The following is a 72,089-nucleotide window of genomic DNA, read 5'->3' as shown; positions in this document are numbered from 1 at the left end:
AGTATTGTGTTTGTTAGTTCAGAGACTGGTACTAAAATTTCTGTCTCTGTCTCTAAAATTTCAGTATTTCAGTACCTCCAAAAAGTAGGGACACAGGGGACTGAAATTTTTAGAGATGGAGACTGAAACTTTAATAACATTTTATACCTAAAATACGTTCATTTCAATTAATTAATTCCAATTTTACCCTTTGTACAAATTAAATTAGAATTTCATTCTTGTTTTAATTCCTGTCTCCCATTTTGCACCAAACAGAATACTGAGATTTATTTCAATCCTTGTCTCTTAGTCTCTGTCTCTCAGTCTCAGTCTTTCCGTCTCTGTCTCTCCACCAAACGCTACCTTAGTGAATATGAAGAGATTATGTCATTTGATGTATAATTCATTGGCTTGTCACAAGCTACTATGTATATTTATAAATAAAAAGTTATATAGATAGTGTTTATTAATACATTAATAACAATAAAAATATTTTATATAAAAATAATAAATAAAAATGATTAAATAATAATAATAAAAGAAAGAATCCCAATGGATAGGGGGCAAGTGGCTTGGTTGTGTTGTATATTAATAGATGATGAAAGTTGGGAGTTGAACCATCACTATACAACTAAGTGTAGAACAAAAGCACTACTAACTAACTATCTATCTATCTATCGTACATAACATCCAATTCCAATGCCGACAGACAGCCACTCGCCGGCGCGGCCAACCATCACCCTGCCGCCGCGTCCCAGCCTGGAGTCCTTCCTGTCGTCGGTAGGAATAAGCCCCGGTCCCATGACTCTGGTGTCGTCGTTCTTTGCGGACGACTACTCCCCTTCACCTTCTTCCTTCTCTCAGCTCCTGTCGGTTACGCCGTCTCCTCTCTTCACCGTGCCACCTGGCTTCAGCCCTTCCGCCTTCCTCTTCTCCCCTACTCACCCTCAGGTACTTACATACTCTCTAATCTTTTATTAATTATCTCTTCATTTCTGTCACTTCTATTTCACCCTTTTTCTTAATAATATTTATTTCAATTATTTCTTAGTTAAGTTATTATCGACAGATTTGGTAATCGGAATCGGAAATGACTTGTGCTTCGTCGGATTAACAACTTATTATTATTGTTGAAGAATTTAATTTTTCATGCACCGTCTAGCTGTCCGTACAATCAATCGCATTAGCAAAATTTACTAATTTTTAAATTTATTAATTAAAATTTTATTTAAATATATAAATCTGATGGAATAATCCTCAAAAAATCTTTATACTGTTAGGATAAATCAAAATTAAACTCTGCTGCGAAATTATTATAATTTATCATTTTTTTACTGTGCTGGCGGCGTTTTGACTTTTGACTTTATCTTTGGCTTGGGTCAATTGCTGTTGCGGCCTTGCGGGCTAAAAGCTGAAAATTGTCACCAACTCGTTTTCATCTTTTTGTGTACAGTGCTTTAGCCGAACAAAAGTAAACAATAGAAAGTTGCGGATAAGACATTTGTGGTGGAAATTTCTGAATTCTAAGTTAAGAAATAATTTCTTGGAAGTAAGTCAACAAGGAGAAAGAAAGTGCTTTTTGGTTTCTTTGTTTGTTCCAAATTTTTGTTGACTATGGAAGACAAATGACAGCATATTAGTATGGAATTTCAATGCTCTGTCTTTACTCTTTACACTGCAATTTTTGTAGTATGTGCTAGAAAAAACAAAAACAAAAAATTGTGTTGCAAATGCTTTGCATTTGAAGTATTTATAATCTAAGAAAATAATGACTGGGTTTTTATTATACAATTGTAAGTGGATGCAGGATAATGCATAATATTGCAGCAATGCTGGTCATTCTGCTGGGAAAATTTCTCATTGTTATGTATCAATGTGATCTATTTTCCATGAGGGACAGTGGATATAACAACCGTGACATTCTTATTATATCTTCATTTCAATATATACATATACAGAGCCCCTTTGGGATGTCACATCAGCAGGCTTTAGCACAGGTTACCACTGAAGCTGTGATAGCACAATCACAAGGGCAAATGCAGATTGATGAAGATGATGCTTCAGAGAAGAATGTAGAAGTATCTATGTTTGAAACTTCTCATATGTCCAATAATGCTGACAAGAAGTATCAGCAGCCTTCGTCCGTGGTGGCCGACAAGCCTGCGGACGATGGCTATAACTGGCGAAAATATGGACAGAAACAGGTTAAGGGGAGTGAGTTTCCACGGAGCTACTACAAGTGTACACATCTGAGTTGCAATGTGAAGAAAAAGGTTGAGCGTGCCATTGATGGTCACATAACAGAAATCATCTATAAAGGGCAGCATAACCATGAAAAGCCTCATTCTAATAAGCGTAATAAAGATAACAATGATTCAAATGAAAGTGTAAGCATTCAGCCTAAGTCTGAGTTGAGTTCACAAGGTTGTTGGGTTGGAAATTCAGATAGTTTTGGCAAAGGCTTTTCTGATTGTTCGATCAGCGAAGACTTGGGTGGTGTAGATATGAGGGAAGAAGAAGGAGATGATGTTGAACCAAACCCCAAGAGAAGGCAAGTTTCAGTTTCACCATTTTTATCATCATTTAAAATGCAGGTTTCTAGTTATATGTTTCTTCATGTCTTAGGCTAGTTTTGTGTGTTGCAGGAACATTGATGTTGGGGTTTATGAAGCACATCAAACGACTGTGACAGAACCCAAAATCATTGTCCAAACAAAAAGCGAAGTTGATCTTTTGGATGATGGCTACAAGTGGCGCAAGTATGGGCAGAAAGTGGTGAAGGGTAATCCTCATCCAAGGTAATAATCACTGTGTGTCCTTATAAAGATTTTCATATTTGAAATCAAATCAATAAAGTACATAGTTTGATTGTAGTAATAGTGATGAAGTCAAGGTTTTCTTACTTACAAGAATGGTTCATTGTATTTTCTGCATTTTATAGTCATGAGTCAAATTTTGTTCTCCAAGAAACAATGGTTAATCCCTTCAATTCCTTCCTATCTTTCATATGTAACCGAATAGAAGACAGAACTTGTAATGCAGAATAAAAAATGGAATCCCTGAATTTCTTGAACTTGTTTAGAACTATCATAACAGTCTAGCATACTATATTTGACATTCTAAACTTTTATGCTGTTTTTGATCTCACGAATAAGCTTTTCGAACTACTTAGTTAGATGAAAAATGACAGTGACACTTCTTTTTTTGATAATGCTACTCCACCCATCATTTTTTTGCATTGTGTGTTTGTATAAAGTTGTAGAAGAAAGAAATGACATTATCAAAATAAGAGCGACAATATCTATTTCCTAGTTAGATTATTCATATAATCTTGTATGTAATGTGCCTATTTAATTTCATTATAAGAAACTGATCGATCTTTTTCAGATCTTGCGTTAACACGAGATGTCTGTGCACTAAACTGATTTTACTTTTTTTTCCCTTATAAGAAACTTCTAATATAGGGATTCAAGTTGTGTTTAATTTTGCTAATGCTGAATTTCCATGAACAGGAGCTATTACAAATGCACAAGTGCAGGGTGCAACGTGCGAAAGCACATCGAGAGAGCTTCAATGGATCCTAAAGCAGTGATAACAACTTATGAGGGAAAACATAATCATGATGTGCCTGCTTCCAGAAAGAGCAGCCATAACAGTTCAAAGCCGCATAAAGCGGTACCTGAGAAGCAATCGGATATGGATTTCGAAAACAGCAACCAAAGACCGATACATTTAAGCTTGAAAGAAGAGCAAATCATAGTATGAATGAAACTATGAAGTTAGTTATAGAACTCACCTGGTAGAGAAGGACATTGTGTAGAGGGTGATCGAGAAGGCAATATGTAAATTATTAATTTCTGTTTGTTGATACTAGTTGTTCTTAAGTATGATTCTAAAACTAAATCTAATCCAATTTTTCTCCATTACTCCGAAACCACTTAACAAAAGAAACTAGTGGAGCATGTGCATACAGAATTCAGCAAATCAAGCAAAAGACCAATATTATAAGTAAAATAAACATCCACTTTTCAAATGAACGAACCATCCGCAGACATAGTAAAATGAACATCCGCTTTAGTTGATAATAAACATCTAACAAATTAAGAACCTTTATTTAATTATTACATTCTTAGTTAATTAAGCCAAATGTAATTAGCTTGATTCAAGCACAACCAAAATTAGTTTCAACCAATTATTTAATTAACTCACAAACCACGTACCAAATCAAGCAAAAGACCAATTATGTAATCAAAACAAACATCCGTACACAGGCACATGTTTTTTTTTTTCCAAGTTGAGTCCAATTATTCAAAAATAAAAAATAGTCTATAGGAGGAAAAAATTCCAATAATTCAACTAAATCACAGAACATCTATTCCGAACCACTGTATCTATTTCTTTGAGCCTAATCCATTGCATAAACATCCATTTAAATATAAAACCATAACTATCACTAACCTCTTGTAGTAAAAAATGATGTTGCTGAAGTTGGCGTTGAACTGCGGCTTGCTTGGTGCTGCTGCTGTTGTTCGGTCTGCTGCACCCGTGGAAGGCGGCGGCGCAACCTGGACAAGAGTGCGGCAGCGTAGGCGGGAGAAGGGAGATGAGGAAGAAGAAGCTCCTCGGAGATGACTGTTGCTGGTGAGGGAGTGGGGGGACGGCAATGATGGGGCTGCTGAGAGGAGAAGCGACAACGCTGAGGCTGGCTGATGAGGGTCGGAGTAATGTCGGTGGATGTGGCAGGTGATGGAGGGAGTGGCGCCGATGAGAGGGTTTGGGAGAGTGTGGTTGCGGCTGTCAATAGGGTGAAAAGGGCTGGTTAAAATGTGAAATGTGAGAATAGGGTTTTGGTAGGTAACTGGGGAGTGGTTTTTTTTTTTTTTTTTTTACTCTGTGGCTGGGATTATAGTTCATTTTTCACCATCTATCTATCTATCTACTTATCTACCTATTTACTTAATATATTAAAATTGAATTTTTTTTTTAACTAATAAAGATGAGTAATAAAGATGAGGTGTTATCTTTTTATGAGGTTTTTCCCTCCAAAATAAATGTACTATTTTCTCTTTTACTCTCGGTCACTATCTTCTCACCGTGCAAGAAAATGAAATCCAAATAAACTAAATGATGATGATTAATGTGATAAGAAAGGATTAGGTGTCATGGTTATTGAATGGAAATGAATTCAATATAAAACTCAAATACAATATCTATCCCTCTGGATAAAATAAAAACCCTGAAGCAACAAGGGCGAGGAAACTCTATAAAAACAACAGGAATCACAAGTAAATCTACTAGTCGTCTGCATTTTCTAACTGAATCTTCGAACCTATGTCATTGAAAGGGTGGAAGATTTTGGGGTGAGAACAAACCACACGTTCTCAGTAGAGAATGGAAATGCCATAAAAGTAATGAATTTAATGCAAATAATTAACTTACTTAGTAAAACTATTTTGTTAAACCTTTGGAAATACTTTTATTTCTACTTTAGATAAATAATTACTTTTCTTTAAATTTCTAAACTCAAAACAAATTTTAATCACAAAATTAGTCATACTAACCATCTCTCAGCCACATAATCATATTTCAACCACAACATCTCACCTCAATGCATCCGTGAACTAACAGTACAAGTAAGGGATTCAAACCAACATACAAACAAGTCAAACAGCACAATCACAGAGAAGTAATACAAGCAAACACAACCAAATACAAATATGCAAACAACATGATGCATATCTATTCCTAATGCAGGCCATGAGCTCATGTGTCGGTTGCCTACCCGCTCCCGACATTACCCGGGCACAAGTCCCAGATATGGCTTTCTCGTTCTCTTTGGCCCTAGAGGCAATTCAACGGATTATCTGTCTCCGGTCGGGCTTCTATCAACAAAAGAGAAACAGATGGGAAATGAGCATATCACGATCATTCCTCTATTCCCTCTGGTCCACCCGATATCCATTCCTTATATCTCGGCTGGCCTATACCCATATTTGCCTTATTTCCCATGCATCCCTCCTTCCTCGGATCCACCCCTCCACGTTGCATTCCTTGCCCCGCCGATGAATTACCTCTAGTGGACAGATGGCATTACCAAGAACCGGAGATGGGACAACTTCTGCATTTTTGTTTAGGGCTTAACCACACTAAGATTTTTTCAGTCTAATAGCTGTAATGTAATAGCCTACTGCATTTACTCTCTAACGCGCCTGGGAATAGATTCCACGGTAAATTGCAATAGTCAATAAGATCTGAGGCTGTCAAAGCTCAATTGCTAGATTTCGTTCTTGTGCTTATAGGCTATTCAACGGCTGAGACTTCGTCCCTAACATCCTTCTCTAAAGGGTAAGAGGCTACCTACCTACTAATATTTCACTCTGTAGGGCTTGGTAACAAATCATATAAAGACAGATTTCCGAAAGGAATCATAATCTCATCCCTTGTTGATCAATCACAGGATGGGATTTAACAAAGGCCAGGAAGTCAGAATTGATCTTTCCATTTAATCTATTTCAACACTCTGATTACTTTTGAATCTTATCCGTTAGAAGCTATAGGCTAAGCTATTGAATAGGATTCCGTCCCTCATTCCTATGCTCTAGTAGGCCGGGAAATGCTACCAGAGATTAAGATGGAGGACTAGCCCGCCGTTTTTCCTCGATATCTTGAGTTAGGAAAATCGGATATAGAGAAGGCTACGGAGAAGCAACTATTTAGATTGTTTCTGATATTCCTCTTGGCGCACATTCCCGTTCTTTGTAAGATCTTGTGGTCAAGGGGCTAATTGACTCGCATGCTTACCGCGGAGCGGAAGTTAGTACTTAAGCGGACTTAGCCGCTGATTGAACTGATCTCGAAGCGAACCGGGTTGCTAGTACGGCGGGAAGGGTAGGATTTGAGGGGGCAAGGAGTCGTTTCTTTTCCGCCAGAATAGCAATGCCAATACCTTACCTCCTTTTCCTACTCCTCCTTCTCAGTCCCTTAGGCTCCCCTAATTAGTTGAATCCTGCTCCCAGAAACAGGAAAGCAAACAAGCCACCAGCAATTCAATCAGTAAAGCCACTCGCTTTCTTCCTCTTCCTTTTCACATTGTATTTCAGATCCTCCACCTAGCCAAGTAGGTCTCAAAAGGTTCGCCCCACGCTTAGTCGCCGCAAGCTCCATATAGGGTGTTACTTTGCGGGCTACTGAATAGAATCTTCGGTTAAAGGCATTTACCATATTGGCGCAACTATTGATCGAGTTCGGCGCGAGGCGTGTATACCACGTGAATGCGACACCCGGTAGAAAAGTGCTTCAACAACAAACTCTCATCGTGAGCTGTGTCTCCGTTGGCAATTTATTAATAACTAATATGCTGCTCTGCGAGATCTCCCCACTTCCATCATACAACCGAAACCCGCTAATGCTAAGGAAGGAGCGAGGCGAGATCCATCAGAGATGTGCTAGACCGGTAGAAGGAGTGTGGGAGACTCGTTAAAAGAAACTTATAAAGATGCTTGCCAAGTGGATCAAGGCAGTGCCTTTTGATTTTACTTGCTGACGAGTTGGCCGTGGAGAATGCGGCCTGGATTTGGATAGTTTTTTGTTGTGCGTCCTCAACTAATTGAGCATAAGGATCCCTTCTTTTTTTTTTTTCAGAAATAGATCAAAAATCTACACTGATAGTAGGGTGCCACCGACTTGCTCAAGAAAGGTCAGGTTCGTTTTTTCTGTCCACTCCTGTCCTGTGTGGTAGGCTCCCCATGTTCTATCAAGTAGTCCTTCTTGTCCTCTTCGGTCAATCGACATTCATCTGAGCTTGCTTTTTCAAAAAGATGAGGTTCTCACTACCAGCCCCTCATTCATCTGCGTGGGACCCCTATGATCACCTCCACAAGAAAGTGAGGGATTCTTAATCATCTCTTGAATTGGGTCTTTCTCTCTTTGATCCCGATCCTGAAAGCTCTAGAATCCTATTGAATGGGAAAGCTATCTTTTGGTGTCTTCCTTGTAGACTAAGTCGTTGGACTCCCTCTTAGAAGTTAGCTTGCCTTTGTATATATTGAACTTTCTTCTGGCTTGGACTTTCAAGGTGCGTATGCTTTGATCCTACTTCGAGTCTTATTCCTAAGCTTAACCTTATAGAAATTCTCTTGCTTAGAGCTTTGTACTCCTTTCCAAAGCATCGGGGAAGTGGGACTAAATCCTAGTTTTCAGCATAAGTCAGATTGTGAGGCTAAATCACTGGTTTTTGAGGTAGATTCTTTCGCGCATCCAGGATCTGAAATCTCCTTTTTACAGTCTAGCTCTTTCAACGATTCCCCCGAAATCGAATTCTTTTTCAATGCAGAATGCTCTCAGAGGCTGGGATTAATAGCCATCTTTCGTACATTTCATTGTGTATGTATATACAAAAGAGCTCTTTCTTTCTTCAGTTGATCGCAGCCCAATCAATAGAGAGCCTAGCCCGAGAGACGAGTTCCCCAAACCGCTCATCTGTCTTCCGCTTCATTCATAGCTATCTCCTCTGTCCGCTTGTTTCCTAGGGTTTGATTCACCTTCTCAATTGGCTGCTCTGCTACCCATGAAGTAGGAAGGGCTCGATGCCCCTATTCTATTCTGATACCGCATTGGGCCTATCCTCGAGACAGGTTTGGGATAAGAATTCGTTGCTTAGTCGAGTGAAGGAAGCGGGGCAACTAGGCTAAGTCCCAAAGCAAAAGAGAATTAGCCGTAAACATCTTCTCTTAGAAGAAATTCCTCAGTCTTCCCTACTGTTCCTGTGAGGAGGCGGTAGTTGGATGAGATTTTATAGTATGTTATCGGACAATGGAGATGATTTGATTCTATGGCATTTCGTCCTTCGTAGCTGATTCAATAGCAATAGTCAGTTCACGGATCAAGTAGAATCTTATCTTTTCAATGGTATATCCTCAGATAGAAGAAGGAAAGGATTACCTTCAACGGCATTTACTCATCAGTAGCGATCAGATGAAACTCTTTCCTCACTAACTTACTAAAGAGCCAGATAAGATACAGGATATGGTAGATCTGGGGATTGGCAGTGAATCTATGGGAGGAGATTTCCGGCGAATAGGTCCTAAGCCGCGCCCAGGCTTATTGGATTGATTTCAAGTTAAGTTTTTCTGGATGTTGGAATGGATGAAACGGAGGGGAATAGGCTAAGAAGCAAAAATTAACTAATGAAGAAGAGTAAGAGTGAAGCTAGAATTCTTGCCTACTGCTCAATCTACCGAAGGTAATAATACACAAAAAGACTTCTGAAAGGGAGGATTCTCCGTCAGGAACGGTTAATATAGGAGCTAAATCCGAAATAGCTATCTTTCGTTCTCTTGTTTGCTAGAGGCTCTAAAAGGCCAATCTGCAATATGATGCCAGAAAAAGCAGTTTTCAACTATTGAGATCGATGTCCGCTCCTAGAAGTAGAGCTTAAACTTAACTCTATCAAGTCTGTTATAAATTCCTCTTCTTTCCAGTCGAGCATCTTCAAACTTACTGCAGGATTGGATTATCTTCTACGGCTGCTACTTCGCTTCGTCCTTAAGGCCAAGCTTAAAAGTGGCTTTCTTCTTTCAAACTTAGAGTTAGGCGCGTAAGGAAGTCCATCAAGAACAGAATATAAGGCTTACAGGTCGACTAAAGTTAATAAAGACATGAGTCTTCTTCCATACTCCATATACAGCTTATGGCTCCCCTGTCATCAGGTCACCAACTTCCTTGACCTTCCGGCACTGGGCAGGCGTCAGCCCCCATACATGGTCTTATGACTTTGCAGAGACCTGTGTTTTTGGTAAACAGTCGCCCGGGCCTGGTCACTGCGACCCCCTTTGTGAGGGGGCACCCCTTTTCCCGAAGTTACGGGGCTATTTTGCCGAGTTCCTTAGAGAGAGTTATCTCGCGCCCCTATGTATTCTCTACCTACCCACCGGTGTCGGTTTCGGGTACAGGTACCATTTTGTTGAAGGTCGTTCGAGCTTTTCTTGGGAGTATGGCATGGGTTACTCCAGCACGGTTCGGAGAGCACTTGTTGTCTGCATTGGTGAATGGAAGCCCCTCTATCAAGCAAGAAAGAAGCGGCTATTCCCACGACGGAGTCACCATTGACTCTATTTATTATTATGGTAAATTAGTGTATAAAGATGTAAATCTGAGATTTTATTTCGGTTCGATACGTCCACCTGCGAGACTCACCTTTGGCTTCTGTCTCGGTAGGTGTATTCTTATACATTTTCCCAAAAGAACATTCATTCATTTCTTTCTTCCCCGTCGACCACGACGACTGAAACGACGCGAAAAATCCAGACCCGGAAAGGTGAAGGACCGGTGGTGGGCATTTGGGAAAGTCGGGCCGATCGGGTGTCTTCATTCCAGCTACAATACAGAAGAAGAACAAAACGAAGTGAGAGGCCGGAGGGCAGGGAAAAGAGTCGAGCCGATCAGGCTCGACGCCCTAGCGATAGGGGGGAAGCAAAACGAAATTAGGATTTGGCCGAAAAAGAAGCAACGCTATGGATACCATGACCGATCACCATCGATAAAGAAGAATCTTTCTAAATCACTTCGGGTCAGCGGGGCCTTCAAGCATCCGAAATACGCCGGGGTTGTAAATGACATAGCGTTCCTGATATAAAATGACGACTCCTTCAGAAAAACGAAGTTTTTTAAGTTCTTTTTCCCCAAGAAGTCCCGCTCCGACGGTCCTCATGTCTATGATTCAAGAGGATTGAAAAAGCTCACTTATTGGCTCACGAACTCCAACTACAAACTCAGAACTACAACTCCCTTCTCTATCTCACTTCTCTATTTCACTCTCAGGCCGGATTGAATTCATTCAGGAATGCATTTTCTTTTCTTTTAGCTAGAGTATTGTTCTTCATCAGTAGCGGGTCTGGAAGGTATTCAATTGCTAGAGTGGCTACCCTTGGCTTAGTAGCTCGAGATGAATGACTCGCCCCTATTCGATAAGTTAAGGAGAGGGTAGGGGGTTATTCTTTAAGGGCCTTCGCCAGTAGTTGCTGTCTTAGGATTGAGACCGAAGGAAGAGGTATAAGATCATTCTTTCTAAGCGAGATACAAAGTTTTTCGATAAGGAGTGAAGGAAGGCTCCAAGTCAGTCTATCTATACAGACTAATTCTGCTTCATTCCGTTAAGCTATACCTTGCCTTGAACCAGACCTCGTGCTTGCCCTAGAAATCTTCACTCCTTTCCTTCCCTTCATTCTATAGGGCGAGTGATTTCATACCATCTGTATCGTGCTATTACTCCTCGAGTAAGTTCTTTCAAACCTTAACAGGGAATTTGAATTGGGCTACTCATTCGCTTCTTGGTTTGCTTTGTAGACAAACGAATTTTCATATATATATATATATATATATATATATATATATATATATATATATATATATATATATATATATTACTCAAACTTCCTCCTTTTTCGAGGGACTTAGTGATCAAATTAACCTATTTTATGGGCAAGGGGAACCAGAGGTAACCCAGCCAATTCAAGAAGAGGCGGGTGGCCAATTTATCGGGCCACACGCTCCTAGTAGTCAATTTTTAGCCAAAAGAATTCCTCTTGTTCTTCGTGGTTGCCAACATATAGCCGTCAGGAAGGACTTTCTGACCACCATTTTCGAGGATCTTCACCTATTCCAGACTTCTCCGCGGAAACGTCTTAAAATAGCTGAGATACTCAACATAATTGAAGAAAACCAAGATATTTTTCTAAAGTTGTATGAGAATCCCAAAAGTCAGGGGGGGCTGGACATTACTTAATGGTGGTAGCACTTGTTGAATTGGTCTTCTGTAAGTGCAATAACTTCGGAGTAGTTTAAAATAGAAGTAATAATACTACGATAAGTGGTAGGATCGGTGAACAGTTCTCCAGTATCCTTTTTAAGCCGATCAGAAACTGCCGTTTTCGTTGATTAAGGTTTAGCGTCTGCCATAGGAGCTCGAGTCAAAAGAGAAACTGCATATTTGCGTTGGCTAACAAAAAGAGAATTAGCTTAACGATGTACTTCAAGACCCAAGAAAGAATGCAAGCGAGACTCCCGCACCATAGTCTGAATTAGCTCGTCAGTGGTAGAAGCAGGTTCATCGGCTTAAGCCAGTCAATCTATCCAAAGAGCCTACCCTACGCCTCCTAAAATAGATTCAGCTCCAGCTGCGCTTTGCTGATTTCTTTCTCAATCCTGAATCCGAACTTGCTACTTTCATCACGAAAGACGCTTTCTCAGTATCTATTCAATTCGGACTTCATGTTCACTTTAGAAATTAAGCTAATAAGGCCTAAAGCTGAGCGACGAGTCCACTGGCATGAGAATCAAGCGAAGTAGAGCGATAAGCACACTATCGATTGATCCAAGCTTAATGACAACTTCCATTCCTGGCCCAGAAGGAAAGAGACAAAAGCAATCCCTTGCTCCATCAAAGGAAAATGGGCCGCCCTTAGAAAACCATGAATCTTGACCCTAGTGAAGGTAGTCTCATGCATACAGTGTGACTTTAAGTCGTACGGCTAGGCCGCATACAGTGTGACTTTCCAAATCAATAAGCATACATCTGGAAAACAGTTCTCAGTGTGTGGGCGTCCCCACTTTATATTTGGCACTAAGGCCCAAACAATGTCACATCTGCTCTCCTGTGGCAGTCATTTCATTAATTAATATATTCCTTTAATCTTTACTCTCTGCTCTCCTGTGGCAGATATCCTTTTAGTTAATATATTCTCTAATCTTTATTCTCTGCTCTCCTATGGCAGAGATTCCATTAATTATCTTTCAAACCTTTTTCAAAACATTTTCAAGTAATAAATCGTTTTCAATATTCACATCGTTCAAAATATCAAATCATTTTCTTTACAACTAAGCCTCTTTCTATTTCAATAAAATTAGCCCGTTTCAAATCTTTTGCTTTTGAAAATTAAAGGAAATTCATTTCTTCATTCAGACTTTACAAATCCCTCCGACCATACTCGTTTAACATTTAATACTAACCAAAATCACCTTCTTGCGTATTTTTACCAGCCCTTCATCAGCACCTATTCACTATCATACTAATAACAAAATCAGTTACCATCCACTTCCATAACCATAAATTCCAGCATCAAACACAGTCTCAATTCAAACCCAATTCTCATCAATTAGACACATAAAATACGTGTAAATTATTTGCAATTACTCAATAAGCTTTTTGGCATTCGTAAATTAAAAACTTGTAATTTTAAAAATGAAATCCCCTACCTCGATTGTCGAACCCATAAACTAAACGCCTCAAAGAAACCTTTTTCTCTCGACTCACACCCAGCGGCAGCCGCAATCACAGCTTTATCCACTATCTCCGTACGAAATCAAAATACTCGAAGCTCCGGAGAAGCTTTCTGACCGAGCTGCCAAAGAAGAAAACGTCCGAAATCGTCTGTGCCTCCTAGAACTCCAGTTGGCCGAACTTAAGAGAAAGGGAAGTTACGTCACCATCAGCTTCCACCGAACAAAAATAACATCAATGTATAGAGGAGGAAGATACGAACACTTTTACCGGATTAGATTTTTTATTGGAGTTACAAATTTAAAGAAATTGAAGTAGAAAGGTATAAGGGTTCCATGGTTTTCTCTCTCACTCTCGGTCACTATCTTCTCACCATGCAAGAAAATGAAATCTAAAAGAGCTAGATGATGATGATTAATGTGATAAAAAAGGGTTAGGTGTCATGGTTATTGAATGGAAAGGAAACATGTGTAATTATATATATGTATGTATGATTAGCAAGCCACGTTTGGCTTTAACTTCTTTGAATCCCTATAAGCTTCGTTCATATATATATAAAAGCCTTATTTAGTTCTTTCTTTCTTATTTTTTTTTGTTTTCTTAGTAAAACCGTTGAAGGTAATAATAATTCTTTTATATTTTATTTTTCTTTAAATATCTTATTATAATAATAAAAATAATTTAAAAATTTTAATAAATTTTAAACTTAAAGTATCATAAAATTTAATTTAATTATTTTTAGAAGAATAATTTTCTTTAAATAAAATAATAAATTATTATTTTTTTTTTTTTTAAATTCGGGATGTTATATCCCACTCACCTTACAAAAATTTTTGCCCTCGAAAATTCATATAAAATGAAAGATATTTCATACCACTTCACTTTTTAAACACATTTAAGGAAGAAGCAAATATATCTCAACATATATACATATATACAACTTTTAAATACTTTGATGGTCATATGGCATAACAAGGGTAGAAATGTGGTTGCAAAGCAAAAGTAACAAGGCAGGTTCGATGCAAAAGATAACATGGTTCGATCATGTGATGGTAAGGCAAAGTAACGAAATGTTATAAAATATACATGGGGTTAAAATGATATGCTTAACGTCCACACACTAATCTAATCTCACACCAACTATAGGGCTTCAATTTCAAACTTCAACCTGAGGTATATTCGCCACTCCAAAATGTACTTTAACAAACAAATTATTCGTGAAATTCTCAACCTCATCATATACTTCGCGACCCATTACTGGTCAAAAATCTAACTTCCGCAAACTTCTTCACGGGACTCAAAACCCTAAAACATCCTGTGACGTCGCACGCTTACAAGTTCCACATTTTGTGTTCACGAATGCATCCTAAAGAACTAACGCACCACTTGCTATGTGTAACGGTCACAAGTAAATCTACTAGTCGTCTACATCTTCTAACTGAATCTTCGAACCTGTGTCACTGAAATGGTGGAAGATTTTGGGGTGAGAACAAACCACACGTTCTCAGTAGGGAATAGGAATGCCGTAAAAGTAATGAATTTAATGCAAAAATTAACTTACTTAGTAAAACTATTTTGTTAAACCTTTGGAAATACTTTTATTTCTACTTTAGATAAATAACTACTTTTCTTTAAATTTCTAAACTCAAAATAAATTTTAATCACAAAATAGTCATACTAACCATCTCTCAGCCACATAATCATATTCCAACCACAACATCTCACCTCAATGCATCCATGAACTAACAGCACAAGTAAGGGATTCAAACCAACATACAAACAAGTCAAACAGCACAATCACAGAGAAGTAATACAAGCAAACGCAACCAAATACAAATGTGCAAACAACATGATGCATGTCTATTCCTAATGCAGGCCATGAGCTCATGTGTCGGTTGCCTATCCGCTCCCGATATTACCCGGGCACAAGTCCCAGATATGGCTTTCCAGATGCATACAGTGTGCTTATAAGTCGTACGGCTAGGCCGCATACAGTGTGACTTTAAGTCGTACGGCTAAGCCGCATACAGTGTGACTTTCCAAATCAATAAGCGTACATCTGGAAAACAGTTCTCACTGTGTAGGTGATGACATGTCACCATGTCATGTTTTTCTATGCTTTTTCATACAAGAAATTTATAATTAGTGCTTAGTTATTGCATTCTTTTGTGCTTAAATGGTATATTTTCTTGATCTTTTGATTTTATAAATTTTGTAGGAAATAAGAAGAAAAAGAAACAAAAGAACACAAAATAAGCTAAAAAGAAGAAAAGAGAAATTTTGGGCACATTTTGGAGTTGAGGTGATGAAGCAAGTTGGCAACTTGGAAACCAAGTTGGCAACGCCAATGTGTGTGCCTGGAGCAAGGAAGAACAAGCAAGTTGACAACTTGGAAACTAAGTTGGCAACGTGCAAGTGTGTGTTCAGGAAGGATGCGCGTTGTTGCTGGCGTGTTTGCCAACAACTTGGGCAACAACGCCCATGCAAAATGGAGGAGAAGGCTTGGGCGTTGTTGCTGGCGTGTTTTGCCAACAACTTGGGCAACAACACCAGGAAGCCACCAGAGAAGAAGGATGGGCGTTGTTGCTGGCGTGTTTTGCCAACAACTTGGGCAACAACGCCAGGCAGCCTGACCTTGCCCTCTTTAAAGGAGCATATCTTGAGCTAGAAAACTCCAAATGAGGTGATTTCAGTGGAATTGGAAAGTAGACATCAAGAGCTTTCCAACCATATATCATAGTATGAGATTGGAGTTTATTTGAAGACTCAAAAGCTGGCTTTATTTAGAGCCTCAGAGACTAAGGGCGTTGTTGCTGGCGTGTTTTGCCAACAACTTGGGCAACAACGCCAGGCAGCCTGACCTTGCCCTCTTCAATGGAATATAACTTGAGTTACAGAGATCCAATTGAGGTGCTTCCAGTTGCGTTGGAAAGCTGACATTCAGAGCTTTCCAACCATGTATAATAGTCTATAGTGAAGCACAAAATTTAAGCTCAAACCAGAGGCAACTTTGGATGTCAAAACTGAGTCAAGTGTTTGACAATAACTTAGGCCAACAACGCCCAAGCTTGGTGCCTAGGAAATTCAATAGCACGTTGCCAACGTGCTGTGAACGGGCATGTTTGCCGGTAATGCCCAATTAGGCCAGAATACTTCCATTCATTGGACTAGGAACTTAACAAAGGAAAAGCCCACATTGCTAATCCAATTGAAGACCTCCAAATGAGTTTTAGGAGTAGTATAAATAGAGAAGGAGTTTGTATTTTAGAGGGGGGCGACTTCTATTTTAAACTTTTGAACATTTTACTTTTTAGGACTTTTACTATTACACTAGCATTTTTACTGCTTGTCACCCGCCTTCTATTTTGTTTTTCTTGCAACTTTGAATTTCAGTTTTAAAGATATACTTCTTCTTCTTCTTCTTGATTATTCTCTACACTTAGTTTAATTTTCAACTTTTACATTTATTGTTGAATTTAGAGCTATGATTCACTAAACCCCACCTTCATTAGGGGGAGGAGCTCTGTTTATTTGAAGGGGTTGATAATTCTTCTTTTCTTTCTCAATTCAAGTGGTTCATCCAAGAGGAAACTCTTGTTCTTCAAAGATTCAACTACATTCGAGAGAAGGGTTGAATCTACATGAATTATATGGTGAACTTGAGAAAGGAGCCATGTAACTCAGTTTAGAGTTCATCCTTTCATGATTTCTTTGATCAATACACTTTGGGTTGGTATGTGAGATGTAACTCCCCTTAGTTGAGATCCTGGAAGTTGTGTGGCCTTGGATTAGAAATTGAACTTCACCTCTTCTCATGACCAATTAGATCACGAGAGTGGCAATTGATTGTGTTGAAGAGAAATTGAATTGCCAAGAGATTGGGATTCAATTATTCACAATCCGCCATGGATCTATACCCATGATTGAGAAGGAATTGAGTAACATCAATTCATGACAATTTACATCTCTGATCCCTAATGATCTCTCCATCATTAATTCTCATCTCTTTTGTTCTTTAGTTCTTTGAATACCCACTACCCAATTCCCTTCTACATTCTTGCAATTTATCATTCTTGCCATTTACATTCTGTTTCTCTATTTCTTGCAATTTACTCTTCTTCTCTTTAAAATTCTGCAACCTTTACTTTCTTGCAATTTATTTTCCATGTCATTTAAGTTTCTTGCACTTTAAGTTTCAGTTAGTCACTTTCATTTTCTTTCTCTATTCTAGTTCTTTAAATTCCTTGCCATTTAAATTTTTGCAATTATGTTCAAAAATCACAAATCTCATGAAATCAAAACCATGTTTGCTTGACTAAATTTACCATTTAAATAAAGTTGCTTAATCTACCAATCTCCGTGGGATCGACCTCACTCTTAGTGAGCTTTATTACTTGATACGACCCGGTATACTTGCCGGTTGCGCGTTAATATTTATAATTTTCGCCTATCAGTAGGCGTCCCCACTTTACATTTGGCACTAAGGCCCAAACAATGTCACATCTGCTCTCCTATGGCAGTCATTTCATTAATTAATATATTCCTTTAATCTTTGCTCTCTGCTCTCCTGTGGCAGATATCCTTTTAGTTAATATATTCTCTAATCTTTATTCTCTGCTCTCCTGTGACAGAAATTCCATTAATTATCTTTCAAACCATTTTCAAAACATTTCCTAGTAATAAATCGTTTTCAATATTCACATCGTTCAAAATATCAAATAGAATCAAATCATTTTCTTTAAAACTAAGCCTCTTTCTATTTCAATAAAATTAGCCCGTTTCAAATCTTTCGCTTTTGAAAATTAATGGAAATTCATTTCTTCATTCAGACTTTACAAATCCCTTCGATCATACTCGTTTAACATTTAATACTAACCAAAATCACCTTCTTGCGTATTTTTACCAGCCCTTCATCGGCACCTATTCACCATCATACTAATACCAAAATCAATTACCATCCACTCTCATAACCATAAATTCCAGCATCAAACACAGTCTCAATTCAAACCCTATTCTCATCAATTAGACACACAAAATACGTGTAAATTATTTGCAATTACTCAATAAGCTTTTTGGCATTCTTAAATTAGAAACTTGTAATTTTAAAAACGAAACCCCTACCTCGATTGTCGAACCCATAAACTAAACGCCTCAAAGAAACCCTTTTGTTTCGACTCACACCCAGTGGCAACCGCAACCACAGTTTTATCCACTATCTCCGTACGAAATCAAAATACTCGAAATTCCGGAGAAGCTTTCTGACCGAGCGGCCAAAGAAAAAAACGTCTGGAATCGTCTGTGCCTCCTAGAACTCCAGTTGGTCGAACTCAAGGGAAAGGAAAGCTACGTCACCATCAGCTTCTACCGAATAAAAATAACGTCAACATATAGAGGAGGAAAATACGAACACTTTTACCGGATTAAATTTTTTATTAGAATTACGAATTTAAAAAAATTGAAGTAGAAAGGTATAAGGATTCCACGGTTTTCTCTCTCACTCTCTATCATTATCTTCTCACCGTGCAAAAATCCAAAGAAGCTAAATGATGATGATTAATGTGATAAAAAAGGGTTAGGTGTCATAGTTATTGAATGGAAAGGAAACATGTGTAATTATATATATGTATGTATGATTAGCAAGCCACGTTTAGCTTTAACTTCTTTGAATCCCTCTAAGCTTCGTTCATATATATATAAAAGCCTTATTTAGTTCTTTCTTTCTTATTTTTTTTGTTTTCTTAGTGAAACCGTTGAAGGTAATAATAATAATAATAATAATAATAATAATAATAATAATAATAATAATAATAATAATAATAATAATAATTCTTTTATATTTTATTTTTTTTTAAAATATCTTATTATAATAATAAAAATAATTTAAAAATTTTAATAAATTTTAAACTCAAAGTATCATAAAATTTAATTTAATTATTTTTAAAAGAATAATTTTTTTAAATAAAATAATAAATTATTATTTAATTTTTTTAAAAATTTGGAGTGTTATATCAATAATAATAATGTGTAAAAAAAAAAAGAAGAAGTGGCCGAAGCCATTTAGAGCAAAAGAAAGGAAATGAAGCATAACTTATATGTATATATACATATATATATAACCAATGCCACCAAATCACCATTTATTATATGGGTGATGCTAGGTAGCCAAAAAATAATTACAATATAGAAATGTTATGTGAAAATTCTCATTCTCTTGATAAGTAAGTGATATACACTTCTTTATCACTTATTCTCCTTATCATTTATTATTTTGCTGCATGTTTGGAATTATTAATGTTCTTTCCAAAATCAATTTCAGTTTCTTCCAAATTAAATCCCTAACATCTCTCAATCATATTATTATCCATTAAAATGCAATAATTTTCTATAAAAATTATGGAAGTTAAATTAAAAATTTTTAACTACTTCTAATATATAATTTATATTTTACATATAGACTATTAAAAAAATATATATAAACAAAAATTTAAAAATAAATTTTTAAAAATAATTATTAACTCGTCATATTAAAATCAATAAATAAACATACATACGAATATTAAATAAAAATATTAAAATAATTAAAATCATGACCTATTAGTACATATATGAGATAAATTAAAAAATACAATAAGACGTATAGTTTAAAATTTGATAATATTAATTATAGACATCATATGTATAAAATTATGAATATTATGAGTACAAAATTATGGATGTTATTAATATGAAATTATAGATGTTATGTGTATGAATTTATGAATGTTATGAGAAAATTTATCAATTGAATAAATTAATTTAAGAATTTGACATTTTTTAAAATTCAATTATGATAAAATTTTAAAACATCTGTATTAATTTTATAGTTATTTATGCAATAATTAAAAAAATGATATGTGTATGGATGTAATATCTAATAAACATGAATTTAATTTTTAGATGTTAGTTATATATAATTATGGATATTATGTATATAAACGTATGAATGTTATGTGTATGAATTTAGTTAGTACAATATAATTATAAATGCACATAAAACACAAAAAAATAATAAATCAGTTTATTACTATATCTTATCAAAATTAGTGTAATTTTTTATATTTTCAAAAATTAATTGGTTGACAACAATTTCGTTAAATGAGTCCATCTATTATTCAAATTTTTTAGCAATTTCTACCATAAATACCGTATTAAGGTCGAATTCATAAATATAAGAATGCGAGTAGAATAGAATTTATAACTTTACATCCACGCAATAATGGAAGTAACACATACACGTGTAATGGAGAATACATACTTGAGTTTCAGGGCGTCCTTCTTGGCTTTTTTTCTTTTCTTGCTTTCCAATTTCTTCACTATTTGTTTCATTATAGTCATATTATTTGTAACGATAAAGATGATTTTTTGTAAAATTTTTTGATCTATTCTAATTGTGCTTGTAATGGTATTAAAATTATGAATTTTGAATGAAAATAATTGAATTAATAGAAACAAAATCATATTAGGTAGCTTTTTGGTTTTGTATCTCTTCATTGAATGATGATAAATGACTTAATAAAAATAGAAAATGAATTACAATAAAAAAGGATCATGATGATAATAATAAAACAAAAAAGCGTTCATGATAATAATTACAATTATTGAATTTATGTGATATAATCGTATCTCTATTAGGTGAAGAAACAGAGCAATAATCAATTACAATGATAAATCATAACCGTTATTAATTATTATTATTAATCTTTATTATATTCTTAAATATAAAAATCAAATTATAAAAAAGAATATTAAGTATTAATTACAAGAGTGTCTAATAATAAGGGATATGATATTATAATTAATATCATTAATAAGTAGAGTTGATAAAAATATAATAAGTAAAATGATAAGAGAGTGGACTAAAAAATAAAACTGTTATTAAATAATGTAAATAAAGTATATTATAAAAAATTTTGGCTAATTATGACTGAAACTTTTTGATTACCAAACTTTTTTCTTATTATATTCATTAACTTAGTTCCATATATATAACCGTGAGCCTTTAAGGGAATCAAAGGAAAGAGATTGAAACGTGGCTCATATGCATACATCTACACATATATAACAATGACACCTCACCATCCTCACTAATCAAAATCTTTACCTATCTTCTTTCATTAATTCATTATTGCCACGGACAGGGAGAAGAAAGAAAGGCCGAGAGAGAGACCGTGGGTGAGGGAAGAAACCATGACTCTCTTTGATTTTTCGATTTTGATTTCTTAAGATCTGTAATTCCAATAAAAAATTTAATCCGATAAAAGTATTTGTATTTTCCTCTTTTATATGTCAGTATTATTTTTGTCCGGTAGAAATTGACGGTGACGTAGCTTTCCTGCCTCTTGAGTTCGGCCAACTGGAGCTCTAGGAGACACAGATGATTTCTGACGCTTTTCTCTCCAGCAGCTCGATCAGAAAGTTTTTCCAGAGCTTTCGTTGATTTGATTTCATACGAAGGTAGGGAGTTTCGTTTTTAAAATTACAAGTTTTTAATTTAAGAATGCCAAAAGCTTGTTGAGTAATTGCAAATAATTTACACGTATTTTGTGTGTCTAATTGATGAGAATTGGTTGTAATTGTGAGTGTTGGTCAATTTGGTGTTGCTTGTTAAATTGAAATGTGATTCGAGTTTATGAATTGGATTTGAATTGAGGCTGTGTTTGATGCTGGAATTTATGGTTATGGAAGTGGGATTTTGGTATTAGCATGACGATGAATAGGTGCTGATGAAGGGCTGGTAAAAATACGCAAGAATGTGATTTTGGTTAATATTAAATGTTAAATGAGTATGGTTGGAGGAATTTGTAAAGTTTGAATGAAGAAATGAATTTCCTTTAATTTCAAAAGCATAAGATTCGAAACGGGCTAATTTTATTGAAATAGAAATAGGCTTAGCTTTAAAGAAAATGATTTGATTCTATTTGATATTTTGAACGGTGTGAATATTGAAAATGATTTGTTACTTGAAAATGTTTTAAAAAGGGTTTGAAAGGTGGTTAGGTTGAGATCCTTGAAGGGTGGCAAAACCCGAATTTTAAAGGAATTGCTGCCAAATTTTTATAAAACTCTAAGACTTTATTTAAAGTGTTATTTAAAAATAAATTTAATTTAAGAATATTACTTGATTTCAATTTATTACGAAAAGAGTTTTGTTTTCAAACCGATTTATTAAGAAAAGTATGATGTTTTAAACTCAATCTTTTGAGAAGTGATTTTGCTTTAAGTTATGTTTTGAATTCGGTTTGATACAAAAGAAAAGAAGAGGAAGAACGAAAAGTAAAGGAAAGAAAGATAATTAAAGGGATCTCTGCTACAAGAGAGCAGAGAACAAAGATTAAATAAATGTATGAATTAATGAAATAACTGCCACAGGAGAGCAGATGTAATATTGTTTGGGCCTTAGTGCCAAATGTAAAGTGGGGACGCCCACACACTGAGAACTGTTTTCCAGATGTACGCTTATTGATTTGAAAAGTCACACTGTATGCGGCCTAGCCGTACGACTTAAAGTCACACTATATGCGACCTAGCCGTACGACTTATAAGCACATTGTATGCATCTGGAAAGCCATATCTAGGACTTGTGCCCGGGTAATGTCGGGAGCGGGTAGGCAACCGACACATGAGCTCATGGCCTGCATTAGGAATAGACATGCATCATGTTGTTTGCACATTTGTATTTGGTTGAGTTTGCTTGTATTACTTCTTTGTGATTATGCTGTGTGACTTGTTTGTATGTTGGTTTGAATCCCTTACTTGTGTTGTTAGTTCACGGATGTATTGAGGTGAGATGTGGTTGAAATATGATTATGTGGTTGAGAGATGATTAGTATGACTAATTTTGTGATTAAAATCTGTTTGAATTTAGAAATTTAAAGAAAAGTAATTATTTATCTGAAGTAGAAATAAAAGTATTTCCAAAAGTTTAACAAAATAGTTTTACTAAGTAAGTTAATTATTTGCATTAAATTCATTACTTTTATGGCATTTTCATTCCCTACTGAGAACATATGGTTTGTTCTCACCCCAAAATCTTCAACCCTTTCAATGACACAGGTTCGAAGACTCAGCGTGAAGCTGTGGATGGTTATTAGTTTTATCTGAGTTAGGTTATGAGTTGAGTTGTTTTCATAGAGTTCTCTCGCCTCTGTTAATTAGGAGTTTATTTTACCCAGAGGGATAAGTAATGTTTTCGAGTTTTATATTGAATTTGTTTGTATGAAATTTATTATTAGTAATAACTATGTGATTACTATTACTTGAAGATCTTTGATATATGATTTTAATGAATAAAAACACATTTTCTAGAATGTTCTTAAAAACCAAAACGCGATATCGACGTAAAGGCTCAATATTAAATAGATAACAAAGGAAAACATGTTAGTAACTCCTTATTTTTGGTACGTCATGACGTGCTAAAGTGAGGGTGTTACATTAATAGTAACCCATTTATATTACAAATATATATGATATGATATGATAATAATATGCTAATGACATGTATTATTTTAAGTTATTCGGATTATTCTGTATTTATAAATCTTTTTAATAATAATAATAATAATAATAATAATAATCTACTTAATCTATTAAAATTAAATTTTTTTCTAATTAATAAAAATAAGGTGTCATCTCCTCATGAGTTTTTTTTCTCCAAAACAAAAATATTATTCTTTAATATATTTATATTTATTATTTATCAATTTTTTTTATTTTTATTTCTCACATTTGTTAAAAAAAAAATTTTAATTATTGTTATTTAATGTACTTATTTTAGATATTAATTATTAATAGGTCTCCCCAATTATTTTTCAACTATTAGTATTATTGGTACTAGCGGCTCAACAAGCACAGTTCAGCCGCTTTTCTATTATTTTTAAGAAATTAATTTTTATATTTTTATTTTTAAAATTATAAATTTTAAAAAATAATTTAAACATTAAGAATAAAAAATTTAAAAACAAAAACATTTTTTTAAATTATTTAACTTTTAAAATATATAAATTTAAATTAAATAAATATTAAAAAATTTATTATGTGTAAAAAAATCAAAACAAAGATTTAGAAATATTATTTACAAATTAACTATTTCTAAATGTTATTAGGTTTATTTATTTATTTTTAACCATATTTAATTTGAATCAGAGATAAAAAAAATTATATTTAAAGTATTCTTTATTTTTATACGTAATTCTAATTGATAAAAAATATATTTTTTAATTTTATAATTCAATTTTTAAAATTATCTTCAATTTTATTATTTTTTAAAATTATTAATTTATAATTTTATTATTGTCTCAACGCTACTATGATATTGCATTATTCTTCTTTCTCGTCTTCTTCTCCTTCCACCTTCTCTTCACCCGATGTTTATTAATTATCACCAAATATCATTATCATAACTTTTTATTTTGTGTATCACTTTGATTTATATCCAACTTGTAAATCCTATTAAATTAATAAATAATTAGTCAATAAATTAAATTTTAATAAAGAAAATTAGAAATATAAATATTATATTAAAATTAGGATAGAGCTCATCAAAACGAGAATTTTGACACTAATTTTAAAAAATTCGGCCTAAGATTAAACCGAATGGACTAGATTGGTTGAACCGAACTCAAACTGGGCCCGTGAGCCCAACCGGCTCAACACTTAAAGGAACCGAGGCTCTTCTTTCTCCCCACTTCAGCAAAGAGATCACTGAAAGCACAAATAGGGGAGAGAAGAAAACCAAATTCCCTAACCCTTACGTTACTTCAAATTACCGTATCTCCTCCATCCGAACTCCGATTGCCGCACCGTTTGCGGTCACGTGACCATCGCGTTGAGCTCTATAATTCTATCGGAATAATTTTATAGGTAAGCTACTTTATTACTCTCAGCCTCTTCTTTTCCCAATTTTCGAAAATTATGTAGTGGTGTTGAATTTCTTTGCTTTTTGATGTATTAGGATCCAATTAGTTTGAGAAAAACGTTCACTCTTTCTTATACAAAATTTGGGTAAGGTGAGGATACCATAACTCTATCTAATTTCTGAATTTGTGCATTGGATATTGAGTTTGGGTGTATATGTGTTGTATATTTGTATTAGGTGGTGTGTATGTAATTGAAACTTGAAATTGTGGACATTGGAGGCTTTGGATTGGTGCCAAGGCTTGGTGATTTTGGATAAGTAAAGTTGTATGTGTGTTCTTGGTGTTTTGCTTTGATCAATACGTGGAAATCGGCAAAGGTATGGTTTAGGTTTCACGTATTTAATATATAATGTTCTGTGAAAACTTAGGCTAGCGTACGCGTGGCTCTTATTCCAGCAAATATGGTTTTTTGAGTTTTAAACCTTGTTTCAACTTCTAAACCTCTATTTTCATTCTTCTGATCATAAATGATAGTAATAAGCCTGATAATTAGATGAAGTTAGGAAATGGAGATAACTTTGAGGTAAAGTAAAGTTGAAAAGATAATGACTTGAATACGAAATGTTATAAATGATTATGTATAAAACTTGGCTTAAACAATCAAATGATCTGAGATACGAGATTCCCTGGGTAAAGTACCGTGGCTTGCCACCACGAGTACCAGGTTGAAACTCGATACTCTGTTGACCCTACGTCGTAAGGGTGACCGGGCACGTATAAATCCTCGGGAATGGTACCCCCATTGAGCAATTGATGTTTATATATGAGGAAAAGCTATGCATAGACTCTTGGGGATGCGCGACGAGGGACAGTCCAAGGGTTTAGCAAACCGGACTTGTCGGGTTGGCTTGATAACCAACCGATGAGACTCATCAGCCATAGGACAGGCATGCATCATGTTCATATTACTTGAATTTACTTGTTTGTACATTAACTGGGTGTGCCTAAATGTATTTCTATGCTAATTGTTTATCTGTTATCTGGAGTAATTGTACCTTTTTATGCTTACCTTTATCTGCTTATTTGTCTGTGATATGTTGTCAGAAATGGAGGTATGGAGGAAAGGCGATAAGACTTAGTGTTAAGATTAAGTTAAGTTAGATTTAATTACTCTTAGAAGACCACCTTTTATGGCTTTTGTTTAATACTTTAAGCTTTATGATCTGAGAGTTGGCGTTCTAGGATTGCCTCTGGTATTCCCAAGACCTTATATCTTATATGCGTGGCACCTTTAGCATGTTGAGAATCTCTAGTTCTCACCCCATACTATGTTGTTGTTTTTCAGATGCAGGTTGAGAGACATCTCGTTAGGCGTCTGGACTTTTGAAGCGAAGTGGTTATCGGGTTACTTTTGTTGGATAGTTATGTATATATATATACTTAGTTTTCTCTCCGCATGACTTGTTCCTTTTGACCCTCTTAGGGATTTATAGAGAGACATGGTTTTGTTTATGTATGTTTGGATTTGGAATATGTATATATATGTATAATTGTTCTCCGGCCAGCCTTGACTTCGCAGGCTGAGTTAGGAGCTTGTTATTTTGTATCTTTGACCCTCTATTCCTGGTTTTGTTATCTTGTACTCGTTGACTATAGCTTTCTTAGCACACAAGTTAACTCGTTTTCTGAGCGATGCGCTTTTTATTTTACGACTTTAATTTCACCTGTTCTTCAAGGCTCCTAGTTATTGTTCTCTTTCTGCTATCATATGTATATAATTTATTTTAGAAGTTGTAATACCTCACCATCTTTGTTTTACGACTTAAGCGTAAAGCTGTGTGTGGTAGGGTGTTACACAACTATTAGATTAACTTTTATGAGTTGTTGAAGTTTTGCTAAAAGAATCTTTTTGTGTTTTTTGAATATCTAAATGTATAAAAATTATAATTCTTTTCTTGATGTGCGTGTTAATTGTATTATTTTGTTCTATTAAGAAGAAATTTAAGACAAAAAATATTCAAAATTTTTGCTATATTATCAAATTTTGATGTCAATAATGCTAAAAAATAATATCAAAATATATTATTTTTAACTAAATAATAAAAAATAATACATCATTGTAAGTTTTTTAACTAATAATTATAAATTGAAATCGTGGTTTAATATAGGGTGGCAAAACGAGTCGAACCCGTCGGTTCGACCCGCTAGGATTTAGAGCCTACCAAATTAAAAAAATTCGCCAAACCCACACCACCAAATTGGCGGGTTCTTAGTGGGGCGGGCCGATCCACCGGGTCGAAGATTTTTATTTTTATTTTTTTATTAAATAAAAGAGTTATTACTATTATAAAATTAATAATTATAAAATTTTTAAACACTTTTTTCATTTTTTGTTTTTATTCTTCTTTTAGTTATTAACTTTGTTTATTTTATTTTACAATTTTTTATATAAGCTCAAATTATGTGACTTATTTTTTAAAATAAAAATAGTTTTATTGACAAATATTTTGAATAATTTTATTGAAGTTAAAAATTAAAAAAAAAGATAGTGAAAAAGTTATATTATAATTTGACTAGTTTTTATTTGTATTTGATTTTTTAATTATTATTTTTTAGTTAATTTTAATGAATTTATTTTTCAAAAAAAAAAAGTCAAACGGGCTAACCCTCCGACCCGCCAATCCGCCATAAAGAAGGGTGGGCTAGCATTTTGAACCCATCTTAGTTGGCGAAACAGGCCGGCACACCCCATTTATGGGGTGGGCCTTGGCGGGACGGGGCGGGTTGGGACAGACCAGCCCGCTTTGCCACCTCTATTTTAATATAGTACTTTCGACAAAAGACAATCATTGCTATTCATGTTTGACTACTATTATATAAGTTTTATGTTTATTTTATTGTGCACATTAATTAAGTTGTACTTTATTTTTTCGTTTTGCATGTTTTGAAATAATGTCATCGTATATTTTCTATTAAGTTTTATTATATAAGTTTTACGTTTGTTTTATTGTGTAAATTAATTAAATTATATTTATTATTTTATTTTGCATGTTTTGAAATAATGCGATCCTACTATAAGCATGATATTAATTTTTATAATCTAATACGAACTTTCTTACTATTTTGTTTGTCACTTAAATACTATCTATAAAAAATAGTTACTTAAAGTGAAACACGGTATAAAGAGAAACAAAAAAAAATTTTGAATCTAGAATTTTAATTTGTTTCTTAATCATCACTTGATATAACTCATATTTAATAAGTTAAAAAAATTTTCTCTTCTGTCCCTCTCTTTCTCTCTCTCATATTTTTAACTTCTTCTATAATAAATTTTTTAAATTATCTAATACATAAAAGGTCACATCTTTATATTTATCTTAAAAGTTAAAAATAAATGATATTAATATTTTTTAACAAAATTAAAATAAGAAGATAAAAAACTCCTGAAAAGGATAATATTAAGTTTGAGTTATGATATGTGTACACCAAAAATCAAACACCAAAGTCATCCACCAATATAAAATATATGCTAGAATATAAATACACATTGAAAATAAATTAAACAACATATGTATTTATACACAAATATATTAGTGGCTAATTTTAGTATACAAATGGCATTTTTGATTAAGTTTTATATTCTTTTATACCAGAATATTACAATTTATTATATTATTATATTATCTTTGTACTACAGAAACAAAAGTAAAATTCTATATCTTCTTATTGTTACATTATTTTACTTTATTTTGGCTATCTAAATTAGCCTGTATAATATTGTGAAGGTTAAAACTGTTAAAAAATATATAACAGAAAATTTAGATGTTTATTATATTATCAGGTTATTTAAAATAACTAATTAATAGATGTTATTATCCTACTACATCTTTAATGTTATATGTCAATCTAATATTTAGTAAAAAAAAATATTAACCAACATAGAACTGATTAAAAATTTAAAAAATAATTAGTAAAATATCCATGAGATTTTTTTCACTTTACTATTGATAGGTACAGATTTTTTTTTGCGTCTTTCATATGCCAATTAAATAATCAATACCATTTGCCAAACAAATAATATTAAATTAATTATTTTTTTGCAATATAAATTATTTATTTTAATTTAATTATAAACAAATTTGTATGTACTTAAATGTCAGAACTCTACATCGTTAATAATTTAGGAAATAAACATGTCAATATTAACAAATCATTGGTAGTTGCAATTTTTTTTTTGTCTTTTTTTATGTCAATCAAATAAAAATTTAATTTTGATGTCCTATTAGTGTAAAATAGTTTTACACGTGCCTCTAATTACGCAACGCCATTAAAATTAAACTCATCAAATAATCAGGGCTATATACCAAACAAATAATATGATGAAATACAAAATTACTAAATTTTCTGTTGTATAATTTATTTAATTTAATTTAAAAATAAATATTTATGTACTCAAATTTTAATTATAATACTTTACATAATTAATAATTTAAAAAATTAAAAAAATAATATCATTAAATATAAAGCAGTTTAAAAAAATGAGATTTAACTAAAAGGTAAATATTGATGTACTCAAATTAAAAAATATATATTCTACATAATCAATAATTTAAAAAATAAAAAAATAATTTCATCTTATACAAAACCGTTTAAAAAATAAATATGAGTTAACAAAATAATTTATGAGAGTTCTTCAATTTATTATTGATAGGTATATACATATCAAAAAAATTAAAAAACAAATATCAGATAAAAAATATATTTTTTAAAATTAAATTGATGAGAGAAAATTTTGTATGTGAAAGACAAATTAAAAATGGTGAAAACTCAAGTGAAGTTGACTTCACGTGAAGTTGATACTAAGAGCCGTTAGATGATTTGACTGATTTGATTGAATTTTCATCTAACAACTCTCAGGTATCAACTTCACGTGAAGTCAACTGCACTTGAGTTTCCAACCCTCCAAAGACAGGGTACTTTTGTCACACGGAGGGCATCTTACGTGGATACAAGTTTAGTTTCGATTTAGTGTGAGTACATATGTCAGTGTTTTTATCTTTCATGGGTACAAATGGTCATTTATTCTTTTTGAAAATATTGGAGGTGAAATGTCAATTTCTTATGAATTTTTTCTCTCCAAAATAAAAGCACTACTTTCAATATATTTATATTTACTCTCTTCTCAATCTATTTTAAGAAAATATTTTTTTATAATTATATAAAAATTAATATTTAATACATCATTATACTAATTGTCAATCATTAAATATTTTTAATCATTCTAATTATTATATTAATTTATATAATTCTAATTCTCAATCATTATACAAGTTGATACACACATTGATACAAGTTTATACTAATTATTATATTAATTATATAATAATAATTGTCAATATTTTTTAATTATTATTTTTCTATTATTATTTTTAATCAAGCATAATTAGTGATAAATTGATACATATATTAATGGTGACAAATTAATATTAATATTAATATTAATTAATTAATTAATTAATTAATAATAATAATAATAATAATAATAATAATAATAATAATAATAATAATAGAAAAAGTCTAAACAGCACACACGTTATATTTTAAAAAAGCAAAAAATATTTTTAAAAGGATTAAGACATCAATAATTAAAAATAAAAAAATAAACATAATTCTATAATTCTAATTGCCATAAATATGATACTAACGTTGATAGTGGTAAATTGATATTGATATCAATAATTAATTTCTATAATTATTTTTGTACTACTAAAGATTATATATAGTGCTTTTTTTTTTTGCGATTCGTGAGTCTAAATCTAAGAGGCAAAGCATTCTTTTTTTCTAATTTGTTATTCTTCTTTGATTGAGTAATTGTTTCCAATGAGTTTTGTAGGTCAAGTTCAAGTCTCATTCCCTCTACGCTTTCTACTTTTGCCAGAAAATATTCGAAATGGAGTATATAATGAGATTGAATTTTTTTAATTTAGGTTCAATTTTGAAAAATTCGTGTCAAATTTGAAGATATAATTTCAAGTATTGGTACTATATTTAAATTTTCTTCTTTTAAGCTTTTTGTTTTAAAAATAATTTTATAACATATTGTGATTTTTTCAGAAACTACCGGCCTTCTAATGCATCAATACAAAGCCACTGAGAAAAATAAAGGTCAATTTAGTTTGACAATTTTAAGAAGAAGATGGTCTGAATTTGTACGGATTCTAAATGTTCGATCTTATTATGTTATTTCGGTTGGTTGTCATTACTAGAATGACTCTAATCTATACGTATCTGAGGACTAGAATAGATTAAATATTATTTAAATAATTTAGTTCTAATATTAGTATTTGATTAAATTAGTTTTAGAGAAACTTAAATTGTTGCCTCAATTTATATATTATGACTATTATTTTTGGATATGTTATTTTTAAATCTTTTTAATATAAAATTTCTTTTTTTTTTCAATTTTTAAGTTTATTTTTTCTTAGATATATGTATCACCTTTTTTTATATTTTGTATTTCAGATTAGTAATGCAATTATTAAGAGAAGTGTAATTTATCAATAGATTAGAGTGATTAAAAGTTTAATTATATTGTGTGGACACAAGATTGATTAATTAAGATTAAAGTGTGAAAAAGAAAAAAGATTCACAATACGTTATTTTGCTTTTCTTGCTAATATATAAAAATACGTGAAAAAAAAGAAAAAATAAAATATCACCATTTAAAATAAAAATGGTTAATCATTCGTATGAAAGGAGATTGAGAAATATACATAGATATAAAAAATAAAAAATTATTGCACGATTGTAGAACAAAAAATAATCATATATATAAGGAAATAATTATAACAAAAAAAATTAATATATGTAACTTAAATATTTTTATGTATAATTAATATATGTATACATAAATAAGAAAATATTTAGAATTATTTAACAAAATTAATATATACGTATACATAAATAAAGAAATGACTATAATTTATGATAAAAAATAATTAATATATGCGATTTAAATATATCTACATACAATTAATATATATGTATAAACTAAATAAAAAAATATTTAGAATTATTAACTAAATAATATATATATATATATATATATATATATATATATATATATATAAGAAAATTACTATTATTTATGAAGATTATTATACGTATGATGGTATTAATAGAATAACAAAATCATTGAATTATTGTAGGCTCAAAAAATATTCATAATCAGAAAATCAAAAAATAATTAGCATAAGTGACTTAATATGTGTGTATACTTAAATAAGAAAAGATTTAAAATTATTTAAAATGTTGACATATTATTAATATATATATAATAAATAATAGTGAATTTTCTCTCATATTTATCATTTAAAAATTTATAATTTTGACATAGTTTTTATTATTTTTTTTTCTTTTTCATACTTAATGGCTACTGTTTACGATCCTATCAATATTATTACCTATAGTAGATTATACGAAGAGCAAGTATGGAAAATGAAGACTAAAATTATAAGGTTATAGAAAGTCCTATCCAAGTTTGACAAGAACAAGACGGCTTACATATAAATAGTTCTAATAGATAATAAGATTAGTTGATTCTTTTACTTAATTTTTTCAAGTAATACTAAGTTCAGTTTATAAAATAGAGTTTAATTTTGATATACTGACAATGTAAAATATTTTACACAGTCGTGCAATCACATCCATTTTTTTGGATGATCATTCACACGGTCAATGTGAAAGGTAGTTATTTTTACTGATGTGTCATTACATAATTGGATGCACGTGTAAAACTACTTTACACTGGCACTGCATCAAAATTAAATTCTTAAAAATATTTGTAGTTCGTATTTTAAGTTAATTTTATAAGTACACCATTCCACAAGTTAAAGACAATTCTTTTTAATAGCTTTGTAGATGCTAATAGCTTTTATATTTAATTTGTTTTGTAGTACGATAAAATTCATTGTTCATCAAGAATTATTTGACAAAAATATTTGAGAATGAATTGGTAGAAAGGAATGTTTATGTCTTCTCAAATTTTGAGATTGAGAAATCATGTGGAATTTAATTTCTTATATTATTCACTCATTTGTTCTTAATTTGGTATTTTTAATTTTTTTTTGTTCAATTAGATGTTATTGGATTCTTGAATGGAAAAGAAAAACTTATATCATAGTAAAAAATAAGAAGTGACCAGTACATTGTGATTGATCTTCATGATTTGCAGTATGTAAAATTTTAATATTTTAATGTGAATATTTCTTTTGGTAATAATTATATATGTGTTGTAGTGCAAAATCTTTTTTTTCTTTATATATTACTACTTATTTCTTTTAATTCACGCTTTCATTCAGAAATGAGAAAAAAATAAGATGCACATTGTATCAATTTACAATCTAATTACTTGATCATCTATGTGATTACCAAACAACCGAATACGTAATTATTCTCTAATTTAAAAAAATTTAACAAAGACATTGGTAAGCATATTGGTTTAGCATTTATTTATATATTTTATTTTTTTATGTTATATTTGTAATAATATTATATCTATTTTTATCAATATATTTTTTTAAAAAAATATTGTTAGTGTTAGCACGTGGTGTATTAAATAAATTGAATGATAGAAACACGTAATTATTTTCTTTTTCAGTCAAGATTCAGTAAAATATTGTAATGTAGACTTGCAATATCAGTATATTAATATTAATAGTGAAGTGGAAAAAAATTGTAATATCATATCAATTTTTTTAAATCATAATTATAATTCATGATTAAAATTATAATTTAAATATTTTAAATGGGATAATTTTATTTAGAGAATTCATAATTCAAACATAATTCTTATACACTTAATAGCTACATTTGAGGTAATACACTTAATACCATATTAAAAAAAAGCAAACAATACACATCATATTACTTATTTATTAATTAAATTATTATAATTCAAATTAATTTTAATAGAACAATTTAAAATTATAATTTTAATCTTATCACGTGCATGGTACGAGTTATTACACTTGTTTTTATTGTTTATTTAGCAGAATCGATTTATTTTTGCTCATATTTTTATAAATTTAATATTTTGAATGTACTAATTTTTCTTCTGTTTTTTTACATGTTTAAATATAAATATTTTTATAAATATTTTTAAGATTTTAATTTTAATCATTAAACAATAATTTAATCTGGCATAGTCTTTCCATACTCACTTAAGAGGTCGCGAGTTCGAGTCTCCATATTTTTAGTAAAAAAAAAACAATAATTTAATCCTGATAAATTTTAGAGTAAAGTATCATTTATGTCCCCAACGTTTGGAGTAAGTCTCAAACCTGTCCCTAACATTTTAAACGTCCTATTTGTATCCCAAACGTTTCTAAATCGAATCAATGTTGTCCTACCGTCAAAATGATTAACATTTTGTTAACGGCGTTGCATACGTGGACGTTGAGTGAGTAAGCCCAAAGGTTAACACAGACACGTCTGCTTCTTCGCGCCCATTATACCATTCACTGTAGCAAATACGAAACGTTGAAGAAATAGAGCACCTCTACGCAACGTTTTCCATTCCAGTTTTCCTTACCACACACGTTTTACTCTTCTTCGAGGCTGATCGCAGGGAGGGGCTGCAAGGTAGTTGGCGGGTTGTTGTTGGTTGTGTTGCATGAAAGCACACACCTTTGTTCTGGTGACAGAGTGGTTTCATTCGACAAGGTATGTACGGGGAAAAATTTTATTTTTTGGGGTTTTATTCAGTAGTTCCACGAAGAACGATGGCCATATAGGAGATTGTTTGCATTTTAGGGTTTATTTAATTTTTTGTACTCCCAGAAAAATGTTCGTTGCGAATGCTAGTTAGGGCATGAATTTACTTGTTTTTGGTGACTCAATCTGTGCTTACGGTTGATGTTGTTTCACTATGTTTACCTGATGTAACAGGGTCTGCTATTTAGGATGAGTAATTTTAGTGTGAAAGTTTACCACCAAGGTAGCTTTGGACTTCAAGGAGGGCCTTTGAAGTATTTGGGTGGGGAGACAACTGTGATAGACTACTGCAATGAAGATGAGTAGAGCCTGATTGAGGTTTATGACATAGTGAGCAGACAAGGGTATTTGAAGAAAGATATTACAACAATGTAGTACAAATCACAGGATCAGAGTACAGAAGAAGGCTTAAGGATGCTGCGAACCGACAAAGATGCAATGGATATGGCTAACATTGGGGTTAGGGAGGATATGGTGGAGCTATATGTAGTTCACAAAACTAGTGATATCCATAAAGAGGTTGAGGATGTACACATGTTAGGGAGTACTGAAACTACCATGCAAGAGAAGGCTGGTGGATCTGATGGGCCAGGCCCAATGGTTACATTTGAGGCCATGCAGTTGGACAGGTGGAGATAAATTCTGACCCAAATGTAGAGGAAGAAATTGTGGCTGAGAAAGATGGAATAGATGAGTCAGATGAGGAAGAACAAGGTAGTGATGGCAGTGAGGACGAGGAGTATAATCCCAAGGGTGGTAAAGATGATAGTAGTGATTCATGGAGTTCTGATTCCAGAAATGGTTATTGCTCAGAAGATAGTGCTGCTGAAGTTGTGTTTGGTGACAGTGATGATGACAAGGAAGGGGCAGAGGGGTTAGTAGATGTCAACATCAGGGTAAGGGATAGATTCGAGGTTGCATCAACTGAAACCCAAACAGATGCAGCAAAAGAAAGTAGGAGTGACAATGACAAAGGTAAGGAGAAGATTATTGCAGGTTTAGGTGATGAGGAAGAAAGATATGAATCTAAAGATTTTCTGGATATTCCTATTATTGATGATGATGAGGATGATAATAGTGTTGCCAAGAAGTATTCGTTGCACAAGCAGCTAAAGGACATGAGTGAGTACAAGTGAGAGGTTGGAACTCTTTATGTATCAAGAGAGGAGTTTAAGGATTGTGCTACTGCCTATGCTGTACACACTGGCAGGGGTTTGAGGTTTGATAAGGTTGACCTTCGGAGAGTGAAGGTTACTTGCGTGGAGGGTTGCAACTGGTTTGCATACTATGGGAAGATGAAGAATGAGCAAACATGGCAATTAACCAGCTGCCACAACAAGCATAGCTGTTCTAGAGAGTTGAAAATTGGGATTATGCATGCAAGATGGTTGAGCAAGGTGTTTCTAAAAAAGATTGCTGAGAATCCAAAGATAAAGCTCTCCACACTAATGAAAAAAGCATACAACAAGTGGAATGTAGAGCTGACTAAGTCTAAAGCTGTCCGGGTTAAACAGTTTGCATTTGATGAGTTACAAGAAACGTACATAAAGCAGTATCGAAGACTCTATGACTACTGTCATGAATTGCTGAGGTCTAACCCGAGTTCTACAGTGAAGTTGCAAGGGGAGAGACCACCTGAGTTTGCTTCTGAGAGACTAAAACCTGGTGGGGATTTAAGGCCAAAGTTTCAAAGACTCTATGTGTGCCTTGATGCATGCAAAAAGAGTTTTATGGTTTGCAGACCAATAATTTGCCTTGACGGGTGCTTCATCAAGACACCATATGGAGGTCAACTTCTCACGGCTATTGGGTGGGACCCGAACGACCAGATATTGCTAATAGCCTATGCAGTGGTTGAAGCAGAAACTAAAGACACATGGACTTGGTTTCTTACCAATCTGTGTGATGACTTTGGCTGTGACAAGATAAGGAGATGCACCTTCATGTCTGACCAACAGAAGGTACTTATTTCTAAACTCACCTCAACTGAAAGCTACTTTATTGATCCTAGTGTTTGAATTGTATGAGTTATTGTTTGAATTGTATTCGGTCAGTTATTGATTTAATTGTGCCTATCAAATATCATTCTGATTTAACTACTGCATCAACTGTGTATGGTGGGTTTAGGGTTTAGTTCCAACCTTCGATGAACTCATTCCCGGAGTGGATCATAGATTCTATGTTAGACATCTTTACAGTAATTTCAGGAAGAGATTCCCAGGGCTGCAACTAAAACTAATGATGTGGAATGCTGCAAAGGCTACTTATTTACAAGAGTGGGAGAGGAGGATGGCTGATATCCAAAAGGTTGATAATGGAGATACCAACCAGATATTGGTGCCGGCATAAGTTTGAGACTTGGTCTAAGTGTGATACCTTGGTAAACAATATGTGTGAAGTATTTAACTCTGTGATTGTGGATGCCAGAGAGAGACCAATAGTCAGCATGCTTGAAGACATCAGAGTATACATAATGAGGCGTTGGGCTGATAATAGGGATCGGATAATTGAATACCCAAGAGAGGTGTTGCCCCGTATCAGGATTAAGGTTGAAAAACAAGCTGATGCAAGTGGTAAGTGGGTGAGCACGTATGCTGGTCGTGACAAATATGAGGTAACTAGTATTCATGGAGGCAAAGAGAAGTTTGTGGTTGATTTGAAGACTCACGAGTGTTCGTGCAGGAAGTTTCAATTGTCCAGAATCCACTGTGCTCATGCAATGACCTGCATTAGGAAGATGTGCTTCAATGTGGACAACTTTGTTGAAAACTGTTACAAGAAAGCAACTTACTCTGAGTGCCACCAACATGTGGTATATCCCGTGAATGGCCCCAACCTGTGAGAGAAGACACAGTTTGATGACGTTTTGCCACCAATCTACAGAAAACCCATTGGAAGGCCTAAACTAAAACGAAATAAAGCTGCAGATGAGAACCCAACTAGGGGAGGAGTGTCTCGCGAAGGGCAGAATCAGAAGTGCTCCTATTGTTTTGCTAGAGGTCACATCAAACGGACCTGTTGCTGGATCACAAGAAGAGCTTCAAGAATCATCTCTGGCACTATCTCTAACACTATCTCTAGTACTATCTCTAGCCAGGCTTCTAAGCAATCCCAAGCTGCTTCAAAGAAGACCACAATGTCAAGACCAAAGAGAAAATCATCTGCCAATGATGTGAGTTTCCAACACTCTCAGGCTACTTCAAAAAAGGCTAAGTTGACCTCGTCCAACAATAATTATGGAAAATAACTCAAGGACAACAATCTCAGGGTGCTACCAAGCCCATCAAAGAACATCAACAAATCCCAACTCAAGTTCATGGCTAGGACACCTCCCAAAGCATGGAAAAAGATGTGACAATTATGATGTGTGCAGTTTTATGTTTTCTGAAAACTTTATTTTTGAGTAAAAAATTTCTCTTTAGTATCATTATAATGTGTGGCAACTAGTTTAAAGACTATAGTTTGTTATCTCAGACCGTTATTGTGGAGTAAAATGTGTTGCTCTTGTTTTGTTATTTTGCTGTGAATCTGTTGTGGTTGTAGCCAATGACAATGTTATGGTTAATGATTAAGTAATATGTTACAGAACTGATTGTTGTTATGTTAATGAATTGCTTGATTTAAATAGGATGCAAAATATAACACTTCATTTCATTCAATTCATTTTTACAATTCGGATGAGTACACTAAAACAACATTGCAGCTGCACAATCTAATATTGCATTTAATTACACATGCACAATCTAGCCTTTCATCAAACTTAACTCAACTCAACATCATTGCATTACAATTTCATTGAGTTCAACAAAACAGCAACTAGTTCAACATTATTGTTATTTCTAAGCCAAAATATAGAGCACAATTTAGGTATCTAAAAATTTTCTCCTAAACCTCATTATCTCCAGCAACATCATTGTAGTAAAAGTCTCCCAAATTTGGTTGTGGTTGTTTTTTCAAAAACCAATATCAGTGAAACTGTCCATCCAATTAAAGCAACTCCCACTACAACCATGAACCTGAACTCAACCTTATCCAATTTGCCCTTCAAATTTCTGACCTTCATTCTTAACCTTGAAATATGTGAGGGATCTTCTTCTGGTTCCGCCCATACAAAATAGCCGCATTCTTCTCCAACCTAGACGAAACATGAGACAGCCGAGTCACACCCACAGATGGTCAAAACATATAACTCAACAACAAATAAACATATGGCTAAACCTCACCTCAAAATTAACGCAACCCCAGAACCTCCGCCCAGGATTTTCTACCGTCGACGACGTGGCGAGCACAGGCCGTTCCCCACAGTAGCAAGTTGTCCTCCTACGACGTGTTTGGTTTCTGTTTCGTGTGGCTTGCTTGCTGCCTTGCGTCGCTTCAGATTGGCATGCTTCATACTCCATATTCTCTCACGCACAGGAAATCGACCTTGAGAGACGGTGCAGCAGCAAGGAGAAGCCAAGATTTTGCGATTAGGGTTTCGAAGAGGACCCTCTCTTGACATTTATCTTATTTTTTTTAATTCAATAACGGTAACAACAAACGCCCTACCACCGTGTATAATAACGTCCACGTATGCAACGCTGTTAACGACATGTTAGTCATTTTGACGGTTGACAATATTGATTCGATTTAGAAACGTTTGGGATACAAATAGGACGTTTAAAACGTTAGGGACATGTTTGAGACTTACCCAAACGTTGGGGACATAAATGATACTTTACTCTAATTATAATATATAAATGTTATTTTAATAAAAAATTATACAATTGATTAAATCACATTTTTTATTTTCATTAAATTTTTTTTTACCAAAGATAGAAAGACTTGAATATGCTTAAGTGAGTATGAGAAAATTATACCATTTGAGCTATAACTCATTAACTTAAAAAAATTATGTGTTACATAATAAGAAATTAAGAATTGAAAGACATTTTTTTAACTTTTTGATATACTGTGAAATACACGTTTTTTGGTCATGTAACATATTATTAATGAATGTTTCTTCGTAATTCGTTGAACTCAAGAGTCAATAAGTTCAATCAAACTAAAAAACTATTCTGAAACAACATTTTACTACAAGGAGAATGATATATATATATATAATTTACGACTCTTGGAAACAGGGAAAGAACACTAATAAGCAAGGAATCTTCTGCTTCTAGCTAGATTCATGGTACATATATGATATATATATATATAAAAAACATACAAATAATAACGATAGTAGCAGACAGACATTACTGTTAAGGAAAACAAACAGACACCTATGGCTAGAAATGTTGTGCCTTACACACTAATGATATTGATAATTGGAGTAATTATTTGTTCTTTTATTCCTGATTTCTTTGATGCTATTATTTATCAACAACCACCACTTGTTCGCCGGCGACGAACTTGGGCTCCAACTTATCATGATGTGTCTAATTTGAATGCGTGTATCAATAAATGCAACGAAACCCATCAGAAATTTCAGGTGAGGAAAACATACTGCATTGACAAATGCATAGTACTAAAACAGTGTGTTGATAATTGCAACAAGCTCTTTAAGGCTCACAAACAAAAGTTGGATTCATGCAAGAAAGGTTGCAGATAATGGTAATAAGTATACATATTGTTGTGAACCTTCAGAGCCTTTCCTTTTTTGAATTTATATTATCTTATTTCAGTTATATGAATATTTATTGTTATAAATTCTCCAAAGTTTATACGAAAAATATAAAGATACAGGGAGAATGTGTAAAATATCATATAGTGAATTTCTTTTTTTTTTTTTTTCCCTTTGTTTTGTCTTCACTCTATATCCTATGTAGTATAGGTGTACATGGCCCGGTCCGACCCAAAAATTCGGTCCGACCTCGAATACTTTAGGGGCTAATTTAGTGTGATTTCATCGGGTCTAGAACCGGATAAGGGTCTCAAAAATAGACCCGGTCATTATTTTGGGTCGGGTCCGGGCCATTTTCGGGTCACCCGAATTCGGCCCGGTGGTCCGGTCGTCATACACAATTAATATGTTGTGTTATTTGTGATGGATGATGACTATTCTTATTTAGAATTTAAATATTGTAAACCTTAATATTTTGTGTTATTAGTCATTATAAGATTATTAGTTAATGTTTTGTGTTTAAAATGCATAAGACTTTAGACTAATGCATAATATTGTATTATTTGTATTGATTTAAATATTTGGTGTTATTAGACAATATTAGTATTGATTATGGTTATGCTTTAATTTTAGAAAAGAGTTGGTTCTTGTTATATTTTTTTAAGTGAATTTTACTATGTGAATTTTGAAATAATGGTTGGAGATTAGGTGATTTTTACATACTAAAGACTCGGTTTTTATCTAGTTTTTACCCAGTTTTCAGCCGGCCTGAAGGTGTGTAGGTTTCATCGGATCTATGATCAGGTTAGGGTCTAAAAATTAAACTCGGTCTATATTTCAGATCGGATCTGAGTTAAGCTAAACTTGATGTGGCCCGACCCATGTGCACCCCTACTATGTAGCTTTTAAATATGTGTGAGTGGGAATTATGTCTTAATGGTTTGGCAAATTTGCACGTAAATCGTTCTACTGTTGATATTCATGTTTGGACGTAAATCATTGTAGAATTTATGTTCGGAATTACAGTGATTTACAACCGATTCTGGATGTTTAATATCCTATTACTACAAAAAAAAAAAAAAAAAAAAACACAGTTTTATAGGAATTTTATAATAGAAGTTTTAAAAAACTCCCTCAAATTAGTTAAGAAAACCAGATTTTTTTCTTTCGTGGTTTTAGGTCTTAATTTACAGCAAATTTTAATCTCAAGTAACAGGAGTTACAAAACTCCCAAAATTAAAATTTTATTACTTCAAAATTTTTCACCAATTTTACTGTTTTTATTTTTTATTTTTTATATACTGCCAAATCCAATTCTCATTCCGGCAAAATTGTAAAATCGTTCTGGTCACTTTTTCAGCCTTCTTTTTTGGTCACCATCTATCCTTGATCTCAATTCCCATCCTCATTGACCCAGTCTCTACTCTCTGTCACTTTCTCTAGTCTCTACCCTCAACCTCCAGCGGTCCAGCCTCAACATCCCCGACTCCAATCTTGTCGCCTCTTCTTTGCGGGCCCGTCGCGTTCTCTCGTCTCTTTTTTGTTGGTCTTTTGCGTCCTTATCGCCTCCTTCTTGTCAGTTTCTGTCTCTGATCAACAGATCTCAGTTTCAGATGGAGATACTTCAGGTAATAACATTTATTTTGGGTTCTTAATTTATGATTTTGGTTTTAAAAAAAACATGTAACATTAATAAAAAATAGAAAATAAAATTTTTATCTTAAAAATTCTGTAAGTATAATAAACATGTAACATTAATAGAAATAATCCAAATATATTAAACATTAAATACATTAAAAAGGAAAAGTTTAGGGGCCAGTAACTTTTTCAAATTTTAGCTAGCATGTAACCAGCAAAGTTGGATGAAATCTCACACTAATCTCACACCATTAAAATCATCATTGATGACTATTTGATGGCTACAAATCACAAAAGTTGCTGTCTCCTAATACTCCTCCATTAAAAATTAAACACATTAATATCCAAACATATTAAACACTAAAAACATTAAAATTCAAACATATTAAAAGACATATATATTTTTAAAATTTTTATTTTTGTATTTAATTAATATATGGTCGGATCTACGGGTTGGTTTGGATTCCACACCCTGAAATCGCTACCCAAACCAATTGCTAGAGAGATAATAATTGATTTGGTTTGGATTGGACCCGATTATCCGTTGGTTTCAGAACCAATTTAATTAGTTCGGTTTGGGTTCGGATGGATAATTGGGTACCCGCGACCCGTGCTCATCCCTAGGCACCTATAATTTATATATAATTTAAGAGAAAATCTAAGAGGCAAGCATTTTTATTGAAATCTGGTCAGCACTTAATCGTCAAAAGAAAAATAAGTAATTCTACATTATTAGATGTCATCTCACACTATTAAAAATATTGATGATGACTAATTAATGACTACACATCACAAATTCTGCTGGCCCTAGCATTTCTCATAATTTTTTTTTTGTGACTAAATAGAAAAGAAAGAAAAAAAAAGAGCAAAACCAAATTAATTGGCTAGGGTCATATCTAAATCTATTAGATGTTGAAGCTCACTCCATGGTTGGCTCCAATTCGAGTGAATGTCCGCGACAGAAGCAGCTGCTTTAACCATACAATCTGCAACACTATTTGCAGTCCTCATAATTTAATTGTTAAAAAAGTTATTTTAGCACGATTTACATAATAATAAAAAATTAAAAGATATATGTGTAATTATTTTTCATTAAGAAAAATCTAGTAATTAGGTGTTTTTAATTTTATTTTAGTAAAAATCCCTAATATTTATTTGTTAAAGTGTTGTAATTTGTAAATGACGAAGCTCAAATAATTCCTCCAATAAATATGGAAGAAAATCTAGGCACTTTGATAAGAGTAGAATGGAATTGATTCTGTGTTGATTTGTTTGTTCAATGTTTGGCTAAATTACTGTATTAATCCTTAATATTTAGATTGCGTTTTAAATTCGTCTTTTAATATTTTAATATTTGAAATATTATTTTTAATCTTGAATTTTTTTAAAAATAGACTCAAAGTTATTCATCTTAAATATGATAATTTTTAGATTTCATTTCAAAAGGAGATAGACACTCCAAAATAAAGATGGAAAGATTGACACTAAATTAAATTTATGTATTATGTTTGGTAAAAAATATATATAATTAAATTATGTCTTAATATTTTATTTGATTCAAGATAAATATAATTAAAATATTTTAAATTATTATAAAAAAATATTATTAAAATTTCAATCTTTATTTTTAAAAATTTTAGTTTTTTATATTTTTTTTGAAAATATTAAAAGAATTAAAAATTTATATTTTAAGATTAAAATTTTAATTACAATCTTTAACTACTAAAGGGTAAAAAACAAAAATAAGCCAATGGAGAAAATAATTTACGTGAATAAGCCAAAATAAAAATTGCTTCATGAATCCACCAATGCACGTTTATATGTAGTTCGAACCAGCTTGGTTCGAACTCCATTTCTACATAATTCGAATCAGCTTAGTTCGAATTATACACAAACACATGCAGACACATAATTCGAATTACACACAAACACACGCACACACATAATTCGAACAAGCTTGGTTCGAATTACACACACAATAATTCATGGTATAATTCGAATTATACTGTTAAAAAATTAATAATTTATTAAAAAAATTATTAAAAAAATTAATAATTTAAAAATTAAAAAAATATATATTTTTATTTTATACGTTAAAAAAAAGCTAACAAAATATTTAATTACGAGACTTCTTTAAAATATTAATGAGCTATCAATTCGAATTCCATACAATACTTTTCTGTCCATTTTTAATAGTTCATGAATATTTTTTAATAATTTTTTTTAAATTATACTACAAAAAAATATTTTATCCTATGCAAAATAATTTTTAAAAAAATGGCTTAAAAAATGTTAGGAGTACTATAAAAATTTGTAATGTTATAATAACTTAGGTAAATACATGCATGTACTCAAATTTTAAATAAAATACTTTACATAGTCAATAATAATTTAGAAATGAAAGAAAATATTTTATTCCATACAAAATAATTAAAAAATATATTTTATTCTATACAAAATAATTTTAAAAAATGGCTTAAAAGATGTTATGAGTACTATAAAAGTTTGTAATATTCTAGTGATTTAGGTAAATACATGATAAAAATATTTTTTCTTTAATTTCTAAATTATTAGTGACTATGTGGAGTATTTCTTTAATGTCCTAAGTCATTAGGACATTACAAATTTTTATAGTACTTCTAACATCTTTTAAGCTATTTTTTAAATTATTTTGCATAGAATAAAATATTTTTTTGTGGTATAATTTAAATTTTAAAATATTTTTTATACTCTTTTCTATCTTTATATATATATACACATTACAACATATAATATTATTATATATATACAAATCATTATTGAGCTAATTATTTTAATGCTAGAGTCTTGTATTAATACATCTTTATTTTATATTTAATATATCTTTTATTTATTTTACAACACGTTATCAGCACGAGACTCTGATCAAATTTTTAGGAAGACTCAAGTAACAATTTTTTCATTATGTCGAAACTCTCTCATCTTGAATTCAATGCTCTTGATATATCTGGAAACAATTATTTATCATGGATATTAGATGCTGAAATCCATCTTGATTCAATGGATCTTAGAGATACCATTAAGGCTGAAAATAATGCATCCCAGAAGGATAAAGCTAAAGCCATGATTTTTCTTCGTCGTCATCTTGACGAAGGATTGAAAAATGAATATCTTACATTAAAAGATCCTGCAGATCTTTGGAAAGACCTTGAAGAAAGGTATAATCATCAGAAAACGGTGATACTTCCTCAAGCCCGATATGAATGGACGCATTTGCGTTTACAAGATTTTAAATCTATAAATGAATATAATTCTGCAATGTTTCGAATCACCTCACGAATGAAATTGTGTGGGAAAAAAATAACTGATCATAATATGTTGGAGAAAACTTTCTCAATCGTCCATGCCTCGAACGTGCTCCTGCAGCAGCAGTATCGAGAGAAAGGGTTTAAAAAATATTCTGAGTTAATTTCTTGCCTTCTTGTTGCTGAACGCAACAATGAGTTGTTATTGAAAAATCATGAAGCGCGCCCAGCTGGCGCTGCCCCATTTCCTGAAGTAAATGTGGCAAATTACCCCAGAAGAGGTAAATGGCAAGGTTTTAATAATAAGAAAAATTATGGAAGGAAAAAGAATTATGTTCAAAAGAGAGGATCTCACCAGAAGTGGGATAGAGAAAGGAATATCGGGCAGAATAAATCAACAGAGGATAAGTGTTTCCGTTGTGGTGGAAAGGGCCATTGGTCACGTACCTGTCGTACCCCAAGGCACCTAGTCGATCTTTACCAGGCATCTTTGAAAAAGGACGACAAAGGAAAGGAAACAAATTTTGTCTCAAATGATGCTGAGAACTCCACCACTCATTATGATGTATCTGATTTCTTTGAGGATCCTGAAGGAAATATTGGTCATTTGATCAATGATGGAATAGTTTAATATGTGGGACTGTGAAGTATATATGTAAATAAATAATGTAAAGAACTTATTGTTAAGTTTTATTTTCTATGTATTTAAGTTTCAAATGTGATGTACATAAATAATGAAATATTAATGTTTATGAATTTTGAAATTATTAAATGTGTCAAATTTTAAAATAAAATTTTAGTATATGACATTATTTTATGTACAGTGTTTCTTAGAAAAATAATTCTGATCAAGTATTCAATTTATCTGTGCATACTACTCATTTTATTATTATTTGTTTTTGAAGAGAATGGCAAGGATATGTAATGAAGATGTATGCCTCGCGGATAGTGCAAGTTCGCACACTATTCTCAAAAGTGATATATATTTTACCCATCTTGTGCCAAAAGAGGAATATGTTAATACTATTATTGGCTCAGGCAATGTGATAGAAGGCTCCGGAAGAGCCATAATTTTGTTTCCTGGAGGAACAAAATTTATAATAAATAATGCACTGTTGTCTACCAAGTCTCGAAGAAACTTGTTGAGCTTTAAAGATATTCGCCGAAATGGATATCATATTGAGACTATGAATGAGGGAAATCATGAGTATTTATGTATCACAACTCAGGATTCAAATAAGAAAGTTATATTAGAAAAATTACCCTCACTTTCATCTGGGTTGTATTATACCAAGATTAGTGCAATTGAATCACATGCCACTGTAAACCAGAAGTTTATTAGCCCAAATGAATTCATAACTTGGCACGACCGATTGGGTCACCCGGGAACAACCATGATGAGAAGAATTATTGAAAACTCTCATGGACATTCACTAAAGAACCAGAAGATTCTTAAAACTAGTGAATTTTGTTGTGCTGCATGTTCTCAAGGGAAGTTAATTCTAAGGCCATCATCAGTAAAAATTGGATTTGAGTCCCCTGAATTCCTAGAAAGGATTCAAGGTGATATATGTGGACCTATTCATCCACCATGTGGATCTTTTAGATATTTTATGGTCCTAATAGACGCATCTTCGAGATGGTCACATGTGTGCTTATTATCTTCTCGCAACCTGGCGTTTGCGATATTACTGGCTCAAATTATTCGATTAAAAGCACAATTTCCAGAAAATCCAATCAAAGCAATTCATTTTGATGCTTATTGTATGACTAATGGAATAAGTGTTGAACATCCAGTAGCTTATGTTCACACACAAAATGGGTTAGCAGAATCACTTATTAAGCGCCTCCAATTAATTGCTAGACCCTTGCTTATGAGAACAAATCTCCCAACCTCGGTTTGGGGCATGCTATTTTACATGCCGCAACACTTATTCGTTTGAGGCCAACGAGTTATCATCAATTCTCTCCTATGCAATTAGCTTTTGGCCAGCAGCCAAATGTTTCCCATTTAAGAGTATTTGGGTGTGCGATATATGTTCCCATTGCACCACCTAATCGCACCAAAATGGGACCCCAAAGAAAATTGGGAATATATGTTGGATATGATTCTCCCTCTATAGTGAGGTATCTTGAGATACAAACTGGAGATGTATTTAAATCCCGGTTTGTGGATTGTCATTTTGATGAATCAAAATTTCCAACATTAGGGGGAGAGAATAAGCTTCCTAAAAAGGAGCTTAACTGGAATGCATCATCATTGATGCATTTAGATCCTCGATCAGGGCAATGTGAACTGGAAGTTCAAAAGATTATACATTTGCAAAGAATAGCAAATGATTTGCCTGATGCATTTTCCGATACAAAGAGGATAACTAAATCTTATATACCAGCGGAAAATGCCCCAATTCGAATTGATGTCCCAGTAGGACAAGTAGCCACTGAAGCAAATTCACGCCAAAAGCGTGGCAGGCCTGTCGGTTCCAAAGACAAAAATCCTCGAAAGAGAAAAGAGGTAAATAATATTCCTATTGAAAAAGACATAGTAGAGACACCTGCAGTTGTCCAAAATTCTGATATAACGCCAGAAGACGTTCAGGTACCTGAAAATTGTGAAAATGACGAGATCTCGATAAATTATGTCTTTACAGGAGCGAAATAGGACCGAAATAAGATAATTGCAAATGAAATATTTGCATATAATGTGGCATTAGATATCATGCATGAAATTAAGGATCTTGAGCCAAGATCAGTCGAAGAATGTCGACAAAGGAATGATTGGCCAAAATGGAAAGAAGCCATGAAAGCTGAATTAGACTCACTTGCAAAACGTGAAGTCTTTGGACCTGTAGTCTGTACACCTAAAGATGTAAAACCTGTTGGATATAAGTGGGTATTTGTGAGAAAACGAAATGAGAAAAATGAAGTTGTGCGCTATAAAGCCCGACTTGTGGCACAAGGTTTTTCACAAAGGCCCGGTATAAATTATGAAGAAATGTATTCCCCTGTAGTGGATGCGATAACATTGTGTTATTTGGTCAGTTTATCTGCATATCATAAACTGCATATGCATTTAATGGATGTGGTAACAGCCTACTTATACGGCTCATTAGATCGGGATATCTATATGAAAGTCCCTGAAGGACTAAAGATATCTAAACCATCTAATGAATATTTGCAAGGGTTATACTCAGTCAAATTGCAAAGATCTTTATATGGTCTGAAACAATCTGGACGAATGTGGTATAATCGTCTTACTGAGTATTTGGCCAAAAACGGATTCAAGAATGATGATATCTGCCCGTTTGTTTTCATAAAGAAATCTGCATTTGGATTCATTATAATTGCTGTGTACGTTGATGATTTAAATATCATTGGGACTCTTGAAGAGATTCCAACAATTATAAAAACTCTAAAAGAAGAGTTTGAGATGAAAGATCTTGGGAAGACTAAGTTTTGTCTCAGCCTGCAGATCGAGCATATAAAAGGTGAGATCTTTATTCATCAAACAACATACACAGAAAAGATCTTGAAAAGATTTTATATGGATAAGTCACATCCATTAAGTACCCCAATGATCGTAAGATCTTTGGATGTGAAAAAGGATCAATTCCGTCCTAAAGAAGAAAATGAAGATATCCTTGGTCCTGAAGTACCATATCTTAGTGCCATTGGAGCACTAATGTATCTTGCTAATAATACGCGACCTGACATATCATTCGCGGTGAATTTACTAACAAGGTATAGTTCCTCTCCAACCAGAAGACATTGGAGTGGAATCAAATAAATTTTTCGATATCTTCATGGAACGGTTGATATGGGATTGTTTTATCCCTATGGATCCAAGTCACAACTAGTTGGCTATGCAGATGCCGGATACCTGTCTAATCCACATAAAGGGAGATCTCAAACAGGATACCTATTCACATATGGTGGTACAACTATATCATGGAGGTCCACGAAACAGACGATTACAGCAACCTCCTCTAATCATGCTGAAATACTGGCGATTCATGAAGCTAGTTGCGAGTGTTTTTAGCTGAGGAGTCTGATTCAATATATTCTGTCATCATGTGGACTGATTGATCATAAGATAGCTCCAACTGTCCTGTTTGAAGATAATACAGCATGCATTGCTCAACTTAAGGGTGGATACATCAAAGGTGATAGAACAAAGCATATTTCTCCCAAATTCTTCTTCACTCATGACCTTCAAAATCAAGGGATAATTGATGTCCAACAGATCCGTTCAAGTGACAATCTGGCAGATTTATTCACAAAGTCACTCCCAAAATCCTCCTTTGAAAGACTGGTACATGAGATTGGAATGCGCCGATTTCGAGACATTAAATAATGTCAGCAAGAGGGGGAGACTGTACTCTTTTTTCCTTGGTCAAGTTTTTTTTCCCATTGGGTTTTTCTTAACAAGGTTTTTAATGAGGCAGTCCCCATCACAAAGGATATTGTACTCTTTTTCCTTCACTAAGGTTTTTCCCACAGGGTTTTCCTTTAGTAAGGTTTTAATGAGGCAATAATCCTAAATGGGCATCTAAGGGGGAGTGTTGTGATAAGAACGAGCAATGTGGATGCCCATTCCCATGTAAAATTCATATTTTCAAAGAGAGAATGAATATTAAATGCATGTTGAAAATAAAGACCCCATGCATGTATAAATAGGGGTATGATATGAGACTTTTTACACAACAATAATAAACAAATACTCTCTCTTTTCTTTCTTACACTCTGAAGCAATATAAAAATGTTCTCTTTCTTTCTCTTACTATAAACAAATGTAATTCTCTCTCCTTTTGCTTTTAATACTTCTTTCTATCTTTATATATATATATTTATGCAATTCTCTCTCTCTTTACTTTTTATACTCTTTTCTATCTTTATATATATATACACATTACAACATATAATATTATTATATATATACAAATCATTATTGAGCTAATTATTTTAATGCTAGAGTCTTGTATTAATATATCTTTATTTTATATTTAATATATCTTTTATTTATTTTACAACAAATTTGAGAATATCTCTTTATTTTAGAATTTTGTTCATAATAATATGGGTATCCTAAATCGACATTAAAGTAGTTATTATGAGCTGGTCGTAGGTGTGATAATTGGAGTTATCACATGTATCTCTTTATCCGTGTTTGGAGGCGCCGCTATCCATTGACATAGACACATGGTCAAGCGCAAGAAGTATTGGAGTGGAGAAAGTACACTCTGATCATAATGATACGTTTATCATATAAATAAAAAATTTAATTTATTGTTTTATAATATTATTTTTAAAAAAATGCATATATGTATATAATGAATTTTTTATTTGTGTTTGTTAAAAATTGAAATCGAATTATAAATTCGAGTACAGTACCATATTATAGGGTATGTAGTCAGTACTAAATCATGTAAACTAAGACTAATTTTTTTTCTTGTCTTTATTCTTTCTAAATTTTATAAACAATAAAATAATTTTGTTTTAGTCAAAGATTTACTAAATCATACATTTTTCTCCTTAAAAATTGCTTCATTTTTATTATTTATATAAACTATATGATTTCAAAAAACGTATCAACTATTTTCTCTTAATGTTTCTTTGACGGTCTCTTAATTCAATATAGGGATAAGTACTTTTTTTGTCTCCAAGGTCTGGGGTCGAAATCAAAATCGTCCCCGACCTTTTTTTTTATTAAAATCATACTCAACGTTCAAAAACGCTTTAAAATAATCATTTCTCGAATTTTTGGACCAAAATACCCTCATCATCATCATTCTTCTCTTCACCTTTCTCACCCCACTACTTCCACTGCCACCAACATTACCACCACAACCACCATCAACACCAACACCACCATTATCACCACCACCACCACCAACACAAACACCACCACCAACACCAACCAACACCAACACCAAGACCACTAAACAACAGCAACAACACCATACCACCACAACCACCACCACCACCACCACCATCAATCCTCTCACCGTAACCCCTCACCCCTCACCCCATTCCCTCACCCCCTCACCGTAACCCCCACCACTCACCCCCTCACCCCTTCACCCTCTCACCCCCTCACCGTAACCCCGACCCCCTCACCCCACTCCCTCACCCCCTCACCGTAACCCCCCACCACTCACCCCACTCCCTCACCGTAACCTCCCACCCCTTCCTCGTGCCCCTCTCTTCATGGTCATCATCATCATCATCAACAGATTTCATCAACAACAACAAATTTCATCAAAAATTCAGAAATTCAAATTTCAGCAACAACAAATTTCATCAACAACAACAAATTTCATCAAAAATTCAGTTCACAGAAGAAGAAGAAGAAGAAGAAGAAACGGTAGTGCGGTGTGATGCGGTGCAGCAGGATAGCAGGGCGGCAGGGCGGCGGTGCGGCGGTATGGAGAAGAAGAAGAAGAAGAAGACGGTGCGGTGTGGTGCGGCAGGGCGGCGGTGCAGTGTGGTGCGGCAGGACGGCAAAGCAGCAGGGCAGGGCGGCGGTCCCCCTTCTCTCCCCCTCCCCCCTTTTCTCGCGGCCTCCCCCCTTTCTTTCTCTTCCCAGTCCCACCCTCTTTTCTTTTTTTATTTATTTATTTTATAATTTTTTAGTAATAAAGGGTAATTTGGTAAAAAAAATAAAATTGAAGTAGAAAATGACGATTTTATAACGTTTTGTAACGTTGAGGATGATTTTAATAAGAAAAAAAGGTCGAGGACGATTTTGATTTCGACCCCAGACCTTGGGTACGAAAAAAGTACTTATCTCTTCAATATAAATAAACATCTTTCATACTATTTGACATCATCCACAAATTGTTAAAAGGTTATAACCACTTTTTTTAGAGTGATCATGAAAATAAAATTTTTGATGATAACTTATAATAAAATTTTCGACATGCTTAATTATGAGTCGTTTCTCTTCTTGTAATTTTAAAAAAATATTTTAATACATAATTAATTTAATAAATAAAAAAATATAGAGATAAAAAATTAATAAAAATAGACAGAGACCTAAAAAAAAGAAGATGGTGTGAATGGAAATTATGCGTAAAATAAAAAGGTAATCGCAATATGAATGAAAAAAAGTTAGCTTATAATTATTTTGTTGACTTTTTTTAAATGATAGTTATATTAATTACTCTTTATTGATAGGATTAAAATAAAAAAATTAATATTGGATATCAAATTTTCCATATCTACTTTATATATTGTTATAGATTATAGATTATATATTATTATAGATATATATAAAAATAAGATAGAAAAAGATGAATTGTTATAAAAAATTACAAAATAAAATTGGTGAAAATTTTTTATTTGGAATAACTGTAGGATTTCCAAGCCTCAATGTTTTAAAAAATGATCATTATAATTATTTTTTTAAGAAAAATATTGAAAAGTAAATTTAGACATTAAAACTCATATTTTGCCATTATTATTATTATTATTATTATTATTATTATTATTATTATTATTATTATTATTATTATTATTATTATTATTATTCATATTATTGACTTTTTTTTTGTCTCTCAAATCATAGTATAGAAATATATAAAATTGATAATTTTAAAATTTTGGGCGTAGGATTAAGACAATATGTTAAGAATAATTCTAAAATTTTTGATAAATATTAAAAATAAAATAACATATTTTACTTTTAGTTTTAATAAGTGGTAGAACTAATAAGGGGTATATAAGGCCATGATCTCCCAAAATTTTTAAAAGTTTAAGTAATGATATTGCTGAAAATAAAAGTATTATTTGCCCTTACTCATATTCACTTAATATGAGAAATTTAAAATTTATCATTTTATATTTTTTAATTAAATATTAACTATTTAATATTTTTTAAAGTTTAATTTTAATATAAAATATTTTATACATTCATATAATTGGAACTGTTATTGCATTATGATATTATATACGGTAAAAACTATGGTACTTAAAAGGTGGTGTTAATTTATTAAAAAAGATTAAAAAATAATATTTAATTTAAAAAATATAACAATAAATAATTTTTAAAAAATTAAAACTTACTACAAAAAATAAATTAGGCAACATAGAATTGGCCATTATATAATTAGATCCACTTATAAATTCAGAAAGTATCAAAATTAATTTTTTTTGTTAGAAATAAAAAAAAAGGCGCGCCACCATTGCAATTTGCATGGCTAATTGGTTTCACCTCTCTCTCTCTCTCTCTCTTCTGATGATTACAAACTTCACACTTTGTATTTTCAACACCATGAACCAATTTGGACCGCCGAGTTTCTCTTCCTTAACTTTCGCGCTTGAAAAACCATCAACCCTCCATTCCTCCGAGGATCTTGCAAACATGACACAAACAATTAGAGATGGAACAAAAATGGCAATTACAGACAGCAAGAGAGAGAAAACAAAACACAGAAAGAAAGGGAGGAGAGGAAGAAGAGAGAGAAACATTAAAGGGGTTGTTTCCAGAACCAAAGTTACTTTTTTTTTTTTCTTTTTTGTTTCACCACAATACCCAAAAAAAAAAAAAGAAATGATTTTGTTTCTGGGTTAATCCCATTTCACCTCTTCTGATTCGAATTCCAATTAGCAGAAACCTCATTGGGGGGTGTTGATGTTAGGGGGGAGAAACCTCTGTCCCCTGCATTCTTCACCCGCCATCCAATTAGAGGTTGAAAAATAATAACAATAATTTAGTAATTAATCATAATAATAATAAGAAGACGAAGAAAAATCTTGAAAAGGAAAGATTTTGATACATGGGTTGCATCAATTCCAAGAATGCTGTGTCTGGGGACTCATCACCTTATTTATCACCTGTTGATCATGTGATTTTGGAACCTCTTCCTCCACCAGCAGTTTCAGTTGCAGGATCAAGGGGCCATTCTCATGTGGCAGGATCATCATTAGCAGATGAGAACAAGAAGAAATTGAAAAAGAACGCCTCCAAGAAGAGCAATGGCTCCTTTAGCATCAGGCTTGGATTCTCCAAGAGGCATGTTGATGCTGAACACAATGCTGCTGGTTGGCCAAGTTGGCTCACAGTTACTGCTGGTGAAGCTGTTCATGGATGGCTCCCTCTTAGAGCTGATTCTTTTCAAAAGTTAGATAAGGTACTTTTTCAATTAGATTTTGGGGTTTTTGGAAACTGTTTATGTAGGTAATATATTGCTTTCAGGCTTATGAATGATATAAACTAAGTTAAAAAACTTTTCACCTTTTTAATATGGTTGACTAGGACAAAATTTGTAGTGATTTTCTAATAGCTTGTTTGAAAAGTTTCCAATGAGAAAATGTTAACATTCACTAATCACTAATCTTGATCATTTAGACATGAAATTGTTAGTTAGACAAAAAATTTTAAAATAATGATTGCAGGGTTTAAATATGTGAGGTTTGCATGAAATTGCAATCTAGCTAACTAGTTTCGGCAACCGGTAAGTATGGTAGTATTAGGTATTGTTGTTGCATAGCATGGTCAAAATTATCCATTCACCCTCATGTTGTGAGATCTTTCAGAAGGACCTCTCTTTTATTATTCTCCTTAAACAAATGCGGCTTTGGAATTTGTATAAGTATGCATAATATATAGTTTAACTTGAAAGATAATTATATTTTTATAAATAACATATATTCAGTAGTTGCAAAGCTTCATCGTGTTGTTGGGAAGTCAGCACAATTTTTAGTTGCTTTGGTGGAATAAAACTAAGGAATATCAAATTTGAATACTAACTAGCTTGATTTAATGGTAGGGAGATGATTATGAAGTTTAAAGAATTTAGCTTTGAAGGCTATAATATTTTACTTTACGCTATTGTTCTTATCTAATGGCATGTACTGATAAATTGTATAACTTTATATGGAGCTACTAAGGAAACCTTTCCTAATGGCATTGGCACTGGTACAACCGAATTAGGAGCATACGTATTCTTAATGCCAAACTAGCTTTGGTTTTCAAAACATGGCACAATTAGTTTTCTAATTTGATGTTTTCTTATATTAGTGTACTTCTTCCCTTTTGGTTTTTTGTACAGATTGGACAAGGTACTTATAGCAGCGTGTTCAGAGCACGTGAAGTTGAAACAGGAAGGATGTTTGCTCTGAAGAAGGTGCGCTTTGACAATTTACAACCTGAGAGCATTAGATTCATGGCAAGAGAAATATCAATCCTTCGCAGGCTAGACCACCCAAACATCATGAAATTGGAGGGCATAATCACTTCTAAGCAATCTAGTAGCATATACCTTGTTTTTGAATACATGGAGCATGATCTTGCTGGCTTAGTATCGCGTCCTGATATTCTCTTCACTGACTCTCAGGTTGGTTTTTCATCTCATTTATGATAAATTCGAATCTTCATGCCAATTTCCACATGTGTTTTACAAAATATCAATATTTGGTGTTCCTAACATGAAATATGCATACATTAGCATTGATTGAAGCAAAGTATGCGACGATTATCTACACTTATTGTTTTGAAACTGGGGAATCTATCCTGGTCTGCATGTTTCCATAGCCGCAATATGTATGAGGCTATATATGTCATTTTCTTACTCACTTGTGCACCCATTTCCTTGATGTATAAGTCAGTGCTACAAGCTTAAAGATTCTAATAGAAACTATTGCTAAAACGTCATTCATGATGCCTATGTCGAAATTAATACTTAAACAGGACTTGTTCCAGGGATTGTTTGTGAGTTGGAATTTCGGAGGGAAAGGAAATGCTCGTAGTGTTAAATTTTAAATGTTTACGCTACAAAACCTTCCTTTCCCTCCCTTCTCCTCCAAAATCCCAACTCACCAACAAGCCTTTAAGGTTCTATGCTAACTCTAAATCATATCTTGGTCTTCATTTTATGCTACAACACTTTACTTCATTTTATTTGTTTCTTTTTCTCCTTGAAGTCCTCGAGTATTTGAAAGTTATTTAGGTCCTTGTTAGATGTTGGACATTTCATCTTTTCCTTGTTTCTCCCACAGATAAAGTGTTACCTGCGACAGCTATTAAGTGGAATTGAGCACTGTCATATCCGTGGTATCATGCATCGTGACATTAAAGTATCAAATATCTTATTGAACAATGAAGGTATTCTCAAGATAGGAGATTTTGGATTAGCAAATACAATTAGTCCAAATAACAAGCATCAGTTAACCAGTCGTGTAGTAACTCTATGGTATCGCCCTCCTGAGCTCTTGATGGGATCAACCAATTATGGAGTATCGGTTGATTTGTGGAGTGTTGGTTGTGTATTTGCCGAACTTTTTCTAGGAAAACCAATCCTTAAGGGAAGAACTGAGGTAATCTGCTTAATTGATGTATTTGATTCTTTAGTGGTAAGCATCAAAAGACATTTTAAAAAGTTTGTGAACTTTTTGGAAAAAAGATTGCTCTACTTCCTACTATTTTGTGTGTGATTTAGTTTGAAACTTTTCGCATAGAAGCAAGGGACATAAAAACATTGTTGATTACTATGTATAGCAAAACAATAACATAAGCAATACATTAGTACATTCCTTACACTGACACTTATTTTGTGGGAAACACTTTGATATGAGTTATTTTATTTTTGAGCATACAGGTTGAACAACTACACAAAATTTTTAAGCTGTGTGGATCTCCGCCGGACGATTTCTGGAAAAAGTATAAGCTTCCTCATGCAACAGTATTTAAACCTCAAACTACTTACGAAAGCTCTTTGCGTGAGAGGTGTGCCGAGTTTCCAGAAACTGCTGTTGATCTACTTGAGACTTTATTATCCATTGACCCCGCCAATCGTGGAACCGCCTCCTCTGCCCTGATGTCTGAGGTAAACTTCACCAACTTAATGCTAGCAAGTTCAATGTGATTGAGTTTGATTTCTGACATATATATTTTCTTTTCATTTCTTGGAATACCTTGTTATAGTATTTCAACACCAAACCTTATGCTTGCAATCCATCAAACTTGCCAAAGTATTCGCCTAGCAAAGAACTGGATGCTAAAAGTCGGGAAGACATGTCGAGGTAAACTACCTGTCTTCCTTTTTAGTGACATAAAATTGCCACACACAGTTCTTCCACTGCATTTGCCTTCATGTGAAATTGATAATTGAGAATCGTTAGATGAGTGTGTAGTCAAATATGTCAAATCATCTAACCGTTCTTAACTGTCAACTTCATACGAAGACAACTGCATATAATTTTTCAGCATATTTTCCTACTTTGATAGCAAGGGGCTTGGTCTTTAGACTAGCTAATCGTCTCATTTACATTCAAAATCTTCTTAAACCAAGCAAATAATTTAAAATATAGGATTTACTTTCTTATGGATTTTACAATCCTTTTCAACTAAAGTATGGAAATGTATTATCAGGAAAAGGACCGATGATAAAATGCAAATGCGAGATGCTGCAACATCGAGAAGGCAACCAAGACGAGTCAAGAAATATTTGCGAGAACCAATTGATCATACTCAATCAGTTTCCAAAGAGGTAGTTTCTTACTAGTCCACTGCTGCTACATCATGTGAAAATTGTTGCTTTTATATGCTTATCTTTTCTTCTTTTCAAAGCACATGCAGAATGGTCCTCATAATGTTCGTAGAAGTGATGGTAGATCACATATTCAAAAGGGCATAGGAGGACACAAAGACCATCTACACCCCGAAATGGATGCAGTCTCAGACCTTTCGCAGATGGTGAATATTGCAGATGGTAATGGCTTTACTGTACCGGCACAAGGCGGCTATGACTGGGTGAAAAGGAGAAAGCAAGATGCTTCATCTACACTATCAGATGGCTCAAGAAGCAAAATTAGTGCATTGGATCCAAACTTTGCTAAAGGAACTTATGATTTAAACAGACAAAGGATGACTGCTTTGGACAAGAGATATAATGACAAGCAAGGTTACCATGAAGAGACTCGCGTAACGATGGATTTTGATCCTTCCGAACTATTGAATCATCAGGTAATATCATTATTTTAAAGTTGGTTATGTTAGAATGTTTGGACAATGTTGAATTTCTATGTTTAGTTAGAAGAACAGAGGCAACAAGGAACAAGCTCTAAATCATGCCATAAAATAATTTGCACTTGTTTCAAACAATAGCTGAAAACTACTATTTCCTTTTGTTGCACATATGTAATATTGTTTTATTTACCAAAATTAATTTCACAGGGAAATACAGATCATGGTTCGCAAGTGAGTGACATGCGGCGCGAAGTTCGAAAATCAAGGTTTGGAAGAGGTAAATGATTTTTTCTTTCCAGTAGTATGAGTAATGTTTTTACATATACAAAAGTTAAGTATACAAGATCTTTCATCTAAATGAACAACATTATTGTTGTTTCACAAGAACTTGACAAGGGAACTTAAGATGAGTATTCATAAATGAATTTGTGATTATTATATTTTCTCTAAAGAATAAATAGCTATTTTAGCGATTCTGATTTTGACAAAACGGACAGTAACCTTCGTTTTTGATAAAATGAACCCCTGAATATCAGTTCTGTTTGACAAAATGAGCTAATCGTTAACCTATCACTCTGGACGTTAAGTCATTTTGTTAAACAGAATTGCTATTTGGGAGTTTATTTTGTCAAAAAAAAAAAAAGCTTGGGGTCCGTTTTGTTAAAATCAGAACCTTTCGGTTGCCAAAACGGCTATTTAAGCTTCTCTAAAAGAAGAACACTATTGTTGTTTTACAAGAACTTAACAAGGTAACTTAAGATGAGTATTCCTAAATGAATTTGTGATTAACAGAGATATGAAGCAAGGATTTGTAGGAGTGGGAGTTAATCTTCTCTAAATATACAAGGATGCTTGACTAAGCAATCTAGCCAATGCTGGAACATTGTCAATGGCATCTGAACCATTCTAACTACTGCTGGCATGAGACCCTCTTCTTCTACTCCTCTTTTAATGTCAGGAGTCTTCACTTTAACTCCTTCTATCATAAGCATCTCAACATGGAAATATAGAAAATTATATCCATATATGTAAGGTGCCAACATGAAAGATGGTATGATTAAAGAATGGTTATTTTTTCTGGTGGAGTTGCACCTTCCTAGTAAAAGTCCTCTATTTTTTTTCTTTCTTTCTTTCTTTTATTTTTTATTTTTTATTTTTTATTTTTTATTTTTTTTATCTACATCATGACTTCAAAGATGTATTTATTTGAGTGTCATTGTTTTTTTCCTTTTGGGAAAAGTGCCCTCTATGTTTACAATATCTTTAGATAAATAGGTTAGTGAAAAAAATAAAGTAAATCTTCTAAAGTTAATTGTTTTTCAAATAATGTAAAACGAAATTTATTTCTCAAATCGAAAACCAAGGGGGAAAAACCTGAAATACACGACACTAATGTTTTACGGGGACATAGTCTTATATATAAAACCAATTTTCCGGTGCCTTTGATTTTCATACCGAAATTGTCAAATTTTGTCTAATATATTATTTGGAAAAGAGTTTTCAATGTGGAATCTTGTATCTTATAATTTGCACAATTTGATACGGATTTTTTTATGACAATTTCGGCAACTTCCATTCGAATTAGAAAATTATTAGTAACGGCATACAACGCTAGAATTTAGCATGACCAATTAGCTAATAACATCTTAAAGATGTTAATTAAAAAAATACAAATATTAAATTATTAATATTTTTATTCCATTCGATTTACATTTAAAGTAAGAATTTAATTTTAATGCATTGTCAGTGTAAAATTATTTTATATGTACATTTAATTACATAATATCACAATAGCAAAAATAACTACTTTTTACATTGATCGCGTGAATCTAAAATAACGATTATGATTGTACGATTGTATAAAAGTAAAACGTTTTACATTGTCAGTGCATCAAAATTAAACTCTTAAAGTAATACTAATTTTATTTTATTTTTTCTAATAAAAATATTGACCTCCTAACATATTTCGACTAAGGGATAAAATTTTCATCAAGATGAATAACTTGGACAAAAACTCCACTACTCTATCAATGACAATTGCCATAGTGCTACCAGATTCATGTGTCGAGAGTTTGAATCATGCTTTGTGCATGCAACAATTCATTGACTAATGACAAACTCTTAAATAGAACTCTGATCTACGTCAAGTTAGTCTTTGACTTGCCGAACTAGGAGATATAAGTCTAGATTATTTTTGAAACCTGAGATGTATACCATCTTCAAAAATTCTCATTCCGGGCTTTTGAAACTTTAATCTGAACTTCTGAAATCTTTATTATTATGAACTTCCAAAGTATTTTGTACTTTGAACATGTTTTGTTAATGATGCATATCACTACCAATGAACAGGGGTTTCTTCATAAACTTATCATCTAAGGTTTATGTATCAAGTGTCGAATTTGAGTTAAAAATCTTAAAATAAATGAGATTTTTCTTTTTGATCACGTATGATCATGATTAAAAATATATTCCAAAATTAAAAACATTTGGCTAGATAAAAATTATTTGATCTATAACATTTCAAACCATTAGAAAATCTCAATTAAATTTTTAATATATTAATTGTGTTGTTAATCATCAAAATTAATAACCATAAGATTTCCAGAGTTAGCATAAGTTTGTTTTAATCAACACTAAGATGTTATCGACGAGCTTTATACCGATCAATAGAGCCATCAGGATTTCGCTTGGGACGAAAACCAAGTTGCTGCGATTACAAGGTAATAATGAGGTTGTGGTGGAAGAAGAGACCAAGTTCCATTGGCAACTTGTTGCCCAGATTTAAGTTCTTGGGTTTGAAGATGCCATTTAACTGATCATTATAGAGAGATTTGAATGCTGGAAAATTTTGAGAAACAACATATTTGTGTTTGATACGATAAAGATCACATATGTAATAAACTGAACCATTCATTTATTGAAGGAATTTAGGATGGTGGAGGTTTTGGCAAACAAACAAGGAATTTAGAAATTTAGAATTCCCTACATCCAAATACAGCGAAAACTCACATGTAGTTATTTTCATGTGAAATTGATATTTGATAATTATTAGATAATTTGACAAGTTTGATTAAAAAAATTATTAAAGTGGTTGTTAAAGGATGATTTGTATAGCAAATTACCGGTTGTAAGGAGTGTATTAGAAATATAATCATTTATGTACCTTTTCCTATCAATGTAAACTCTTGGAAAAAGTAATTTCATGACAATTAAAAATGATAATTTTTTTCGGATATTTGTATAATCAAAATGTTAAAAATAATGAATTAATCATTATATAATTAAATTATATTATAATATAGACAAAGAGAGTCCAAAATAGTGTTATGGTTAGTGAATGACACATAAGATTTTAAGTTTCATATGAAATTGCCATGTCATTTTTGCAACAATATAAAAATAAGCATCTATTTTATAACTACATTTATACTATCCATAAAAAATAACATCTATATAATCAATTTAGTATTAATATTATTGTTCATACTCTGGCCTAACGCTAAGGCCCAGGATTCAAGTAAAAAGGCTCGACCCAAAGGATTGAGCCTCACCTTTTCCAAGTCAGCCGCTAAGAAGTCGGTACTCACCACGACTTGCTCTAAGGAAGTCGGGAAGAAAGGTTAGCTGGCATATAAGCACTCATTTAAATGAGTAACTGCCCCTAGAATCTCTCTAACCACTTTCACGAGCCATATCTTAATCTCCCTAAGATCAAGAGACGGTTAACACCCTAAAAAGCGGCACTACTCCAACGGTGGTTATTGGTTCACCACTATAAATACACTGACACTTCTCAGGTATCTCTAAGTCCCAATACTCTCTAGACCTGCTCACATCCTTGCTGACTTAGGCATCGGAGTGTCTTTGCAGGTACCACCCCCCATTCTTTCATGCGCACGAGCGGGACGGTGGTCCCCGAGTTGTAGATCCACTTGCTAGCCTCATCTTTCATACGTTTGGGCCAACCAATACCGTCCAACCCATTAATCTCCGGTTATCCATCGTAACAATCATAATTTCACGTATTAAGTTATTTAATTCTATAAAAAAAATTATATATAAATTAAAGGATGTTAATTCATATATCAATGGTCTAAATGCTAATATTGCATATTCGAACAGTAAATAATTCTCTATAATAGTTTCTTTTGCTATGATAATAAAAAGATATATAATTTAAAGACGAATTTTATCGCATATTAGATTATACTTGCTCAAATTAGTTATAACACAAGAATAAAAAGGTTTGAAAGTTTTACTCATAAATCATGAGAAAATGTCTATAAATTCAACTACTAATGTTATTTAAAGAAAAATTAAAAAAAAAAAGGATTCTAATGTATATATTTTAAGTTAATCACAAACTATATTAAGACAAGTAAAATTGTTACTCATTGATTTCATTATTTTCAATATTGAGAATAGTTAAACTTTAAATTTAATTAATTTTATAAATTTTGTGCAATAAAAATTACTATATATATATTTTATATTATCCGGATACTATACTAGTATTAATAATAATTGCACAAATAAAAATTAATTGAAATAATATTAATGTTACTACTTTGTGAAACACACACCATGGCGAATACTGTGCAGTAATCTCATCCTGCTTCCTGTTGGTGTATACATATAATATAGGAAAGTTTATAATTCAGATCGACGATTAAAAATTAATGAAACACCGGTACACTTGAAAATTTTTCATTAATATAAAACAAATAAAAAGAAGCCAAAATCAACATGTCATGTTATTTTGTAGTTAAAGAATGTTGCTGTGAACCATAAAGCAACATTTAACTAGGAAACATCACTCCCATTTAGCAGTACCCTAATATATATCCTCTTAATTTCTTTGACTTTGGTCAAAAGTATGCTTCCAAACAACATAATGTACATCCATGGAAGCAAATTAGTTACTTAAAAAACAATATTCACCTGTTTAGGATGTGTTTGGCTAAGAAGGGAAAATGTGATGTAAAATTTTGTAGATAAACTCTATGTACAACTTCATTTGCGAAATCTTACACCATTGTTTTACCCCTAGCCAAACACAACCTTATTGTCAAGTTTGCTATATCATTCACCATCAAGGGTCATTAGTCTTGGTACTTGAGAAATGTCACCTAAATCAATCTTATTCAATCTAATGCAGCATAGTACATGTTCAGGAAGTTCCTCTTGTTTTTGTGCCTGTTATAGAAAATTTTATCAACATGGTTAGTCTAAGTTGAACACTAACAACATTAGGTTTATTTACTCTAGTTTTACCAAATTTTCAATTAAGTTTTTGTACTTTTTTTTTTAATTGGGTCTCTACATTGCTTTTAATTTTATAATTAGATCATTTCTAGTGTAAAAAATGTTATAACTGAATATTTTTTCGCAAATTGAAGATATTCATAATTTAAAATCAAATTAAATTTTTGATCGCATATATTTTGGGAGAAATATTTGATTAATTTTAACATTTTTGATATAAAAATGATTTAATTACAAAACTAAAAGTGTAAGATTCCAATTAAAAAGAAAAAAAATATAAAAACTTAATTAAAAATTTGATAAAACTATAAAGACCAACAGAAAAATTAAACCACAAAATTCTGCTAAGTTGAAATATTTCTTCTTGTAAAGATTAAGAAAGATGAATGCTAGATAGCATAGATCAACATATCATCTTACCTGAATGGTTAGCCCTACATCAAGAATTCCATGTTTCAAACGATGGCGAAAAGAATCGAGTCCTTTTCTCGATATGTAGCTGAATCGATGAACGTCCAAATCAATCTCAAAGTAGTTAGGACCCTATTAGAAATAGAATAAACAAGTTAGTAGTGTTTGTTATGAACATAATCATACGAATGACTGATTTTTGTGTATATATAACATGGTCGTAAGTTTTATACGAAATGTACATTGTAAAAGTTGTGTTGAGGGCGCGAGAGGACGGGTTTATCGTTGTAATTATTTAGTAACTTCTTTTCAGCAGCACCTAATTGCATATCTTGAGGATTCACAACTCCTGCCAAGATCTTCAATCTTTCTCTGTAAGAAACATTGGATTCTTTTTTAAATCCTTTCACCTTTTCCATCTCATCTTTGATTACTCTCTGGCAAATTAAGAAAAAATGGATTCAGTAAATATTAATAAACTATATTATAGGAGAGGACATATATATACAGTCATAATATATATCAATCCCCTCAAAAGTTTAAACCGACGGAAATAGACATCATAAATAGTTATATTTCTAACAGAAAAATTATTTATAAGTTAATTCAAGCTCTCAAAGATTCAATGTTGCAATTTGATTCTTGAAAATATGAATGAGTCAAGTTGGTAATTTTGTTAACTTTTTACTGTTATTGATATCGAGACTAGCTAGTGTCTTGTCTTCTATTTCACACACTATGAAGCACGGACACTTCGCTGAGTTGCCGTGTCGGATATATTTTGGACACGATACTCACGGACACTCGTCCGACAAGCGTGTCTGCTGTGTCCAAACCGTGTCTTAATAAAAAATAAAAAAATTTTCACCGACACGGTTGGACACACCTAAATACCATCACGTATCAACGTGTCCAATCTTATTCTTAACATATATTTTTGAAATAAATTTAGATATAATATATATTTATTATTTATTAAAACAAAAAATATTTTAAATACTTGATATAATTAAAATAAGATATTAAAAATAATTAAAAAATTAATTTATATTTTAGTATTCAATAAAATATCAAAATACCATTATGATTTATCTAAAAAATACTTTATATTTTATATATATGAGTGTCCCCGTATCTTATAAGATTTTAAAATTCGCGTGTCAGCGTGTCCAGTGTCGGTGTCAGTGTCTGTGCATCATAGATTTCACATGATACTTAATAGTGATAAGTTAGTAAAAGTTAATCAAAAAACTAATTTGACTCATTATATTATATTTCATGATCAAATGATAACATTGATTTTGTCATCTTTCAAAGACCAATTTAGCTCAAATTAATATGCGTATCAGGCTAAAATTGTGAGTTTACAACTAAAACAAAGAAAGCTGAAAACTAATTTTTCTTTGAAGTTATCATTTTGAACTTCTAAGCAATATAGGACTAAAGTGTATGTTTTTAATTTAACAAAAAAGTTGTGATTTTGTGACAAAATAAGCTTAAACAGATACACTCTTAATAAATGGAGTTACTCATATGAGATGAGGAGAATAATAATTTGAAATACTAAGAGCAAATTGAACTACCTTTACATTTTCCTGAAACTGGGAAGAAATGTTTTGGAGATTCCCAGTAACCTTGAAATACAGTACAAGGCTCATACCTTCTCCATCACTGTCTCCACCAAACATTGCAGCTGGATATGTAGGCAACTGCCACAATGCATATATAGAAGAATTCAATACAAAAATTTTCTGAACATTGAGGGTGAATGAAAAAGCAAAAAGTAAAAAAATTTACCTGGATATTTACTATAAGAAGTGGGGGAAGCTCACTAATGGATTTAAAATTTGGAAGCTCAAGGTATTGAGCAATGTGGTGTATCTTTTTGGGACAAACAAATAGATCAACACCAATTGGATTATAGGGACACTCCTTTGGTGCAGGAACCTTGCTTTTGTCTCTGCAAAACAAAAGTTTGGACTATTATCAATTTAGATATACATACAACAAGAACACAAATATCAAAGGCTTATTCCACTTAATAATAAGGTCGGCTATATAGATCAAACGATTTAAGTCATTTGGGCTGCATTTGTTTACAGAGACAGAACACTGAGACAGGGACACTGAGACACAAAATCGCAATATGTCCAGAGACACTAAAAAAGGACACAACTTATTTTTTATTTTTTCTTTTATTATTCTTGTTAATTTTTCATAATTATATTTTTTATTGTTATATTTTTCATCTCAAAATTTTTGAATGAAAAAAATGAGAATAAATTGAATTTTCATAATTTATTCTAGTTTATCACCAAACATAATACAAGAACACAAAATTTTGTGTATCTGTCCATTAGTGTCTTATTCTATTCTATTATCAGTATCTTGTGCTGTCTTATTCTTAGAAACAAACGCAGCCTTATGCCCAACTTTTTGTCTTGTACAACTCTTTTATTGCAAACCAACAGTATGTCAAAATTAAATATTTTATAGTGTTTCCTTTAGATAGTGTTTGTTTTTAGAGATTGAAATTGAGACCGGAGACTAGGACTTAGTATTGTGTTTGGTAGTTAGAGACTGTAACTAAAATTTCAATCTCGAAACACAATTTAAATCTCTTCAATACCTCAAGAAAGTGGAGACACAGAGAAATTGAAATTTTTGAAGACAGAGACTGAAATTTTAATATTTCTTTTCAAAAATACTCTCATTTAACTTTTTCAAATTTCAAATGTACTCCTCAGTTTCCATATTTATCTTAAACTAAACATAATATTGATACATAACTTAGTCCAATATATTTTACGCCAAACACAATACAAATGCTTAATTTAGTCTCTGTCTCCTAGTCTCAGTCTCTCTTCCAAAATCAGACTAGATAAATAAAAACAACTTACTTGAAATAGTTTTCGCCACGGACTTTGAACCCCGAGGGAGAAATCTCGTTCCAACATGCGGAAGAAGGCTTTTCTCCGGTCTGACATGGTATCATATGTCCTGCAACCGGACGATATACATATCTTTTCGATTGACCTATCAAACAACAATGAGATTAAGAAGCATAATTAGTAGTATGATAAATTTATGTTACATAATTAGTATGAAAAAGGTGGCATTGGTCTTATTCTCTTCCAAACTTTGGAATCTTGAATCTATTTTCATGCATATCAAGTTATGAACACTTAGCTTACATTGTTCACTGCTTTGATCAACATCACATGATCTCCTCTTGAAAGAAAGCTTGAAGAGTGATGACGAGAGCCTCCTCGACGTGTTGCTGAAGCTTATCGACTTCATCAATTTATGGAGTCCTTGTTTTTGTCCAATCTCTTGAGTTTTCACTTCCATAGGATGAACCCGAGGAACAATATAGCCTTGTGTTGCATTTTCGCCATTCGAAAAACTATCTGCAGTTATAAAAAGTTATGATCCAATCCAATCTTCTTAAGACATAAATGAGGCCTGTAATGTTTCATTACCTCCTCCATGGACACTATTGAAATCATCATCAGATTCCGGTTCAAGAATGCTGTAAGTGTCAAAATAAGGTTCCTCTTGGGAGTTTGCTGCAACAAACAGTAGATAGTCGAGAACTGTTAGATAGTTTAACATGCGTTCACATCTTTAAGCCTTAACTATCAGCTTCATATAAAGATAAGGATTTTGACAAGAACATACATTTAGAATCAAATTTGTGCCAATCAAGTTGTCTAAGATGATATGCTGAATTGGAACCGTTCTCGAATTCCATGTGAACAACTTCAGTAACAGAGTAATCTGTTACACATGGCCCTGCATCATTCTTCCTCCCCATGCCACCTTTCTCCACCGGAGTTGAGACCTTTCGACGGCGGTGTCTTATTATTCGCTTTATCGTTCTTCTATGAGACTTTCTGGGCCTTTTAATGCCATGGGAATGCACTGATGCACAACCACCCATGGTATCTATGATGTACTTAACTACACCTGAAAATTTCAGGAAAATATGTCAACAAACAAAAAGAACCATGCTAATAAACCAATGACTTTGAACATCTTCAAGACTAATTACATAAAAAATGTGATAAACTAAAATGCAATTTGCAAGATTTGCATCAAAATTCTACAAAAGCAGTAGTGTTGTTAAGTAACTTAAAATATAAATAGCAGTGATACTTTGAAAGTAAAAATATCTTATCTTAAAAGTGAGAACTTTTTTCTCAGGGAAATCTAAAACCATCTCAGTAATGAAAATTTCTTGTACCTTATAAGGCCACCAATGAAGAACTTAAAAGAAAAGATTGTAGGGCAACACTTGTAGAAGTAAAAGTTATCAAACAGTATTAAACATTTTCACAAGCTAAACAATCTCAGGTTCAGTTTCAAGGAAGCTTCTTCTGAGAAAGAGAGACTTAAAATGAATTGAAAGAAAAAAGAAACAGCATATTTGATAGGAACTTTCAGCTGAATGATGATCCATGTGAAATGCATTTGCAGATATAAGAGCAAATGTAAAGAAAGTCTCCAAAAGAAAAAAAAAAGGCTCATAGAAAGAATGTCATAAAATATGAAAATTATATGAAAAGAATATAAAAGGGGAATGAATCAAATTAAAGCAAAAAGGGTAAGACATTATTTGAAAAAAAGAAAGGAAGAAAAAGCTATAATTGAGGTATAAAAGAAGGTAAAAATTTAGGTGAAGTCGACTTCACGTGAAGTTGATACCTAAGAGCCGTTAGATGAAAATTTAATCAAATCAGTCAAATCATTTAACGGCTCTCACAGGTATCAACTTCACGTGAAGTCGACTACACCTGAGTTTCCACCATAAAAGAAAGGTGTAGAAGACAAATGCATTGTACATCATCATTGACTCTCTAAAAGACAAAATAAATAATACTAACTAGAACAAGCTAAGGCTTGTTTAACCACTCTTAAAAATAAAAAAGTCCTAAAAATAAAAAAGTCCAGTGCACAAGCATCTCGTGTTAAACCTTATAATATATACTTCCTTAAACACTTCAAAACAAATCGATTTTAATATTATTACTTACTTCGTTAGATCACCTATTTTCAGTTATGGACACACGAACGCATGATTCAGAAAAGAACTGCACTTAAAGTGTGTAATATATTCGGCCTAATCCGATAACTATACTAGTGACTGATTCCACGACTTGAACAATGACCCAATTCGAATGATCCTCTTTTCTTAGAAAACAAAAGCAAAAGAACAAAAATTGCTTTGTAATTGTTATTAGAAAGACAATCTAAATGTCATCTCCACCTTAGATTTCTTTAACTTTGTGACTATTTTTTCTATTTTTCTCACATAAAATTCTCATATTTACATGTACCAGCACCATATCATATTCAGTATTCGCATTTCGATCTATTTGTGCAGTATTGAACCTTAAGATTCATAGCCAAAATAATCTGAGTCAAAACCCATACCTTTAGTTTTTTTTTATTAAACCCAGAAACCTTTATTCACGTGCATACATGAAAAGGTGAACGAATAATAATGCTTTGTGCGTATCATATGTTACATGTGTACGTGCATTAAATACTACCCATACATACACTTCTTTAATTTGTGAATAATTTTTAAAAAATAAAATCACAATCAAATTTAATACTTGAATTTATATTTGTGCAATATATATATCCCATCAAGACTTATTAGAGCCATATAAATTAATGAAAACCCAGAAACCTTTATGATTGCATGCAGCACATGCAAACATGAAAGACATAAATTCAAGAGATCAAAAATACAAAGATGCAGACGCATTACCTTTTTGGTTGCTAGAGATAATTTATATGGTGACTCCTTTTTTCTACATTTAATATAAAACTATATATATAAAGAAGAAGAAGAAGAATGAGAGAAAGAAGGTGGAAGCTGGTTTTACAACAACGGCAATGCCGGATCAGGATGCTGCAAAAACCGAGCACCTTCTGACCTTCTTTTGTTTTTCTTGTTGCAACAATAATTATTGTTTGATGTTTGTTAATGAATTTTTTTTTCTATAAACCCCTCTAAAAATTGAAAGCCTATTAAGATAATATATATAATTACAAATTATAAGGTTTGTTAACAAATATATATAAATAAATAAATGGTATGGGACATATTAAATACTATTTTTTTTTTGGCTAGACATAGAGACATAGTATATGTAAAATTTATTTTTTAATAAATTGTAACAATATATTGATATTTTATAAATAACAAAGTAGAAACTAGTCACCAAAAAAAAAATAACAAAGTAGAAACTAACCTTTTATAAATATTTTTAATATTTTTTAATTATATAAAGTACTAATAATACTATCTATTCTATAATCATTTTAATTATATTGGTAAAAAATAAAGTTAGATATATCGAAAAAAATATTTTTATATTTTTATTAAGACAAAAATAAATATAAGTCTGAAATATATTTAACACCTAAATAATGGATACACAACTTAACTAAGTTTCTATTATTCCTAGATTTGGATTACTAAAACACTTGATCAATACAAAACAGTTACTACGTACTCTATTGGATTCATTATGAATTTATTAGATGCATTTTTTTTTTCTGGACGCAATAATTATAATGTTAAAAGTATGTTGGTTGATTAAAGTAACAAGTGTGTCTTACAATTAAATTCACAACTTGGTGAAACTTCTATTGCATATTAATGATTCAATCATATAAAAATATTATATGAAGACTGAACAATATAAATAAAAATTAATAATGCTTTTTTTGGTTCGGAGTAAATAATAATTTATATTATATTATGTATTTATGTGGTTTCACTAAGGAGTACATGAAGCTATATATATATATATATATATATATATATATATATATATATATGAAAATGATGTTTGTGTCTTTGAACTCATTGACAACAATAGTAATGGTAGTTTATTTCTCCAACAAACCAACCTTCAATGTTCGAATTAACTGTAATTAGGTCGGTAGCTTCTTAATTATTGATGATGTTAAGCTAGTTTATGTATGTTGTTTAATTTGTTGTTGTTTTTTATGGTGTGTTATGACTTATGATGCTACTATTATTACTCTATATTATTATAGTGTATGTGGAGATTTTATTTTGCATGTATATTTATTCAATAGTGCACTTAATTATATATAGTAGTTTTGTATTATCAGACATATTATCAATTCATCTTTTATATTTATTAAATATATATGTAAAATTTTAATAAATGTTATATTAATTAATATGATAAACATCTTATATTTAATATTTTAACAAAAATAAAATTTAGATTCAAATTTTAAAAACAATTATATTAGATGCACAAAAAAAATAACTACCAAATCTAACTTATATATGTCCTATGTTAGAAATTTTGCACTTTTCTATATCCAATCTTGTTAGATTTTATAAGACTTGAAAAAATAACCTAAACTTTTGCCAAAGTTGTGAACCTTAAACTCTGAAGATTGAATTACAACTCCTTAATTTTTGGTGATGCTTACCTTGTGGCTTAAATTGATTATGCACCATTTTTTTTGGTGGTGGAGTTATCTAATAGTTCTCAACAAATCTCAATATATAATATATTAAAAAAATCAATAATAACATAACAATAAAAATAAAATTATAGATGTTGGTTAAAATAAATAAATAAATAGATTACTTTTTAAATTTATAAAATATTCACTAAATAATAATAATACATATATAAAATAAAAATATATCACAATATATTATTGGTAAAATTTTAAATATAGTAATAAAAAATAATATTATATCATATTGTGCTGTTTAAATTGGATTGAATCGGTTTTAAGAAGTATATCTGAAATCCGATCTAATTCATGTGGTTTGTTAAAAATATAATTCAATCAAAATATCAAATCCAAATTAGCATGGTTTTAATCAGTTTTTGGTTTGGATTGAATCGAACGAGTGGTTCAATTTGGATCGGTTTGAATTTGAATACCTCTAACTCTTGAAAATTGAGATGAGACTCAAATTGAC

At 32.3% G+C, this 72,089-nt stretch overlaps 4 protein-coding genes, 1 long non-coding RNA gene and 1 pseudogene across 9 annotated transcripts; 5 read left to right on the top strand and 1 right to left on the bottom strand.

The window, feature by feature from the left end:
• Nucleotides 1-553: 553 nt before the first annotated feature.
• Nucleotides 554-3,905, top strand: LOC112784192 (probable WRKY transcription factor 3). Of its 4 annotated transcripts, XM_072230146.1 has the most exons (5): nucleotides 588-930; nucleotides 1,433-1,528; nucleotides 1,938-2,530; nucleotides 2,625-2,777; nucleotides 3,492-3,905. In XM_072230146.1, the coding sequence occupies exons 1-5, from the start codon at nucleotides 679-681 to the stop codon at nucleotides 3,742-3,744; spliced, it is 1,347 nt and encodes a 448-aa protein (XP_072086247.1). In that variant the 5' UTR covers nucleotides 588-678; the 3' UTR covers nucleotides 3,745-3,905. The 4 variants fall into 4 exon arrangements, with proteins under 4 accessions (XP_025683102.1, XP_072086247.1, XP_025683103.1 ...); XM_025827317.3 differs by lacking the exon at nucleotides 1,433-1,528 and having other exon boundaries at nucleotides 554-930; XM_025827318.2 differs by lacking the exon at nucleotides 1,433-1,528 and having other exon boundaries at nucleotides 594-930; nucleotides 1,787-2,530.
• A 5,840-nt stretch (nucleotides 3,906-9,745) lies between these two features.
• On the top strand, nucleotides 9,746-10,807 carry LOC112786431 (small ribosomal subunit protein uS3m-like; annotated as a pseudogene).
• Nucleotides 10,808-21,421: 10,614 nt separating this feature from the next.
• LOC112784265 (uncharacterized) lies at nucleotides 21,422-23,555 on the top strand. Its single transcript, XR_003193812.3, has 2 exons — nucleotides 21,422-21,748; nucleotides 23,348-23,555. It is a non-coding gene; the product is annotated as an uncharacterized lncRNA (long non-coding RNA).
• A 13,757-nt stretch (nucleotides 23,556-37,312) lies between these two features.
• Nucleotides 37,313-37,765, top strand: LOC140183246 (uncharacterized). The gene has a single exon (XM_072231272.1). It carries the CDS (start codon nucleotides 37,313-37,315, stop codon nucleotides 37,763-37,765), a length of 453 nt encoding a protein of 150 aa, XP_072087373.1.
• A 16,110-nt stretch (nucleotides 37,766-53,875) lies between these two features.
• Nucleotides 53,876-59,522, top strand: LOC112786808 (cyclin-dependent kinase C-2 C-like). The gene is made up of 9 exons (XM_025830183.3): nucleotides 53,876-54,581; nucleotides 55,503-55,787; nucleotides 56,449-56,766; nucleotides 57,048-57,275; nucleotides 57,374-57,471; nucleotides 57,821-57,938; nucleotides 58,028-58,414; nucleotides 58,625-58,694; nucleotides 59,210-59,522. Exons 1-9 carry the CDS (start codon nucleotides 54,228-54,230, stop codon nucleotides 59,215-59,217), a joined length of 1,866 nt encoding a protein of 621 aa, XP_025685968.1. The 5' UTR covers nucleotides 53,876-54,227; the 3' UTR covers nucleotides 59,218-59,522.
• A 3,586-nt stretch (nucleotides 59,523-63,108) lies between these two features.
• LOC112786807 (protein ENHANCED DISEASE RESISTANCE 2) lies at nucleotides 63,109-70,004 on the bottom strand. 2 transcript variants are annotated; one of them, XM_025830180.3, is made up of 10 exons: nucleotides 69,873-70,004; nucleotides 67,775-68,062; nucleotides 67,576-67,662; nucleotides 67,288-67,503; nucleotides 66,994-67,129; nucleotides 65,891-66,053; nucleotides 65,677-65,802; nucleotides 64,336-64,530; nucleotides 64,103-64,225; nucleotides 63,109-63,613 (listed from the first exon to the last, which is right to left on the bottom strand). In XM_025830180.3, exons 2-10 carry the CDS (start codon nucleotides 68,034-68,036, stop codon nucleotides 63,500-63,502), a joined length of 1,422 nt encoding a protein of 473 aa, XP_025685965.1. In that variant the 5' UTR covers nucleotides 68,037-68,062; nucleotides 69,873-70,004; the 3' UTR covers nucleotides 63,109-63,499. The 2 variants fall into 2 exon arrangements, with proteins under 2 accessions (XP_025685965.1, XP_025685966.1); XM_025830181.3 differs by lacking the exon at nucleotides 69,873-70,004 and adding an exon at nucleotides 68,340-68,637.
• Between the last annotated feature and the right edge of the window lie 2,085 nt (nucleotides 70,005-72,089).

Source organism: Arachis hypogaea, chromosome 20 (genome assembly GCF_003086295.3).
Source record: "Arachis hypogaea cultivar Tifrunner chromosome 20, arahy.Tifrunner.gnm2.J5K5, whole genome shotgun sequence".
In the NCBI taxonomy this organism is placed as follows: domain Eukaryota; kingdom Viridiplantae; phylum Streptophyta; class Magnoliopsida; order Fabales; family Fabaceae; genus Arachis; species Arachis hypogaea.
The sequence above is the reverse complement of the archived record's forward strand: the minus strand, read 5'-3'. Positions and strand labels throughout refer to the sequence as shown.

Coding starts and splice junctions, on each gene's coding strand:
- LOC112784192 (XM_072230146.1), top strand. CDS start 679: ATGCCGACAGACAGCCACTCGCCGGCGCGGCCAACCATCACCCTGCCG. Junction 1,529..1,937: donor TAAGAAATAATTTCTTGGAA/GTAAGTCAACAA, acceptor ATACATATACAG/AGCCCCTTTGGGATGTCACA. Junction 2,778..3,491: donor AAGGGTAATCCTCATCCAAG/GTAATAATCACT, acceptor TTCCATGAACAG/GAGCTATTACAAATGCACAA.
- LOC140183246 (XM_072231272.1), top strand. CDS start 37,313: ATGTGTGAAGTATTTAACTCTGTGATTGTGGATGCCAGAGAGAGACCA.
- LOC112786808 (XM_025830183.3), top strand. CDS start 54,228: ATGGGTTGCATCAATTCCAAGAATGCTGTGTCTGGGGACTCATCACCT. Junction 55,788..56,448: donor TTCTCTTCACTGACTCTCAG/GTTGGTTTTTCA, acceptor TTTCTCCCACAG/ATAAAGTGTTACCTGCGACA. Junction 57,472..57,820: donor AGTCGGGAAGACATGTCGAG/GTAAACTACCTG, acceptor ATGTATTATCAG/GAAAAGGACCGATGATAAAA.
- LOC112786807 (XM_025830180.3), bottom strand. CDS start 68,036: ATGGGTGGTTGTGCATCAGTGCATTCCCATGGCATTAAAAGGCCCAGA. Junction 67,504..67,575: donor CAATAGTGTCCATGGAGGAG/GTAATGAAACAT, acceptor TTATAACTGCAG/ATAGTTTTTCGAATGGCGAA. Junction 64,226..64,335: donor CTCAACACAACTTTTACAAT/GTACATTTCGTA, acceptor TATTTCTAATAG/GGTCCTAACTACTTTGAGAT.